Source organism: Pollicipes pollicipes, unplaced genomic scaffold, assembly GCF_011947565.3.
Source record: "Pollicipes pollicipes isolate AB1234 unplaced genomic scaffold, Ppol_2.1 Scaffold_6686;HRSCAF=7923_pilon_pilon_pilon, whole genome shotgun sequence".
Lineage (NCBI taxonomy): Eukaryota > Metazoa > Arthropoda > Thecostraca > Pollicipedomorpha > Pollicipedidae > Pollicipes > Pollicipes pollicipes.
In genome coordinates this window covers 2753333-2824725 of record NW_023596921.1, presented here as the reverse complement: position 1 = coordinate 2824725, position 71393 = coordinate 2753333, and the positions used below count along the sequence as shown (strand labels likewise).

Below are 71393 nucleotides of genomic sequence, written 5' to 3'. Positions count from 1 at the left end.
TGCGCGTATGCATAGCTTGGGAGAACAAGGAACTAAAAAAGCCTGCGGTGAAATATGATATCTCGAAGTGTAACTTCCCCATGCGCCTTATTGCTTTCTGCGAGATGCGAAGCGAGCAGCGCTTGCGTCTGCGCGTGGTGGCGTCATAATCTCTCATTCACAGTTCAAAGTTGGGAGTCAATCAGTGGTGGAGGTACGGGGGGGGGGGGACACAGCACCCACAACCTAACAATTAAAGGGCCAGGTGAAGATCACAGTGCTGATGAGTTATATTGTCCGTTCGATGCACAGCATGAACTTAACGAAAACGCATCGTTGTTCCGGGATCGGACTCGCTACCTACCCGTCGCGAACCTAACACCTTCGCACAGAGCTACGCATCATCACGTGCTGCGGCGCCGTGATAACTATACAATGAAAAACTACGCCAGCAATGTCTGCTGGCGATTGGAGGTGCTGGCTGGCCGGCGGCTCAAATTTGCTGGATGTGATTTGCAGGGAGCTTGGGAAGGCCGCTAGTTATTGGGTTATGCGAGATGCATCGGGCCCAGTTTTAGTTTTGGCTGTTGATTGGCGGAGAACGCGTGCGATTGGTGGCTTGTGTTTGGCTTTGGCAGAGAGGCGGCCTGAAATTTACCATCGCGCCGTCTGCAGCCGGCGCCACGTAGCAAATGCGGGTATCTTTCAGTCTCTTGTTTGAATAAATAACCACATGGGAAAATGGCAACATGCTAAAGTGACGAAAACCCCAATGACAAAATATGGAAGAAACGACAACCATTTTGAAAAATCTGCAATCTCGCTTCTGTTGTAAGTGCGAAGGGTGCAGCCAAACGATGGTGGCATGGAACAACAAATTTCGATGCAGGCGTGTACTTTCCTATTCAGCTGTGACGCTTCCGCCTGCCCTCCCCCCCCCCCCCCCGAACATGGGCAAAAGCCCTTTCCGCCTTTGGTAGAAATATGGACGAAATCCGGGGAAATGCCGGTATTTGCGAAACTTTGGTGGTAGTTTCATGGTCCTCTGATAACACATTTTGGGAAACTACGCCCCTGTTCCGACTTGATCGATTATAACAGTTTTGTCCAGCACAGCACTCTTTGTCAATAAACGGCCCTTTCTTCTTTCCTCTTGCCGTAAGGGGCCACGAGCTGCCACGTAAGGCTGACGTCTGCCATCCGTAAGGGTGTGGCTGAGGGTAGAGCCTACTGGCCTTATTACTTCCTTCTGTCTTTCTGTATCTTCTCTTATCGCCAACCCAACAGCACTAACCTAACAAGCAAAGTCGTTTAATTGAAATACAATAGATGCACATTACACGGTAGTATGAAAAGAAACAATGGCTGACTTGTCTTAAAGCTATGCGAAGTTGCCAGAGAGTTAAACATACTTGATGACTGGAGCCCTAGAAATAACCAAAACTGTCATGAAAAATATTCGCCCAAATGTTACTATCTAAAAAGGTGTTCAATACGCTTCACAGTCTGCCGAACAGACCGTTCCGTGGTGTCTACAGAAGAGCGCGAAGTACAGCAAACAAAGATTGGCCGCGGGTCGATCGAGGCGGCACAAGGAGAAGAAACAGCTGAGCAAGATTGGAGAGTCCACTTTGCTTTAAAAGATGTTTCCCAGAAAGAGCAAATCGTGCTGCACTCTTTGTGCTGTCAGTAATATAATTTTGAAGTGATGCAGAAGGCTGACATAAGACAGAGGAGCTGTTCGCCCGGACATTGTAACCAAATAGGAAACTTGTGCTGCACTCGATCGACCCGCGCTGTGCGAGAGCTGGCCGTCCCCGTCCGTCCGTCCCTGGTTAGACCCACAATATTCGAAAGCCGGTTGCATTTGCAAAATACGCGGTCATCACTGTGCATTGGCTGAGTTTCGACCTGTTGGTACCGGCTCTTGCCACGCTTTTAGTGCTATTATGGTTTGTCACCATGTCACTGACTAGAAACGCAGTTTTTAGGATATTTAAAGAGTTGGCTTGTTTGCTTCTGCAATCAAAAGCCCAAAGCACGTAAGTTCAATCTGAAGGATTCAATCCGCGTGACGTCGGCGTCATAACGGGTCACTTATTTGACACGATTCTCGGTACGTCAATGCACCATTCGTGTTGAAAGGCTCTGCGAGAACGCATGCCGGATTTGCTGTTGGGGCAAATGTCAAGTTTCTACGTCATGCTTATAGCCACTGAATTTAGCTCGCCGCAAGCGAAATATATTTCCTTGCTTTACCTTGCCTTAGAGTGATTTGCCATTTAACAGGCAATGGAACCCAGCGCCCAAACCGACGCGGAGTCCTCTGTTCAGTATTGGTGGTTACCCCAGAAACCCCCAGAGGCGCGTCCAGAGCTCGGACCGACCCCTCCCCTCTCCAGGCCCCTATTTTTGTTTAGCATCATAAAAGCCTCTTTTTTGTGATCATTGCTCGCCGACTTTTGGCCCCACCTTAAAAAGGTACTGGATGCGCCTCTGGAGCCAGATCGACGCATGCTTCCCTTCAGCTGGCATTTCAGAGCCCATCTTGCGGGCCGTTGTCGGTTTTTCCCAGCCATTACGACCCCTGGTTAGACCTTCGGACTCTTCCATAGGTTTCTTGATCGCTGTTCGCGACTGGAACGTGGGGCCCCTCGGACTTAATGCGTCTGTGAGGAGAGGGTACACTCCCCAGTCTCTACCCCCCCCCCCCCCCTCCTCCGACCGCCCCCGCTGTGTACACTGCTGTGTAGAGATTTCGTAAATATATTGCCGCGCTGGATCGGCAGAATCGTCGGTTGCCGACCACCACTGGCAGGTATTTTTCATACATGCGTTTCTAGGCAACTAATGTAAACAATGTGAACAGCAGCGCTGACAAATTCCGGTTGGTTCATCTTATTTCACGACATTCTGGAGCACAAGCGACATATTGAAAAATGCCTTTTACGTCTGCCGATTGCCATCTGATAGCGTAAGGCCGCAGGGTGCTTGCTCCCTCGTTTGTATCCCATTATCTCCGCTTCTAGAATATGTGGTGCTGGAGTTGTCTTCAGAGCTGTGACACCTTTGTTTCTGTTACGTGGCAGTTCCTTAGATGTGAATTTCATGTACTTTTCCTATCTCTATCTCTATGTCACTGAAGGAAGTGTGTGTGTGTGTGTGTGTGTGTGTGTGTGTGTGTGTGTGTGTGTGTGTGTGTGTATGTGTGTATGTGTGTGTGTGTGTGTGCGTGTGTGTGTGTGTGTGTGTGTGTGTGTGTGTGTGTGTGTGTGTGTGTGTGTGTGTGTGTGTGTGTGTTTGTGTGTGTGTGTGTGTGTTTGTATGTGTGTGTCTGTTGGTTCACCTGCGGGCCAAACGTTCAGAAGTTTTTTGCATGAGACTTGCCCACGACAGAGACCTACCGGCTGCGCTTGACAGAGTTACGTCAAAATTCTGCATTTCGCAAAAATGAATGCGTGCAGAGCAAAAACAGAACGCCAAAATCCTGCAGGATTGACACAGGCGACCCCGATTTTGCGACTCCGGCCGAAGGCCCGACACGCCTCGCTTTCCGAAGCCGTATCTCGGTAACCAACGGTCGCAGCGACATGCAGTTTGCACGGTGCAATAGAGCATGGAGTGGGCCATCGCAATCAGATGCGTTTTTGGCGCCACGTCATGTTGTTGTTAACAAGATCAAATCGGCCGCTTTTGATGCGTTTTTGCGTTGACCGTTGTATCCCGGCACGGCAAAAAGGCAGATTTCTGAATTTTTGTTCCCAACATTCCCAACTGAAGCGGCTACATGTTCAGTTTGCATTGGGAGCTTCTACAAAGCACCGTTGCGCTGCAACTTGCAGGACAAGTTGCAGGATGCCAAGCTATAAAAAACGGCGCCGAATACAAGCCGCTACTGTCAAAACGATGCGTGATCTGGTGTTGAAACTTGCCTCAGTGTGTCGGCCAATTTGTCCTGTCTCTAATGCACCCTTTGGTTGACCGCATTTCAAAAACTGTCGCTGGCAAATGAGCATAGACTAAGGGGTTCCATGACGACTTTGTCGTCGCGACGGCGGCAGGCTGCTGTCCTGACTCCAGGCGTACGTCCTGGGCGATAAGGGCCAAAATGGGCGTTCGCGCGGCGAGCTTTCAACTTTGTTCATTAAGCCCCGCTTTACATTAAAGAAGAAGCAATGTAGCTTGCCTTCAGGCTTTCTGGAAGTTGGCCGGGAGACGGCGTGGGGGGGGGGGGGGGGGCGCTCCGGGAGCGATCTCGGTCCAGGCATGGCGGTCGGCGGTGCGCTGCGCGTTGCGGTCGCCGTGCGCGCACAGGTGTCGGTTTTGTTGCGACGGGCGGAGTTTGAAAAACCGAAGCCGAATGCAGCCTGCCACCGTCAAAACCATGCGTGATTTAGCTTTGAAAACCACATAGGCGTGTTGGCCGGCTCATTGTCTCTCTTGACCCCACCTTTGCTGATCGCATTTCTGCACATGTCGTTCGTAAATGAGTCTGGATCGATGGGTTACACGGCGGCTTATTGCGCCGCGGCGGACGGCGGCGTTCGGTGTCTCGGCCGACGCCGGAGTTTGCTTCCAGGTTAAACGGCCGTCTGATGACGTGTTAGCTGCAGTAATTTATTACCTCCCACTGATTATGTCATCTGGCACTAAAATCTCGACAGCAATGGGTTACAGCCACGACGCGGGTATGACACCAGAAGGTGTACGGTGCGAAAGGGTACGGTCACACGTGTCACGTGCCACATGCTTTTTCTTTCTTCCACGGGCTTGCAGGTTGTGTGCCACATCTCGGCTTTCTGGTGCTACATTGGCTGTTTTGGGTTTCTGATTCATTTGATGATCAGGGTGTGTATTTCGGTGATGTAAGTGTCGAATCTAGATGGTAGTTAAGTTAATGTTCCTGAACGGAGTGGTGATGTCTTACTGCGCACAATCACGGTGCCTCCGTGCTGATCTCCTTCCGTTGTGAAATGTGGCGCACCTCGATCGCCGCGGCTCGGACGGCATCCTTTCGGCACCGGCGAGCGATCGCTGTACAATAGTCCGTGCTGCGGTGTGATGCTTCAGTCGGCGAGGATCATACGCATCAAGAGTCAAGCTGCATATCGACGTCGGCTGGAGGTAAGATGTTGGCGAAATAAGTCTGATGTTCACCGATTAGCAATGCCCTTGTTCCTCAATTGGATAATGCGAAGCTGGAGGTAAGTCGGTTAGATCCGGGCGAAATAAGACTGATGTTCGCCGATTGGCAATGCCGTTGCTTTCCAGCTGAGCCCCCTCTCCCCCCCCCGCGCCAACAACAGAAATGTGTCGTAGCGCGCAGCGGTATTCCATTCGGTGTGGCACGTCAGAAACAACCCGCTCGAGGTTCTGTCATGGCCATGACCTTTGCCTGTTAAAATCCTTGATGAAATCGTGCACCGCACAACGTACAGTGTCATCTAGCGAGGTAGGAGGCAACCCGTTTTCAGTGGCGCCCTTTATAACGCAGGTTGTGCCTCCTGTCTGTGGTGCTGCCTGCATCCATAGACAAGGCCTGTTCCCTAGCAATTGAAATGACGATATTAATCAATCACGTGCTGTGATAAGCCAAAGAATCATTTGTAGGACAGATGGTCGATCAACTCGACTGGATTCTTATTGATACGATTTGCGTAAATTTTCGCTCGCGCCCATGGCGTGCAATTATCGCACATATGGCGTGAATGTTGCTCCGAGTGCGGGCGCCATGTTACCGAAAACCCGTGCAATATTCTGTCAGAGCCACGACCTTTCATATGGCATGGCTCTGACAGCACAATGGCTGACCAATCACATGCCATTGTTGATATGCCATTGCTTTCCGATGAATACTCGGCGTGTGAGATACGTCAAGAGAAGGCTCCACCTACCGCATTAAGTGTAAATATTGCATGCGTTAGCTCTGCATTTGATCCTTTCCAGGCGACGGCCGATGTGGCAACCGGCGAGCATCCCGCTGCGGCGGCGGCGGCCGCTACCGCCACCGCCGCTGACGCCGCCGCTGCCTGCGCCTGTCCGCGAGCCTGGCGTTGCGGCGGTGGGTCCGCAGCCCGAAGCCGTCGTCACGGCCCCGGCGCCGCCCGCTGCCGATGCGGCCGCCGCCTCGGGGCCGCCGCCGCAGCCCGCGACTAGAGCCAAGCGGCGCCGGGATCTCTCGGCAGATGGCGAGGAAAAGGGCGGTGAGGGCCTCAGAGACGGGACCGGAACGGACGAGACGGCTCTCCATCAACGCCGCAAGTACAGCTTCTGCCCGGCAACAAGAGGCATCGCTGGAGCGGCAGGAGCGGAACGCGCGGAACGCTGCCCGCCTTATCGCTGGCCGGCAGGAGGCGCGGCAGCAACGCGCCGCGCGCCGGGCAGCGCCGCACTATGCCAGAAGCACGTTTGTGGCGCCGCCCGAAATGCAGTTGGGCCAGATGGAGGTCGTGTGCGCCCACTGTCGCGCGCTGCGCTGGTGACATGAGTCGCCCGGCGCCTGCTGCCGCGACGGCAAAGTGGCTCCGCCTTGCCACCCGCCGCTGCCTGAAGCCCTGTGCCAGCTGTTTGAGCCGGAGTCGCCACACTATCAACACTTCGTCACCAACATGCGGGCGTACAGCAGCGCGTTCCACCTGGCCAGCATTGGGCTGCAAGGAGGTGCATCAGCCGGGCTGGAACCCGACATTCACGGTGCATGACAACGCGTGCCACCGTGTCGGCAGCCTGTTGCCGGTGGAGGGCGCGCAGCTCCAGTACCTGCAGCTGTACTCTTCGAGCAGGGACTGAAGGCGCGTGCCAAAATCTTCACCACCTTGCAGCCGAATGTCATGCGGCTGCTCCAGGGCATGCTGCACGAGTGCAACGCCTACGTGCGAGGCCTGCGCTCGGCGATGGAGCTGCTGTGCGAGGCCTGCTGTTCATCACCGTGACCTGCAACCCGCTGTGGCCGGAGATCACCGCTACGCTGGAGCGCCAGTACCTCGGACAGCACGCTCAAGACCATTCTGAGATCATGTCGCTGGTGTTTCGCCAGAAGGTCCGGGCACTGATGACGACACTCCGGCAAGGCGGTGCCCTCGGCCGCGTGCGCGCCTGCATCTACACCATCGAGTGGCAGAAGAGGGGCCTGCCGCACGCGCATATCGTGCCCTGGCTGGCGCCGGAGGACATGCCGCGTCCCGAACAGCTGGATCACTTTGTGCGCGCCGAGATCCCGGACGCCGACGCCGAGCCGGAGCTGCACGCCATCGTCACCACCAAGATGGTGTACGGACCGTGCGGCACCCTCCGTCGGACGGCGCCGTGCATGGTGGACGGAGCGTACAAGAAGCGGTTCCCGAAGGCCTTCCAGTCCAACGACACGGGATTCTCCCGGTACCGGTGCCGCGGCCAATGTGGCGGAGGACGCACGGTGCAGCTCAACGGCTGGCCGGGCGGCGCCGTCGACGTCGACAACCGGTGGATTGTGCCCTACAATCCGTTCCTCAGTCGCGCCCTGGACGGCCATGTCAACATGGAGATCATCACCCGCGCCGTCACGTGCATACGGTACGTCATCAAGTATGTCATTAAGGGCGGAGACCAGGTGATGTTCCCGGTGTCGGCTGGGGACGAGGTGGTGGACGAGATCGCCACCTACCAGCAGGGCCGCTACCTGAACGCCATGGAGGTAGCGTGGCGGCATTTCGGCTACCCTGTCCACGAGCACCAGCCGCCAGTGCAACACCTGTCCGTCCACCTGGGCGGCGACGACCAACCGCTGCGCTTCCGCGCCGGCGTCAGCCCGCGTCAAGTGGCGGAGGACGCTGGCGCCGACACCAAGCTCACCGGCCTCTTCAAGCGGTGCGCGGAGGACGAGTTTGCCCGGACTCTGCTCTGCCACAGTGTGCCGCGCTACTACACGTGGCAGACGGGAGCTCGGTGCTGGCGTCGGCGCCACCGAGGCACGCCGGACGTTGCCGGCATCTTCGCCGTTGAAGCCATCGGCCGCGTCTACACCGCCAGCCCGCGCGCCGGGGAGGCGTTCTAACTGCGCCTGCTCCTCCACAACGTGCGTGGGCCGCGCACTTACGAGGAGCTGCGCACGGTGGATGGCCAGGTGAGCGCCACCTTCAGGGGTACATGCTCGGTACACGGCTTGCTGGAAAACGGCCGGCACTGGCACCGGGCCATGGAGGAGGCGGCCGTCGTCGCCCTCCCCCGCCAGCTGCGGCGGCTGTTCGCCGTGATTGCCGTCGAAGGCCGTGCCAGTTGCGATCTGCTGCGACTGTGGCACACCTTCCGGCACGCCATGTCCGAGGGCGTGTGCCATCGGCTGTCGCAGGTGGGCGGCGGCGGCGGCGTCGGCGACACCGACGAAGCCGACGGCAGTAGCGGGAACACCTAAGACACCGAACACGAACCTGGCATGCGGCTCATCTACGACGCGACCCTGCGCCTCATCGGTCGTCATCTGCGCCGCCTCAGCGGCCAGAGGCTGGTCGACGTCTGCCTGCCGCAGCCGGCCGGCGCTCCAAGCCAGCCGGTCGCCGAGAACGGCGGCGAGGCGCTGGGCCGCCAGCGTGCGCACGTGACCGCCCGCCTGCCGCTGCTGACCGACGAGCAGCGCCTCGTCTACGACGAGGTCATGCGACGGCTGGACGCGGGCGACGGTGGTCCCATGTTTCTGCAGGCACCGGGAGGTAAGTAAGCAACCGCACTTTCAGAAGCGCAAAGTTTTGCGATTGCATCACGCCATCTGTGTCGTCAATGACGTCCGCAACCCCGCAGGGGCACCGGCTTCGGCCGGTATAGGAGACTAGCGCCCCCTCTGGTCCCAGCTCCGGTAACGGGTGGACAGCGCAAGCTGTTCCTCTCAGGGCGTAGCGACCCTGCCGGTACGTGAACTCCTGCTCTTTGTCCCGCGCCGCTCCCTCCACATTACCCGCACTCCCGCATCCGGCCCTATCACCACTCTTCATTCTCGCTTTATCGGGGTCACCGTGCCCCCTCGCCCACGTCCCCGGGTTGATCGGATTCTGGTGGCTGAGGGGCGCGTCGTGCGGGTCAGTCACGGTGCGTCCCAACACTCCACTTTGGCCAGGATATCCGGGGGCGTGGGGGACCCGTGGGGCCCCACACGGGTCTAGCGACTTGTCGCTCGCGTTGCGGTTGGGTGCTCCTTGCTTGGGTGCTGGGTGGTCTGTGTGGGTCTCCGCTTGGGGCGCCTGGCAGCACGCAGCGGCTTAAGGGGTCAAGGGGCGGCGGCGCTGAACCACGGTCAGGACGGGGAGGGGTCTCCCCGGTTACACCTGGCCGTGTGGGAGGCGTCGTTCGCCCCGTGTAGCGCCGGGGTAGCCTGGCGGCACCACCACCCCCTGGTGAGTGGGTCGTCCCCCAGTTGGGCTCCGAGGTGGGTGTGGAGCCTCGGTGTCGCACGCCGAAATGTTACATGCATCACAACTTTTATCTAAATAAAAAAACACCCGCACCCCGAAAGAGGGGCAGACTGAGGCTACAGGTGGTATTGCGTCAGCGCCTACCCCTCGAATCTTGATTTTCTGAAGCACAGAGAAGTCGCTGTCGTCCCTTTCGCCTTTTCAAAGGCGAAATGGGTGTGATCATTTTGGAAAGGCACTTGTATCATGATGTTACTGGCGTGCACCTGAGGCCGCCCGTGCTCGCGCCGCCAGTGCTGCTGCACCTTGGTACGCCGTTGCCCCGACTGGCGGTGTACTGCTTGGGGCGCCGCCCACCGGGGTCGGCGCCGCCCGCTCGCCTCGCGGGTTAATACAGTTGCCGCCTCGCAGCGTTCGTGTCTGGTCTGGGCAGGCAGAACACGTAAGACTTGAATATGGCGCAGCCGCATTGGACCCAGAGTAAGCTTAAGCAAGCATGAGTAACACAATAATTTAAGCAGTGTGAGTTGTGAAGCGAGTCGAGATGCCTGGATTTCGTCCTCCTGAGGAATTCGACTTCACATCGTCTGAGAGGTGGCCGACCTGGCGCGATTGGTTCGTCGGCTACAGACTGGCATCGGGACTACACAAAGAGGACGGTGACGTTCAAGTAGCTGCGTTGATTTACAGTATGGGTCCGCAGACTGAGCATATCTTACCAACATTAAAGCTTACTGCTGAGCTGAAGGAGGATTTTGAAGTTATTGTCTCAAAGCTAGACGGGTACTTCATTCCGAAAAGGAATTTTATTGCAGAGCGTCACAACTTCGAGCTTAGATCTCAAAGCTCAAGCGAGACTAATGAATCGTGCATCAGAGCTTTGTTCTCTCTAGCTGAACACTGCAGCTTCGCTGACGCTGATGAGCGTATCCGAGATCGTCTCATCTCAGGAATGTCTGGCAGGGAGCTGTCCCGTAGAATTCAGCTGAAGTCACTAGAGGAGGAAGTGTCTGTAAATATCGTCATTTCGATGAGGCGTAATGTGGAGATCGTGAACGGCCGTGACAGCTCTGGTCCGCCTGACATCAGTAGAGTTTGTGCACCGGTGCAGCACAGGCAGCCGCGCCGGCACCACCAGCAGTACAAACGTCAACAGCAGCCTTCCACCGCGCAACGGCAACAGCATAGTCGGCGTACCGACTTTTCAACAGCATGCAGATACTGTCGAAGAGTACGTCATGTGTCTCCGGAAGATTGCCCCGCTAAGGGAAAAATTTGTGACGACTGTCAGAAAATGGATCATTTTGCATCTGTTTGTCGCTCCAACGGTGTCAGAGCGATTGAGCGGACAGAGTCCATTGAACAGCTATAGCCGCCCAGCATTTTTGTTGGCGAAGTAGACGAAGCTTGCGCGCCATGGAGAGCTTCAGTCCTTTTAAATGGTCAACGAGTCGCTTTCAAAGTTGACTCTGGCGCTGATGTTAGCATACTGACGCTGAAAACGTACAAGAAGCTGGAACTGCCGCCGCTTCAACATGCTTCAAATACTCTGACAAGTGTTGGTAGCGTGCTAAGAGTAGAAGGAAAGGTGCACGGAACACTCATGTTCAAGAACAAAGCCGAGCCTGAAGTGTTCTACGTTGTTGACTCAGCTGATGATCTCCTCTCTAGGTCTGCTGGCTCGCGCATGGGCGTACTGAGGTTCACAGGTGAAGTCAACGAAGACGTCTTCGGAGAGGCAGGCCTTCTGAAGACAGCGCCGGTCAGCATTCAGCTCCGTGAAGATGCTGTTCCAGTCGCCCTTGCCACTGCAAGAAACATCCCGCTGCCACTGATGAAGCCGGTGGAAGAAGAGCTGAGGAAGATAGAGCATCACGGCATCATCACGTCGGAGACCGAGCCAACGGACTGGGTCTCTGCACTGGTCCCCGCCCCGAAGACGAAGAGCAGCGGTGTCCGCATCACGGTTGACTACAAGAGACTCAACCAGTCTGTGAAGCGACAGGTGTTCCCGATCCTTACTCTGGAGCAACTGACCTCCAAGCTGAGTGGCGCGACGCTCTTCACCAAGCTAGACGCCTCTTCTGGTTTCTACCAGATCCCGCTGGACGAGGCAAGCTCCAAGATGACCACGTTCATCACTCCGTTCGGCAGGAAGAGGTTCCTGCGAATACCGATGGGGATCTCGCTTGCACCGGAGTGCTTCCAGCGGAAGATGGAGGAGATGCTGGACGGACTGCCCGGAGTCATCGTCTACATGGACGGCACCGTGGTGTTCGGAGATGCTGCCAGTCACGACGCACGTCTCGAAGCCGTCATCAGGAGGATCCACGAGTCTGGCCTCAAGTTGAACAGGAAAAAGTGTGAGTTCCGGAGGAACGAGGTCAAGTTTTTGAGGATGAAGATCAGCAAGAACGGCATCAGCATGGACGAAGAGAAGCTCGAAGCGATCCAGCAGCTCCACCCGCCAAAGAATTTCAATGAGCTACGGTCTCTGCTCGGAGTAATCAACTTCCTGGGCCGGTTCATTCCACACATCCAGGAGTGCTTGAGACCACTGAACGAGCTTCTGAGGAATAACGTATTATGGATCTAGACACCACAGCAGCAGCAGGCGCTGGATGACGTGAAAGCAGCCGTCACTTCAGCTCCAGTTCTGGCGTTCTACGATCCAGCACGAGAGGCGGTGGTCAGCGCCGACGCCAGCCGATTCGGCATCGGAGGATGTGTTCCCCAGAATCACGGCTCCGTCTTCAAACCCGTCGCGTTCTGCAGCAGAAGCCTGACTGACACCGAGACCAGATGGGCGCAGATCGAGAAGGAACTACTCTCCGCAACGTGGACGTGCGAGAAAATGCACATGTTCCTGTCCCGACTGCCGTCCTTCGAGATGCATCTGGACCACAAGCCTCTGATTCCGCTGGCTAACATGAAAAATCTCGTGGATGCGCCGATCAGATGCCAGCGCATGCCCATGCGCTTCATGCGATACAACGCCACAGCAGTCTTCGTTCCAGGGGAGCAGCACCTGGTGCCCGACTTCCTCTCACGTGCTCTAGAAGCAGGATGAAATCAGCGCTGTGCTTCAAGAAGACATACATGGATTCTGCGAGAGAATCTTCAGCGATCTTCCCGCCACACCGCAGCGTCTGGTGGAAATCAGCAAGGCGCAGCAAGCAGACGAACCCCTACAGCGCGTAGTTCAGCAGACTCTCTCTGGCTGGAAGGAGGGAGCGAAGCATCCCGACCTGCTGGACTACTTCGCCTCTCGGGGAGAGATGAGCGTTCTGTACCTAACGTGTGGTACACTGCTGATGCACGGGCGACGCATCGTCATCCCTCCCGAGTCTGCGAGATGAAGTACTCACTCGACTACATGATAACGGACACTTCAGTCTAAACAAGTGTCGCCAGAGGGCAGCAGTGTCGATCTGGTGGCCTCAACTCAGCATCGACCTGAAGCGTCATCTCGAGAGCTGCTCCTTCTGTCAGGTGAACGTGCCCGCCCAGCACACTGAGCCACTGGTGACAACTCCAACGCCATCAAGACCGTGGACGCACGTTGCAGCAGACGTCTTCCACTTCAACAACTGCAACTGGCTCGTCACGGTGAAGATCTTCAGCAGGTATTTGGAGATACAACGCCTCCTGAGTCTCACCAGCAGCGCAGTCATCGAGCGTCTGAAGCGCCTGTTTTCCCGCTTGGGGATACCAGACCTCGTGACAACAGACGGAGGAACGCAGTTCACTTCAAGCTCGTTCACCAACTTTACAGCGTCCTACGGCTTCACAAACCGTATCACAGACCCGCACACGCCGTCTTCCTAACGGAGCAGCTGAACGAGCCGTGAGAACCGCCAAGTGGACACTTCGCCAGAGGGACCCCCACCTCGCCCTCCTCAACTACCGCACGACGCCTGTGGAGGCAACCGGATACTCCCCAGCCCGTCTCCTGATGGGACGCGAACTTCAATGTCTTCTACCCATCGCTCAGCCAACCGGAGAAGCGACATGGCAGCATGCCAAACTCCGAGATCGGCAGAGGAAGAAGAAGCTGGGAACGCGCTTCAACCGGAGACGCGGTGCCCGCGACCTTCAGCAGCTACAGCCCGGGGATCATGTTTGGGTCAAGACGGAGAAGGAGTCAAGCTGGTCCGAGCCCGCCACCGTCATAGAGAAGCTCTTTAGACGCAGCTACCTTGTGGAGCTCAAGGGTGCTGGCTATCGTCGCAACCGACGTCATCTGATGCAGATCCCTCCGTTTCAGATCTTGACACGACACGGTTCCACGCGGCGTGCTGACCGTTCTGCACACAGGGTGCCGGCTCCAGAGCTCTTCTCCGGCCGCCATGCTGAGGTGGCGCCACCGACGTTGTTGCAACCGCAACCGCGCGGACCGGCGCCTGCACCACGATCGGTGGTGCCACGGTCACCACCAGCTGTGCCGTCGCCCGCGTCGACAGCGGCGCCGCCGCCGTCGCTGCCGCCGCTGACAGAAGCTGCGGCCCAGCCCTGCAACGCGCAAGTGCCCCAGACACAAGACCTAACGCCACTGCTTAGTTTCAGTCCGCGTAAAATACGCAGTGGCCGCGTTTTCTGAGAGGCATCAAAGAGAAGCAGCAGAGAAGCAGCAGGAAAGCAGATGGGGAGCAGCAGGAAAGCAGCAGAGAAGAAGCAGTCTGAGAAGCAAAAGGGAAGCAGCAGCCTGAGAAGCAGCAGAGCAGCAGCAGGGAAGCAGCAGAGAAGCAGCAGGGAAGCAGCAGGGAAGCAGCAGTCTGTCGTCAGTAATCTCGTTTCGCAAGCGTATTAACATTTATTTGCATTTGGTCAAGGGGGGAGATGTATCATGATGTTACTGGTGTGCGCCTGAGACCGCCCCTGCTTGCGCCGCCAGTGCTGCTGCACCTTGGTACGCCGCTGCCCCGACTGGCGGTGTGCTGCCTCGGGGACGGTGGAATCGATGTTGAGTTCCAGAACGGAGAGGAGGCGAAACGGGCCAGGACCTCGGATAGATTTGTGTACTGTGTGCGGCATGCGGAGGGGAAAAAGGACATGTGTGGCGATGGCGGTGGAGGTCCATAGGACAAAGAACTCGTCAAAGGGTATCATCAACTGTTTTGCTCTGAGAGATGTCAGTGATGAGGAAATAGTCGACGGTCTCGCTGAGTTCGGGGTGACAGATGCTCGCCGCATCAAGGTGCGCAGGGGTGCGGAGCTGGTCCCCACGAGCAACATCGCGCTGAAATTTAACCGTCCTGACATACCATCTGAAGTAAGTAGGCTATGTGAAGGTGAAGGTGCGTCTTTTTATGCCGAACCCCAAGATATGTTTTAAGTGCCAAATGTTTGGACATACGAAGGACTTCTGCCGCAACCAGCCAGCATGTGGTAAGTGTGCTTCTTCGGAGCACCCGAGTGATCAATGCACTGCAGCGAACCGATGGTGTGTGAACTGTAGGAAAAACCAGAAACCTCCCTTAACTTTCGATCGTGCATGCCCGGCGTACGCCAGAGACAAGGAGATCATCGCACTGAAAACCACAAAGAACGTCTCATATCGGGAAGAAGGGGATTTGTATGAACTGAGCCACCCTAAGACATCATATGCCACAGCGACTAAGGCTCCTGTCGCTTCGAGGTGTCACGCTAGGCGAGGAATGCCGGTGGCAAAACTGCGACCACACGAGAAGGCCGCAGTTGCCCAACGCATACGGACATTGCAGGGAAGTGGCAAACCCACAGCCCGCCGGCCAACCCAGGGAACGGGCCGGGGCTACACGCCGGAGTGCTACACTGCCCGGGGTCACGGGAAGCATCTCGTGTTGATTCCATATGATTACACTAATGCACAGATCAAACAATAATCAGTACAGCACGTGCACAGGCGCCGCTAGCAGAAAAAGGAGGGGGGGGGGGGGGGAGGAATGTCTTGATCATTGTCATGTAAATACACCAACACACGGATTAGATGAGAATAACTAGAACATAGTTCAGCCAATGGGGCAGCATCTCGTTGTGATTGTCATTCGATTACACACATACACGGGAAAAATAGGGATCAATTGCACCCACACAGTGGGCATGCAACCATAAGCGGGGAGGGGGGACATCCCGTGATGCGGTGATTACACTAACACACATATCAAATAAAACACTAGGACAAGGGTAGGGGCGGCACTACTACAATTTGATCTGACCCAAAATGCCGAGAATCGATGCAGATGCAACTGCAACAGGTGCATGTGTGTCGTGCCGGCCGCTGTCGCTCTGGAGAGCCGACGTGCACGCGCCTGGCCCGGTGCGCCGGGTCGGCGAGCGATCAGCGACCGACGGCGAGCACTGCTCACCCCGCCGCGCATGGGCACCAGCTCACATGACAGTTTGCAGAGCATCTTGTTGCACCGTGTGTCGTTCGCAAAATATCCTTTGGTCGAGACGCGCAGGGGTTACGTCGACACACTCGCGTGTGACCGGAGCTCCCTGACGGTTTGCGCCTATGGAGCGGTCGCCGGCGCCGACGACGCCAGTGCGATGTTCCTCACGTCACCCGACTGGCGATCACGGATGACGTGACCAGAAATGGGTCACGTGACAGCACACTGTCACTATCAATAGGTTCCCAGTTTTGGCAAGAGGCAGAACACGTGCTCGCACCGCGTCTGTGGCCGTGCAACTGACGCCGGGACGCGCGTCGCTCTGGTTGAAAATCTCCAAGGCGCTGCTAATGCCAGCATAGCCGCTAGATGGCTGTCGCACCGGGCGCCGAGAGCCAGGGTGGTCGTCCTGCGTCTGCGGTGGTGGCGCGCTCACGGCAGCTAGGGAGTTGAGTTGCCGACTTGTTGCATATTGAGTGCGGCATCGCCCCGCGTCACGTGGTAGAGCGCGGCCGCGCATCACAAGCGAAGACGCCCATGCAGCTGAGGAATGGCTCCAGGCCGGCAAGGCCGCACGGCCTCCGGCTGCGGTGCCCGTGCAGGGAACACAGCTGACCATTGGACGGCCGCAGGAGATGTGTGAATGCCACGCTGCCGGCTGAGACATCTGGCCGCAGGGCGTGCAACACTGATATGCACAGCCGGCGGCCATGGTCATTGTCAGGCGTTTGGTCTGTATGGCGTTCGCTTGTACAACCATGTGATTCGTTGGCGTTGCATGTTGCCGGCCTGATGGCACGCGCTGTTGGTGACATGGCATCGGCCGGCCAACCAGGCCAAATCGCGGCAGGGCGAGAGGAAGCTCAAGTAACCCCGCCAATGTTCAAAAATGAGTTCAAGAGTCTGGTCCCTATGTAGGGGACATGTGAGATATGATGATGATCAGAACAGATTTGTATTCATAAAAGGTCACGTTTCGTTATAGGAAACGGTAAAAAGACAAAGGGATGCACTCAAGGCCTGCAGCGCATTTACACGCGACAGTGTTGTACAAAAAAGCCATACTTCCATAATCCCACGGCACGGTGGAGCGTGCCGCCAATGGGGCGAAGCGCTGGCTCACCCCGCTCCCCATGGTGGGCATCGGCGGGGGGCAATGCCGTCGTCGGGAGCCGCATCCGCCCCGTCAATGCTCCCTGGATTGCATGCCTTAGGCCGTCGACGATCTCACCGCAGTCAGACGGCACGTCGGCGGCGACGACACAAGACTGCGTCGCCTCGAGGCGTGACGCAAGACGAGAAACGACGGTGGCAAAACTGTGACCACACGAGAAGGCCTCAGCTGCCCAACGCTTACGAACATTGCAGGGAAGTGGCAACCCCACAGCCGGCCGGCCAGCCCAGGGAACGGGCGGGGGCTACACACCGGAGTGCTACACTGTCCGGGGTCACGGGAAGAATCTCGTGTTGATTTCATATGATTACACTAATGCACAAATCAAATATTAATCAGCACAGCACGTGCACACGCGCCGCTAGAAGAAATAGCAGTGGGGTGCGAATGTCTTGATCATTGTCACGTAGACACTAACACACGGATTAGATGAGAATAAGTAGAACATAATTCAGCCAATGGGGCAGCATCTTGTTGTGATTGTCATTCGATTGCACCAATACACGGAAAAAATAGGGATCAATTACACCCACACAGTGGGCATACAACCCTAAGGGGGGGGGGACATCTCGTGATGCGGTGAATACACAAATACACAGATCAAATAAAACACTAGGACAAGGAGAGGGGCGGCAGTACTACACTTTGATCTGACCCAAAATGCCGAGAATCGATGCAAATGCAACTGCAACAGGTGCATTTGTGTCGTGCCGGCCGCTGTCGCTCTGGAAGGCCGACGTGCACGCACCTGCCACGTGCGCCGGGTCGGCGTGCGATTTGCGACCGACGGCGAGCAGTGCTGACCCCGCCGCGCATGGGGGCCAGCTCACATGACACTTTGCAGGGCATCTTGTTGCAACTTGAGTCGTGAGCGCCTGCGCCGCCCTTAGTGAGCGCCTGGGTGGTGCCCAACCCCGTCGTATCCATCGCCGTCCATCGTGCATCGTGTTCTCCTCCGTCCCTCCCTCCACAACAACTGCTCGGCTTTTGCTGCCTGGTTATGATCAGCGTCATCTACCGAAGGGCATGAAACTGCAAGTGCACAGAAAGCCCGGCATGCAGTCCGGCTGTTCATTCCCGGGGTGACAGATACCATTCACTTCCTTTTCGACTCTGCGTCACTGCCATTATGTGGGGAGGCCTGCGGCGTGCCGGCCCGCGCTTTCTGCATTCTCGTTGCGCCTATGTGAAGGCAGTCGTGGATCGGTGGCCGGAAAGGGCATAGCGTCGCTCCACGTACGCGCTGTGTAGGTATCCACCTTCATCCAATTGTGTCGTATCTACGTACATGGTCAAAACGTCAATACATGTGCAGTAAGGATATCTGGTTAAACGAAGAAAGACGCAAGGTCCCATAGTGACCCGAGGCCGGATGTTCAGTTAGCAACGTATTTGTTTGCCCTGTCGGGGCCTCTTGACTGAGCTGAACCACGGCATGTTCTTACTGCTGGTCATAACTCCATGTCTGATCAGGCCAGGGAGGGGACACGCGCGTCCTTTCCCTTGCGTCGCTCGGTCATGAACTACCCCGATCCCTTCCGACCGGTGGCAGGGCCACGGCGTGGCGTCCACCATCCGGGAACCAGCCACCGGTCGGAAGGGACCGGAAAGGACAGGCCAACAGATCTGAATTAAGTAGGGCATAACTTTAAGGAGACACACGACGGGGGACTGGTTTAAAAAAAGCAAACCAAGTGAATTCATACTTGTTCGGTACACGCCGGCTGCTGAATCACGCTGTGGAAGTGCGAATCTTTACATGGAGCTAATACGAAAGCAATTGATCAGTGTCGCAGCGATGATGGATGCTCCGCTTCGGAAGATCGTTCGCCAAGCCTGGCCAGTTTTGAGCAGGCCGCTCAGCAGTCAACAACCCAGGCCCATCGCGGGTAATGCATCCGATTCATCAGTGGGTCAAGCCGCAGCACAGCCGGCAGCGGCGGCCACACCTGTGGAGGCCATACCGACATCCACTGCAGGAGCCGAGATCATCATCAGCTGTGTGCAGTGCTGCAGACAACCAACATTGTGTTACGGGCAGAAGCTGCTGATCTCATGGCGCGGATAAGAAATTCTGTCCGCGGATTTTGCACCTTCATTTATCCGCAATGGCCACGGGCGTCGATACGCATTCTCGAGTGAGTCACTTGCCTCCCCAGCGTCCAATCTGGCCTCTCCCCAGGCTTCTAGCGATGGAAAGAAACAGGACATTAAAAATTGCACCTCACATTATGCCAAATTTCAATCAGGCTTGTGCTAATTGTTTCCAGCTAAAATGAACACACCAAATTATGACTGATATGTTATGTTCAGTTTTGTGCAGCTAGCCGGGATTGTCACACTTTAAGAGCTCCACTCCTGCTCTCGGCTGCGGCTGGCGGTCGCTTCTGGCTAGCAAGCACCCGCTCCAGCATCATGGTCAGCCGCTCCTCCCGTTGTGCTGCCTGCTCGGACTGCTGCATCATCAGCGCCGCCGAGCGCTCGACCTGCTTGCCGTCACTGATCAGCTCGGGTCCACGGGATGGGCTTGGCTGGACTTCGGTTGGCTTGGCCCGGTTTAGCCTGGTCTGCCTTACCTTGGTTGGGCCGGGCCGGCGCCCGAAACAACCGGAACTGTCACAGTAACCGTACGTCTGGACCGAGAGCGGACTGGAGCAGGGCCGCGGGAAGGCCCAGACCACGTCAGATCAGATCGGATCGGTTCGGATCGGGTCGTATCGGATCAGGTCGGATTAGATAAAATTGGATCGGATCGCATCGCATCGCATCGCATCGCATCGGATCGGGTTGGATCGGGTCGGGTCGGGTCGAGGTAGGGCGGGGCGAGGTAGGGCGGGGCGGGCCGGGCCGGGCTGGGTGGGGGCCGGGGCCGGTGCCAGGGCCAGGATTAGGATCGCGACCGCGACGACGACCGGGACCTGGGCAGGGTCAGGTTCGGTCCAGAGCCGGGGCGGGGACGGCGACTAGGGCCGGGGCTGTGTTGGACATGTAAGATGTGATTTGATCTGTTGTCAAACCACTTCGTGTTCGATGCCCCAACCAGCCTTGGTCATATCCCCTATCAACCTGGTTCTGCCCCGTTCTGCAGATCACAGACCGTATCACATCCTGACTTGATCTGATCCGACCTGACCTGTCCAGCCTATCCTGCTCTAGCCCAGTGTAGTCCAGCCCCAAGTTCAGGCCATCCCCCATCCAGCCCAGCCTCAGGGCAGGCCAACTCCCTGTCCAGTTCAGCACGCATTCCAGTCCGGGCCCCCAGTCCGATCTAGCCCCCAGACCAGTTCAGCCCCCGGCCCATTCCAGCCCTCAGTTCAGGACATCCTAACCCTGAGATGTTTTGCATGCAATATGGCATCATCATGTTTGACTGATGCCGTTCAGGGAAGGAAGACCCTGAGATTAACAATGCCCGTCCGTTGCAAGAGCGCCGCTGTTACGCGCTGGCTGCTGTTGCCGTCCAGAGTAGAACCCGGCAAAGGGCGCTAGTTGGCAGCCTTCCCCTGCCGGCGGGCGGCTGTCACCAAGCACAGGGGCGCCGTCGCTGGACACCGCCCAATGCAGAAGTGATGCCGTTGAACGCCGGCGGGTCGCCGTCGTTCAACAAAGGGGCTGGCAAATCAAGCTGACAATGTGAACGCGACTTTGACCAGATGGCAGAGCTAACTCCGTGGGACTCCGATCTGGTATGGCATGATCGTTGTAGCTAGGATGCTCGGTAAGCCGGATTGATACGTGATAATGCAGACCGCCATAGTTCGGGGACGACTTATGCCAAAGGTTACGTGCTCTGTATGATACCTGATTGGCCTTAATTGTGTATTTTGTGCCCCGGCTTGCTAGCAAAGCGGTCCTCATTCATAGGCCGATCCTGGGGGGGGGGGGGGGCGGTCACGGGACCATGGCCCCCAAAATCTCTGAGAGTATGTTTTGCCCCCCCCCCCCCAAACGTTCCCAGGACTCCATAAAAGTTTCCTTTACTTATCGTCTCTTTAACTTTGATGGTGTGGTATCAAACTTTTTCCGTTTGTGAAAAACTTGATGAAGAAAAGTTGGGAGCGATTTGAATATCACACAAAACGCATGTTGACGCGGCTTAGACATACCCGACCCAAACATCGTGTTTGATAAGTGCGATGGACCTGGGATCCCACACCAGCCAGCTGGCGACAAACGGTTGCCCCCCCCCCCCAAAAAAAAAACTCCAATCTAGATCCGCCCCTGTCTTCACTGGCGTTTGGTAATTGTTTTATGCGAGGGCTTTTGGCGTTATATTTTGTGCTGGACAAGAAATATTTGGATATATAACTGGCATGCATTGTCTTAACGAGCGCGCTATGAATGGGTTTCATAAAAGTTACGGCGGGAATGTCGACTGTGAACCTGTATCTCGTGTGGCAGCTCCAATCTTGTCTCCAATGTCTCGGAAACCTCTGAGCCTTCGCGTCTGTGCAAAAACCCACATCCGCTAGCCGGTCTGCCGCCACATGGCCTGCAAATTCACATGTTTCTGCCGTGAATGTCCTCCGCACGAAGGATATTCACGGCAGGAGTTGACCGTGTGACGGCTTATTGAGCAGCCGTAGGCCGCGATTTCTCGGAACTGAAACCATTCACATGAGACTGGAGCAAAGACGTGGAAATGTTTCAAAAAATGTGGGTTGGGGGGCAGTTTGGGGGCCTACTGAAGAAACTTTTACTGGGAGGCAAGCCCCGATGACCAGTAGGGGGAGGGGGATAGAGCTTGGGAACCTTATATGCTCTTGATCCATATAACACTGTCGTGGTTGCTATGCTAGATTTGCACCTGTGGGGGGGGGGGTTGGGGGTGTGGGGTGGTGCGGTGGGTTGGGGCGGGGTTTCCTGGCCGCCGCTGGATGTTGCACGCTGCCGGTTGCCGCTGTCACGTCCTCCCACGAGAGCAAATTTATAATGAGGAGCCCATTGGTCAGCATACGAGCTCGATGATGTTAGCGCACGGCTCGACACGTTATGGCTCCGGTACACCCAACATCAACACACACTCATGTGAGCCACAGAGCTAGGATGAAGCGGGTGACCGGGGCATTGGCGGGATGGCGGATCCGGTCAGGCACCATGAACGGCTGTCTCCCCGCCCATGGCTGTGCGCCCTTAACCACGGTATCCACCTCCACCCTTTAGCTAGCGATAACATTTAAATGGGGCAAAAACGGGAATGCGTGCATACTAATACGCCCAACCGGCAGGGGTCCCCCGCACTGGCGAATTATATTGACAAGGGCCCACTGGGTAATGACCCTGGGACCCCCCCCCCCTCGCCTTAACTAATCCACGCAGACTCCACGCACTCGGCGCCCATCACACTCATTCCAAGCATTCGCATACGCTGGCACCCACACCATCTCGTTCATCCTTGGCACGCACACGGGTGGGAGCCCCCCCCCCCCCCCTTTATTTCCCGCGCCTTGACATTATAATCGGCTCGTCTGCGTGGGTCTTCATTAAGTTTTAATTCACTAATCGCATTTCCATCTTGCCACGAATGTACGTTTAAGCCCCGTTCAAAGCATATCACGATGATTTGCCAGCTTGACACCGACGCAGCTGCTGGGCCGACCACGAGTGTCAAAGCTGAACGGCGACTCACTCCCTCGCCTGACCTCCAGGGTGACGGCTCCCTATTTGGACGACGCTTCCCACGTTCCGTCCACGATGGGCGGCTCCTCATTCACAGGGCCGCACCCACAGCTCGCAGCTTTCCGCTGCCGCGCATGCGCCTTAGGCGGCGCCTCGTCCAGCACGGAGGCGTCGCTTCCGGCGCTTCTGCGCCCTCGCCTCCCGCCCGCCGGAGTAGGCTTTGCAAGGCACCGCCCCACGGCGCGTCCCTCAGAGGCCTGGAGGCAGACAGCGCGCTCATGGGACGGTGGAGCCTCTCGGCAGACGACGAGCGCCCGGCGCGACCTGCGTTCACGCCTTGCGGTCTCCTCGGCCGGCGCGCTCTGGAGACTCGGCCTGACCGGCCTGTCCGGCGACTTGACTCCTCGTCGCCTTCCCTATGAGCGTCGATGACGGGATCCCTATCCGTCCCGAACATCCCGTCACCAATCGTTCATAAGGCCCGGCGTGCACCACGTCGGAAGAGAGCGGACTGACTCCTGCCCTCTCCCAAGGCGGAGACACCACGGGTGGACTCCGCTACCGCCCTGCACAATCGAGCATCCCAGGCGGCCCCCACGGATCCAAGGTCACTTCATGACCAACGCCTCTTTAGGTCGTCACGCCTGGGGTCAAGTGGGAAACAACAAACGAGTCGGCCGTCTCGAAAAAAAAGAGAGCGAAACTGCGTCTTGTGCCGCGCTACCCACAAACGTCTATCTGCGTAAAAGCAGGACTGCGGTCGTCTGGCTCCTCATCCTTGTCACAGCTGCGCCGGGCTACTCGCCTGCCGGCGGGCCGCGAGCGGTGGACTGGTCCGTCCATCCACACCGCGACAGACTGTCATCTGCCGGCCGGTCGCGGGTGCCCGCGCCGTCATCGCGCACCGTCGGGTGCTGCCCTCTACCGCAATTGCCCATGGCGACTGACAGATGGCGTCCGTGTCTCCTCCCGAGCGCCGGCTCGGGCGACGCTCCGCGAGTAACCTCCTCCAGTCTCGCGGAACTGCGGGAAATCCTTCGAGATGCCGCGGGCTCGGCGCACCTCACTGCTATGCCTCAACATCCCGGAGCAGGCGGTCTCTCTCCGACCTCTAGCCTACATACCGGGGTCATGTCCGGTTCGGAGAATTCGACGCCGTTCTCCCCTATACCGAACCCCGGCGTCCGTGTCGGATCCATCTCGGACGAGATGGGTATTCGCTAACGAAACAGTAGCGCGGGGGCATCAATTGGTCAGAGAGCGATCCAGACCTAGTGAAAGGAAGAGGGAGATAGAAGCCGGGCAATACACGCACTCGCTGGGGGAATCGGCGCAGCATGCGCGGAGCTAGACCGCACTAACCTATTACGTGAGAGAGGCCGAGCATGCGCGCTGGATCAAACCCGTGGGGTTCCGGCTTATTGTCTCTAACTATTGACGCTAAACCGGCTTCTAACTATTGACAAAGAAAACGAAACGAGAAACGTACGGCGAACGGTCCACCTGACCCACATCCTGCCACCATTGCATGTCGGCGTGGCCCGTACATCGCGTCCGGCCGCGACGACGGCCAGACGAGGGCCCAGACAAGCCGATGCGGCCATTGGTAAGCTCCGGACGCCTACGGGGCATGTCAACGAACTGGCCGCTGCGCCCAAGCATGCGTCCCGGGCTCTGGACACGACACCGCCCAACGTCGGGCCGAGCGTCCTCTCGCCGCCCGAACCGACCTCGTCCAGCCTCGCTCCCTCACTAAACCATCGCTACTCAATCCAATACCTGTATTCATACGCAAAGACAACGAAGCAAAACATCACTCATAGACCGCGGCATACACACCTACCACACTCACACCCCCGAGCCCCTCCCCCTTTCCCCGGCTCCGCGGAAGGGATCCGGTAACCGCGGCTTACGCCGCCCGGTGGGGAGCGGGGCGGAAGGGCACACACGGGGCGCCAGCCGTCCATGGCCCGGTGGGTTGGAAGGAGGGGGGTGGGGGGGTGGTCAACAGCCTGGGCACTCACATTGTGTGCGCTGTCGTCGGTAACCGTTGTCCACTGCGTCGGACGTTGCAGCCGGGTGCTACGGGCTGAGGCCTCGAGGATCGACCTCAAGGTGCCGCTGTCGCACTGTCCGTACTCCACGCATTCCGTACTGCCCGGTCCGTCCTCCCCGCACTCCGTACTGCCTGGTCCGTACCGTCCGCACTCCGTACTGCCTGGTCCGTACTGTCCGCACTCCGTACTGCCTGGTCCGTACCGTCCGCACTCCGTACTGCCTGGTCCGTACTGTCCGCACTCCGTACTGCCTGGTCCGTACTCCCCGCACTCCGTACTGCCCGGTCCGTCCTCCCCGCACTCTGTACTGCCTGGTCCGTACCGTCCGCACTCTGTAACTGCCTGGTCCGTACTGTCCGCACTCTGTACTGCCTGATCCGTACCCCCCGCACTCCGTACTGCCTGGTCCGTACCGTCCGCACTCTGTCCTGCCTGGTCCGTACCGTCCGCACTCCGTACTGCCTGGTCCGTACCCCCCGCACTCCGTACTGCCTGGTCCGTACCGTCCGCACTCCGTACTGCCTGGTCCGTACCCCCCGCACTCCGTACTGCCTGGTCCGTACCCCCGCACTCCGTACTGCCTGGTCCGTACCGTCCGCACTCCGTGCTGCCTGGTCCGTACCCCCCGCACTCCGTACTGCCTGGTCCGTACCCCCCGCACTCTGTCCTGCCTGCCTCGCCCCCTCCGTCCAATGCGTCGCCGGGCCGGCATGCGCCGCTGCCAGAGTCCGGTCCTCGACGTGCCCCTAGGCCAGATCTCGGGCGTGGCGTCGCTGGCGACGACGCAAGGCCAGCCCGCTCTCGCCTCGGGCGGGCCCTGCGCGTCCCCCTCTGGCCCAGTTCCCACGTGGCGCGGTTCCCTCGACGGCATCTGGGGCGACGGCGCCGCCGGCGCGGCGGGGGTTCTTGGGGTGAAATCGCAAACAGCCTCACAACATGTTATTTTGAGCGTTCCTGTGCGTATTTGCCTCGCCGATCGCCCGCTCCCGCCTCCATTTGTCTTGGCGCGATGGACAATTTTGGCAGGTGGGGCCGCCGTCATCGTTGTTCTGGGAGACGCACGTGGTGTTGTTCTGGCGACGTGAGCTGGTCGGCCGGATCGTCGAGCCGAGCCGCATTCATCCCTCGACCTGATGGACCTGTTTGTTCGGGGGGAGTGGGATGGAGGGGAGAGGGGAGCCCTTGACCACGGCCGACTGGTTCGCGTTCCCACGCTCTCTGCGCGGAACCCCTCTGGTCCCGGGCGGGTGGCGCGCAAAACAACGAGAAATGAAAATGTACGCCTACACAGCCATCTCTCTTTCCGACTTGTGCACAATTTTAACTTTTTCTACTCTCATTTACACCATTCAGCAAAGCGTACTCAACTTCCTAAAATGTATTCGTTCATGTTGACGGTCCCCTGGGGAGGCGAAATTCTGCAAGCAGTCAGGCATTTTGGGTCACTGGAGAGGCACTTACCTCTACGGTTTCGATACCAAAGTACGCTCTGTGCCCGGCTACTCACAGTTTGCAGTGTCCATAGTGCGCAAAAGGTTGTATGCATCAAAAATTCACCGACTTCTTTTCAAGCTCCACTTAAAGGGAAGGTTTCACTTTTGAGGATATTGAAGCAGGCCACTGATATCAGATATGAGATATCAGATATCAGATATGATGAAATAGGCTCACGTATAGCTATTGTTGTACTTTGAAGTGGAAGAGACTGCTCTAAAGAACAAAAAAAGCTATTTAATGTGCTCGCAATTACGTCAGTGGTTGATTGCGTCTTCGTACCTGCACAACATTGATTGAGCGTCAAATGACGACCTTTGCATTTACAAATTGTGCTCACGAACACCAAAAATGAGCGACTCGACACCTTAATGTCCTTTTTTTAATCTTGGTTGTCGCATGGTCAATGGAATGAGAGGATTTCAATGAAGTTGTTATATCGGTTTGGATGCCTGCGTCACCTTAGAATAATATATACCAAACATTCTGTTCGACTTTGCTGGCGCGTAGCTCAGAAACTAGAGGGGTTCTTGTCTTCAGAAGGACAAGACTGTGAACTGCACCGAATGATCTTCAAGATGGCTATTTCAATTCAAAACCCCAGACAAATATGGAGCATCCCTGTTAAACTAGATAAGTTTTTGTTGCAGCGTTACAGGCAGGGCAAATTCGTAGGTGTTGTGAAAGCAGACATGTCCACATGTCATCATAAAGTTGAAGATGTTTCTCGTTGTCTGGTATTTCAGGAAGAAGCTAGCGTTTCCTAAAAGACTGGCTCTCCATGCTAGTTACGTAAAATGCACACAATTACAGCAACTGACGTGAATCTATGAAGCACCCTAAATCGAGGCCTGACGGAATTACAACTATCAAGACCATTTTCAGCGACCGAGAACCACATGGTGGTTAAAAGGAAAATTTCAAAACTCACCTTATATCAGCGTGTCTGCCGAAATATAGTGAACTTTGTGACCTATTTATGGTATTGCCTGAAGTTCCAGACTGCCATCAGTACTGTACGGTATAATATTAGTAAAGACCACCAGCCACAGATATGGTGTTCTATGAATACATCAGAATAAAGACTGTGGACTTAACTGTGCGCAGCCGGATCTGAATAGCCACCTAATTTTTGAATTGTATTTAATGATCAATATTCAGTGATGATGACACAGATCACTTTCAGTGATATTTCGCCGCATAGGATGGAACGGAATGCACTCTCTCCTCAGGCTTCGACCAGTGGTCGCTCATTGAAGTATATATTGTCAACATATTCATACTCATACTGGTTCCCCCAGTCGTGTCCGAGTGGTTCAGACTCCCCACTCAAACATGTGGTAGGCACCTGTGGTTGGGTCTCTGAAGCATTTGTTTGACCTGACAGATACCAGTGAACGGGAGATAAAATAGTCTCCACGATTACACGGTATGGCTGTGTCAATGCATTTCATAACACATATCGTGCTTCCCTTGGCGGTCGAGGCAGCATTTTCAGACGAAATGCGCGAAGTGATAGTCAGACACATTTGTCTCTCGAAGCCGTTCTGACTTAACTAAGAAAGGCTAATGCATTTTTGAATAATGTTGCCATTTATTGCGGGGCTCAACACCAGAAGCATTCAGTTATGGAAAGCGACAGCTTTCTGCTTTAAAGCCTTGCTAGTGTGGGACCGATAAATTTCACCGTTTGCCGCAATCTCCTTGCTGGCGAATGGTACCGAATCTCGACATTTGGACAAATGCATTGCACAATCTTTGTGGCATTCATGGTGCATGGTGCTGCACTGTTTTGCCCCTGTCCGGCGAACGCACCTGGCGAACTCCTGTCCCTGAAACCAGTATCGCTCAGAAATGTCTCCCACAAACTCGTGGCTTTCTGATCGTCGACGTTAGCACCAGCGGACACCGGCACATATTCGAACATGCCGATCACCTACTGAAGACTTACTATAAACACCTTGTGCATTTGAAGCGGTTCACCACCACATGGCTGATGGATAAAAAGTTGTGTAATTCATATGCCCTATTTGGCGAAAGCACAAGCAACAACACCGACTCGGAAACCAACTCTTAATACTGAATCTACACTCAGTGTAGTGAGACCTGTACTAAAACGCTCTATGTTCTTGTAACGTTTTATGAAATGCCTCAAAATGCTGCATTGATCAGGCAAATAGCGTAAGTATTGCCTTCGGAAAACGCTCACGAACTTCTGGCCTTTCAACAGAAGTAAGAAATTTTCAGCCAGACAACGAAACAGAAGTAATTTCTGCAACAATTTATGGAACACTGACATTGCAAAAACCATTGCTTTTGCCTCGCGTGCTGGATTACACCAACCGTCGATGACATGTTCGTCTTGCTCCATGAACCTATACTGACGGGCCTGTAAACAGGTGGCACTGAGGAACTAAGGATATATAAGAGACGGAATGGTCCGTTCGTACTGCAGCAGTCTACGTTTTGGACCGCAGAATATTTCCATTCGCCGGGCATGATAGAATGAAGTAGCTACGTCCAATCCAGTTTGAGCAAGATTGCAAAGTAAGTCTGCTAATTGTATCTGAGAAGCCGGGGATCGGTTTACATTGCCGGCCCCACACTTGTAAGTGAGAGGCCTCGGCCCCCGTTGCCCTCCCTCGCTCTTCAAACCTTCATGAACTTAAGAATGCGATCATACCGGCACGCATGTGCATACCTATGTTCAGCTAGTCACGTATCATGTGTGCAGATGCATTACGCGCTATCGAGCGTAATAAATGGATTGGTCAATCATCTCGCATGCCATGTGATGTCAGTAACAGTTTAGGACCGAATTATAAGAACACTTAAGAATGTCAGGTTTGGTAAACGATAGGATGTAATACATGATTGCGGTAGTTACCGAAGGTAATCCGTCAATATCGTCATGACAAATGTTCCATTCACCAAGCGCAAATAAATGTTCGAATCAGAACCTGCATCCCATCATTTCTAACAAAGTAACATCATGAACCTAGCAGAGCCCAATGGCAGCCTGGGGCATTTCCTTAGCCGTGCCACATTTGGGTTCAAAAAAGATTCTTGAGGGCTCTTGGACGCCGTTGATAGCCGAAGTCAGTCTTGCAACTAAGTTGTTCAGTTCAAATTATTATTCGCTGTCACTGAAGCAGAGTGCGATGGAGACATTAATACTAGCACATCCGAAAGGCCTGATTCACGTCGACCAATATCCAACCAAGCCATTGGCGTGTCTCACCACACTTAGTCTCAATAGCTCGAAACGTGAACCGCTGTAAAGTGGCGTAATCTTTCGGTGCAAAAAGCCACGCGCGTTCTTTGGTTTGCCGCCGGCTATGATCTACTTATACAAAGGCGTGGTTCTGCGAATGTCCTCCGCGTGGTGGATAGGCAGGCGTGTGAATGAGCATTCGGCACCCTGTGACCGAAGACTCACGGGACAAAAGCAATTCGAGTGAGGCTGGAGGAAAGCTTTGGACTGGAGCATGTAGCCGTACTGATAAACTGCCTTCCGTGTGCAAGTGACGCACAATTCGCGCACAAATCACCAATCATCTCATACGTCGTGTGGTGTCAGTAACACTGAGCCGGAAAAGGCAGTTTTGCTACACGAAAATGGAAGTCTAGGGAGAGGCATTAGCAAACGTGGTCACGACAAATTTGCGGCGCAAAAGCCACTGAACGTATGAATATGGCCGAGTGTAACGTGGGCAACGTCATTAACCCAGAAGCACGTAAAGTTTTTCTTAGATGCGACGCCTAGAGGTTCAAAGATGTTTCTGCCTTTGAAAAGACATAGCGTATTGGATAGTCGTTTTCATAATCATCAATGAACCGTTAAGTGTAAATCGCACTCAAAACCAAAATAGAATCGAAATCGAAAGCTTGGAGTGAAATTTTGAGATGTTTAGAGGGGTTCTGGAACACTGTTGTTACTCATCAAATATTACGCGTTTGATCTAACAATAAGTGCAAGCACGAAAAGGTGGGGTACCCTTTCAAGCTCGGGCGATGTATGAGAGCAGGATAGGCCTGCTGAGAGAGCAGAACAGGCCTGCCGAGAACTGCGTTGCCCTGCACCCTTGTGGTGCCAGATGCAATGCAGACTCTCCTCTCTCGGTCCGTGAGTGACGACTCAGAGCACCTCATGCGCCTATCGGAGACAGAGCCAACAGAGCCGTGCATCATAAACATATGCTCCAAACACGTGCCAAATGTCATATGTATGCATGCATATGTATAAATAGATTAATATACACACATATATGATCGTGTAAAGAGTAAAAGGCACGCGTTTTTGAAAGTCGCATGCTGTTAATATGCGTCATGACGTACATATGGACATGCCAAGCTGGAAAAGATCGGTTGTCAGGAGAAATTTACATTTGGCCTGGCCTAATGGGGTGATATATTAGCCTTAGAGGAATAAAACTGGCTAAGACTAGCGAGCCCTGGCTTAGACCAATCCGCCTGACGTCCCGTCCCCGGACTTCATGCTTTTTTGTTGTGACGGCAGCGGTTCACATCTACTGCACCCCCATCATCAAGAAAACCGGCGAAGCAGGGCAAAGGTTCACAGTCGCTCTACGAAGGGCACCCGGATGTTCTCTTTGGCTTTTAAAGATCAAAGCATGCAAATACGTTAGTTAGCCCGTAACAACTGATTGCACGGCTAAATCGTAAGCAAGGACATGATGAAACAGCCATTTCCAGCTTGAAGCGCTCGTCTCAAGATTATGACATTGAGAGGGCGTAGCGCCCAAAGTAATACTGTTAGTGCAACTAGCCACTTGTACGATCGTGCCACCAAAGCCATAGACGGACAACCCTCGGTATGCTGCAAGCCATTTTTGACAACAAAGGTTGATAACTTAAATGACATTAGTTTGCAAACGGCGTAACAATGGAGCCAAGTCGCCCATGTCGGGTTTCCGATACTGAAACCGTCGTTACATTCAAGCATAGCCCCGTGAGGCTATTGCTCCCTGACAGCTAAAAAGCGGTATCTGGCCGGCCGGCATCTGACCGGAAAAGCGGTATCTGACCGGAGCTTCCGCGCAGAGGTTCAAGGGGTGAAACACTTCTGAGCCTCTAGTGCGAAGCCCTCCCTTCCGACCGCCGAGATCGCAGCGGTCGACCGGTCAGCGGGACCTCCGCAATTACTGGAGAAGCTCCAAATGGGGATGCGTTCATATTGTCCAAGGTGCACAACGTCCAAAGGTACAGAATGTCCAAAGTACGGAATGTCCAATGTACAGAGTGTCCAGAGTTCATAATGTCCAAGGTACAGAATGTCCAAAACGAGAAATAACTTCCAAAATGGCTCGGTGTGGAGGTGTTCATATTGTCCAAAGTGCAGATTGTCCAAGGTACACAACGTCCAAAGTACACAATGTCCAATGTACAGAATGTCCAAAGTTCATAATGTCCAAAGTACACAATGTCCAAAGTACGTATTGTCCAAGGTCCGGAACGTCCAAAGCAGAGTGTCCAAGGTACACATTGTCCAAGGTACACAATGTCCAAAGTACAAAATGTCCAAAGTACGTAATGTCCAAAGGTACACAATGTCCAACGTCACTGTACATAATGGCCAATTTTGTTTCTGGGGCGGCCGTCAGGGTATGAATCGTAGCTTTTATTGACCGTCAGCGACGTTCCCAGAAGCCTCCGCCGCGCATATACACCCGGCCGACAACACTACCACTACTCGGAGTGCGGTCCGCCGTCCGCCGCCGACCGTTGTCGTATGCGATAGGCGGAATGACGTAGTGAGGTATTTGTCCAATGACAGAGCGGCTTGGGCCGGCAGCGATTGTGGGGGAGCCGTTCGGCGCCTCCCCCGCCCTGACAACTGCTCGGCTTTTACTGCCTGGTTATGATTAGCGTCATCTGCCGAAGCGTGATAAACTACAAGTGCTTGGAAAGCCTGGTACGCGGTCCGGCTGTTCATTTCCAGGGTAACAGACATCCTTCCATTCCCTTTCGGCTTTGCGTCACTGCAATTCTTAGGAGAGACCTGCAGTGTCTTCCCCGGCGCTCTCCACACTCTCGCTGCGCCTGTGCGAAGGTAGCCGTGGATCGGCTTCTTGCCTGCTTGCTTTGTGGCTTGACAATGGTTTCATCGTGGTCGTAAGGAAAATTTGGGTCTACCGACCAGGACGTCTGATCATACGCGACCCATGAACCAAAATTCGTGCTCCATGCCTCCAAGTTGGGTCAGAGATTTCGCAAGCTCTCTTCTTATGCTTTCGCACTGCTTCTGAGTGCCTCGCCAGAGCTGGAAGTACTGGGCACGATATACGATACTACATAATCCGGAAAATTCCAATGCGTGCCTTGCCAACAAGCCGTCCGTAGCGTTCAGCGGATAACGCTCATTGTTGCTGTTTGTTTTGATGGTTTGCTTCGGATCTGCATTATTTGTACGAAAGGAATACGGAATTTGAATTTCGAAGCACAAATCAAAGGATTTCACGCCAGGTGCCATAATCCATCCCCCCCCCCCCCCGCTTACACCCACATCTGGTTTTTAGTCATAGATGGTTTCTGACAAAAAGTTGAGAATCGGCACAATGTGTGCTCGCCGAGCTCCGGACCCCGCTCCACTTGGAAACAATTATGGCTGTTCGCTGCCGATTTACACCTTTGACTCGTCAAGGACAAGCGGTGACCCACATCACAGTCAGGCAAAAGAGTATTTCCTTCGTTGTATGTCAAAACAATCCTATACTTTTGTTGTCCAGACACAGCATATTTATATGTCTCCTTTGTATGGAGCGCCATCGCCTGCAAACGCCAACGTTGGGGGCCATGACGCAGCAGGGGTTGAATCCGGATTCCCACAAGGTGCTATAAGCGCTAATCACATTTATTACGCCCTCGCTCCGTACATTCACAATGGCCCCAACATGGTCACCGAGCTGCTGTTTTGCTAACACTTTTCAAAACTTAAGTGAGCCAAGTGCCACTTCTACTCCATGGCATACTGGGTCTTGAGAACAATGCAGCCTTTTGCATGCAGCATAAATACTCCGCTCATCTTCTGCTCGCTAAACCGAAATTGCTCCGTGGCTTAGTAATACGTATTTAGCAAATATGAGTCCATTTCTTAGCATAGCTGTTCTGTTTCTAGTGCATGTATTACAACATTATTTGTATTTTAGTGCATGTAATTCAACCACATGCATGCAAACTGAGAGCTAAGTCGTTCAGCAAAAACAACGTAGGGGGGGGGGGCTTGCGAATAGACACTGCAAGCAACTTCAGTTTTTCTAATTAAAAAAATGACATGACATTAAAGACCGATTCATAGTTTGCGAAGGGGCCGTTTTGTCTGATCTTCTCATTTCGCGCAACTACATCCTTGATTGAGCAAGACTTCAATTGCGACGTAATTGGAAAATATTGATGGGTACTTTTTACGACACTCAGCACTAAACCAATAGTTTGACCCCAACGTGGCAAAAAGCGAGCACTCGTAGATTGTTAACAATGCAGGCGTGATCTCCGCACCAACATGTGTCCAGCACCGGATCTCATCAGCAGCTGTAGGTGCTGACCCTGCATTGTTGTGTCGTTCGTGTCAATAGCAAGTTGCGAGCACACCTGGGGTAGGGATTATGCGCTTGTCATTACACTGTGTGCATATCGTCTTTCCTCCAGTGGTATTATGCTCAGAAACAGCGGCGACTCGCTTACGTTCCCTTTTCCCTTTGCATTGCGCCTCGCAGTGACAGTACTCTCCCAGCCTCTTCTGGTTTCCTTACATCTCCGCTCTCCTACGTAGTAATAAATATCAACAGCCATGCACGTTTTCTAGATATATTTTATAAAGCGTTACAACACCGCGACACATTCGCCCGCGTTTCCAAAAAAAAACTCTCTGGGAGGCTCCCAGAAGCGGCCTCGGCAGAATGGGCACCTGGCCCGCCTTCCGGGCGCCCGCGCGTGGATCGCTCGCAGGCACCGCATGCAGCCGTAGGCGTGCAGGCAGGGTAGGACCGCGCCCCGGCGGACCTGGTTGTCCCACGGCTGCAGGCATACTTGGCATTCCTAAGGGGTAAGGGAACAACACATCAGCATTCACAGCCTAGCATGTTTGAAATTTTTCACTTGCTGCGTTGAAATGAGACAAGTAGAGAATTTTGCATTATCACCATTTGTGTGCGTTTTGACACGATGACCATGTTATTATTTACGTACAGGTGAAGGGGTCTGCATCCCAGCGCTGCAGACACTCCTCAACCATTACGTTGCATGTCAATAGCTTCGTTTTTGTCAGCAACGTTTCACTGCTTTTATGCACCCCCATTGGTTTCTTATGTCAAAATTTCAGTCGGCGTTTTATTATTGAAATTGCTCTAATACTAATGTCATCCTGGAGTCACAGTGGGTCTTGTTCTAACGAACCCTTTTTTGTCAAAATAGGGACCACTCCCGACATTTGAAGTGTATCGAAACAAATGGTTTACGCGCGTCATCGGAAGCCAATATAACGCGATTTCGCACAACGCAGATTTAACAAGTAAACCATGAATCTTCTACGACAGACAACTTCACTTAAACTTACTGGTCTGGGCTGGTTCAACAGGCCATCGTGGCCTCTAGCTGGGGCGGCCCCGGCGACTGGCGGCACCAGCAGCTCCAGCGGCCGTGGCGGCTCCGGCGGCTCGGAAACCTCCGGGGACACCGGCTGCTCCGGCGGGTGGTCCGGCTCCGTGGTCTCTGGCGGCTTGGGCGGCCCCGGCGGCTCTGGGCGGTTCCGGGGATTGGGCGACTTCGGCAGCTCCGTGGCCTCCAGCGGCTTGGGCGGCCCGACGGCTCTGCACGGTCCGGCGGCTCTATGGGTTCGGGCGGCCTGGGCTTCCTGGGCTGTTCTGGGGGCACCGGGGGCCTCGACAGCTCCAGCGACCTGACCGGCTCCGGCGGCTCTAGGAGCTCCGTCGGCTCCGGCCGGCTGGGCGTCTCTGACAGCTCCAGCGGCCTGAGCAGGCCCGGGGGCTCCGGCGACTCCGGCGACTCTGGCTGTCGGGACGGCCCTGGCGGCTCCAGCGGCCTGGGCAGGTCCGGGGGCTCCGTCGGCTTCGGCCGGCTGGGCGTCTCCGACGGTTCCAGCGGCCTGAGCAGGTCCGTGGGCTCCGGCGACTCCGGCGGCCTGGGCAGCTCCGGCGATGCTGGCGGCTCTGGCCGGCTGGCCGTCTCTGACGGCTTCCAGCGGCCTGAGCAGGTCCGGGGGCTCCGGCGACTCCGGCGGCCTGGGCAGCTCCAGCGATGCTGGCGGCTCCGGCGGCCCGGAAGGCTCCTCCAGCCATGGCAGCTGCTGCGACAACCTGATTGCAGGCGAGAAGGCAGGCATCACAACCGAAGATAAGCGCTGTAACTAACGGGAAACTCTCCCTATACGAGAGGCATGAAGGGATTCAGAAGCGGTTTTTCTGTCATAACTTGCGAACGGTGGTAACCACGGTTGAGGATATTTTGGGTAGCTGAGTTACCATGTATTTTGACACATTTTGCACACGGAGGATGTTTCTAACCGCGACGACTGATGAGCTATGACATGCCTTTCAAGGTCATGTCAGCGACGTTTTCGTTAGCAGTGACAAGTTTCATCCCCGGGAAATGCATTCCACAGCAAGTTTTGGAGACTTCTTTTTTCGGCACAGTACCTGGTCTGGGGTGCATTAGTATCGTTCCGGCGCCTTTGAAGGTCAGGCCACCCAAGGTACAGCCAGGTCACGACTTGGCGTTTTCGACTAACTGCCTCTTTTAAAGTCGAACCATGTAAAACCCAATGGCAAATGCGCTGCATCCTTTGAAGGCTTTTCGAACCATATCCCCCTCATTGATGCAGTTTTTGGCCCTTGATGGCGTCGAACGGCTTAATGCAATGATACCCCCCCCCCTCCCTTTGACCGGACATGACACACAGTGAATCACATGTGCCGATATGCACGAGGACCTTATCGCTATAGGGTGTTCCAAGTGTTATTCGACACCATCTTGTACCTGGTCGTACCGTGCTTTGTTCCAACCTTGGAATATATATATATATATATATATATATATATATATATACATATATATATAAGAAGCAACAATTCGATGCAGGTCACCTGATGGGACTTGTGAAAGGTCACATTTGCTATTGTCAGGTCACACATACATGATGAAATTTGGCGAAGTCCTCCAATGTTCTGTTCCTGTCGCTGTACGTTGCTTAGTTTTTGAAATATTAAGGAGGGCCTATGAGTTTCCCCCTCCCTCCTTTCCAGGGCGAAGGTGGGCAAACTGAGCTTCCCCTCTCCCCTTCCCAGGGTAAAGGTGAGCAAACTCCCGTAGCGCGACGGTTAAACGACTCAAACGTGGTATGACCGCATTTTGGTATGCAAAGGACAAAGCACATGCTGAATAATTTATTTCATGCATCAAGTGAGGCAGGTATAGACGGAAGCCGAAACCGTGACCTATAATTATGCCACCACCAATCTCCAAAAAGCGACTAACAGACAGACTTGAGCACCGAGCGTGCACGTTTGGCACTTTCACAAAAGTTAAATGCGGCACATTTTAATGTATTGTGTTGAAATATCTCTGTTCCCCAAATTTCTAGTCCCTGGGTCCATGCTTCCGTGACTTGGATGTCGTCAAGTCAAATCTATTTCAAGCATATGCACGTTACATCTTTTCATGACCTTGTCATTTGATTCAGGTTGCATTCTGACATGCGGAGGTAAAAAGAGATGGTGCGCCTTCAACAATGAAAACCGACTCAACATGCAACAGTTTTCCACGTGCCGTTATTGCAATAAACGGTTTCTCGAATTGTCCAGTCGGCGCGGACGGGCTTCTGCTGACTGCACTCACGGTGTAGAATATCTCGCCGCGTTGGGCTCACATATTAAAATCAACACCCACTTGTGTTCTATGAGAATATTGCTTCGCGACCGACTTGCAAGTCAGGTTGGTTACAAGGCAAAAGTGTGGCGGCATTGGACAGCATGCTAGGACTCGTCCGTGGCACTTCGTTTTCAGTCCGGGGTAAGAAAACATTGTTCATCGAGCCCGTGTACCAACATGGGTTGCTGAGGTCGGGGCCGGTGGAACAAGCATCGATTAGCACGGGTTGTGAACTTAGACCCAAACTACACTGTTGAGGAACCCTACCCTCAGTGACCTGGGGCCAACGCTCAAAACAAAGAGACGTGGCACAGCGTCATCCATGATATGTATTTCCTTCACCAAATCGTGCTGAAGTCGAAACAGGCTGGTTTGTTTTGTATTCGATGTGACGTCAAGCACGTTTGAGGATAAACATTCCTTCGCGAGATCAGACTTACAGGCAACGGCCAGGGCTCCTCCTCGACCTCCTGTCTTCCCGGGGGCAGGTCCGGAGCGCCCTCACCATCTGCCTGAAAATAATTCCGTGTTTTTAAGAGAAACTATACACGATGGACAACTACGCTGTATGCGTGGCAGCACACCCACGCATCGGTACGTGCATGTACTGGAACCCTACGAATGTGCTCATTGCAATAACGAGTGGGACGACGATATGGACGGCAGGCCATTGAATGATTGGTTGACACTGATGTAAGTTTAAAAGGCTAGGCATTTAGGTTCGGGCTGAGAAATACGTACGCTTCCGTTCCTGGTTAGCCTACCTGTAACGGCACCTTGTTGCCATAATATTCATGACAGCGCCTGTGAGAACACGAATGATTGCTACAAATAATGTCGTGATATTAGCCAATGTTGTATGCAAAATAACGGGTCCTCAATGGTTTTAAGTTGTGGTTGCTGATCTTCATTTTCCATGACACCAGTTGGGTGATACGTCACGCGCATCCCGTTGGATCGTGTTAAATCAAAATCGAGAAGCTAAAAGTATGCTTTGTGCTTATGTAGCGAATCGAAATGCCATGCATGACGTTCGTTTGGAAACTTTCGTGTTTCGACAGTTGTCTGTCTGTATATGTGTATGTGTTCAAGCCTCCGGGCCCGCCACGCCGGAATGCGCCGACAAATCGTGAGAGAAGTGGCGGCATCTGGTGAGACGGCTCGGCGAGAAGCCTGGTCCCGGTTTCGAATCGATCGATGGCGCGTGGGATGTGCCGCGTGGCATTATTCGAACCTTTGTTTTAAATTCACATGTGCAGTGATACCGTTTAAGGTAGAGTGCCACCGGTCCGTACATGAATGGCCAGGCTAAGTTAAAACCGAACGACTTTTTGGCTGGAAGATTCACCCGGATGCACAAATTTTGGGTGCTCAATCCGACTTCTTTGATCACGGGGATGCTTCGTCTTTATGTCATAAAGCTGAGGAGAGACCACTGATGTAAATGCTCATATTGCTTCGACGAACACGCCGTTTGGGACGATGCGATACGATTCTGGATTCAAATTACAAGAATACAATTTTCACAACATCAGTTCACAGCCAATGTCATTTCTTTGTCACAATGACTTTCTGACGACAACAAGGTGTCAGTGACCCCACATGAACCTAAGTCATTTCTTGTTTAAAAAAGGTATCTAGGTTAAAGCTTGTTGTCTGAGGACGTCTGGATATTTTGCCATCAATATCTAGTTTGACCTTGTTTGTTCTTGTTCGAATTTAAGGCCATGGACATAGCTACCTCAAAAGATGACACAATTGGGTCCCCATGAGGTCCAACTCGCGCTGTAAATTGGTGTCTTTTGCTCTAAGTTGTTTTAGCGCTTTTAGACTTCAACCAAATGTCTAAAAATGGTCTATAGTTAGATGAGCTAAAACAGCGCGCAAAAAACTACAATGTAACCTGGATGAAGCTGCCAAGACATGCTCCTGGAATGATCATGTGATAACACTACTAGAGTTGCAGGTCATGACACAATCCCAAAGCCAGCGATACCTCTCTATCACTCATCGCAGAATGCCGGCCTCCTAGTTACGCAATGCATTGAGGACGCCTTGGTAACACTTACTTGCTCGTCGCCACCAAGCAGTTCGACATTTCGCACCACTACTGTGCGATGCCGGAACAGCTGTTTCGCCGCCTCAAGATAGATGGCTACCGTCCGGGTGCCGGCGTCCGCTTGCGCCGCCAGCATCCGCAGGCGGACGTTCGTAGCGCGCAGCTCCCGCCTCGCGCGAACGTGGGGCTGGAGGACGCCGAGCTCTGCAGCCCTGGCGTTCCTGTTGGCGCTGGCGATGACCTGTCATTGTAAACGCATCAGGAATAAGAGTCAAGCCATACACTGACGGACTGCACACAAACTTAAAACCAAGGATAGATGAGCAGACCTGTCGACCAGACCATTTCAGAGCATATCTGAATCGGACAGACCTATGGGACGTTTTAGGTGGTCAATACGATTTTGAACAAATTTTAGAACGCCGTGCTTCAGCCGAGTTCGAACTCAAGATGTTATCAGGTTATTTTAAGTTGCATACAATAACGTGGGAATTGTCACTATGTTCACAATGCAACAGCTGATCAACTAGGTAAGCCGCGATACTGGTTCACACCATAACCACGGACTGCAGGCGCTTGACACGGGCTAGCCAGCTGTCAGGTAAGCTGATTTTCAATGCCGACGTTGGACGGCAGTCCACGATGATCTTTTATCGCAAGTCGCATGCAGATGAGGGAACCGCACGTAAGTCCAAATGCGAATGAAAGCAAACACTTCATGCTAGTTGGGCGCCTGTGATACCATTTCGAAATAAAGGTCAACTGGACAATGACCAATGGTGAACTTTCGGAGAAAGTGGCGTTGCGGCTGAAAACCGGACGTTGTCAAATTTACAAGTGAATGCTATCTCTACATTCAGTAACTAGAGAGATATAGCACTAAAATCTGGGTACAGGTCAACAAGGTCGGTGGCCTATGATGCCTGCAGAGAACAACATGCAGCTCAGGTAGTGACAACGCCGAGTAAAAATGTATTTATATGAAAAATGAAACCGTACCGTAGCACATTACCGACGAACATGATTTTTAAGACAGTTTTGGTCCAACGTATGTAGTAAAAACCTATCAAGGCCGCTGACCGGCCATGAGCCGTGTCCATAAATGTAACGGCACATTCCAAAATGGTGTTTGGTAAGAAATTGTAGATATCTGTACAGCTACAATCATTCTGAAGATATCATAGCAAACGTTGCTAGAAGATATATGCTCTAATCAGCGCACGGGTGAAATGCCAAGCATAAGGAATTTCGGCTGAGATATTCGGCCGTTTCAAGCGAATGTGTTAAGGTACATTTCTAAGCTTTTCATCACATGCGATAATCATTTCTAACAAATGGTCGTAGATCCAGGCATGACATAACATGAAGTACTTACGTTGTTGGCCTTGGCTACGAACTGCCAGAAGCTGGGGTGGGCTGCGGGGATGTTGGCACCTAGCCCAGCAAAAAAATGACTCTGCGTCGTTGTTCGTACGCCGCTCCAGGCCATGGACTGACAGGCGGTCGGCCGGCAGGGCGCGCCACTGCCTCGCCACGTATGCCTCGAGGCGGGTCACTTGCGGCTCGAGCTCAGGCTCTACCTGCGAAACGGAATGGTTGAAAACGATTTTCGAAACATCGCCCGGAAACGTGGGTCAGATTCATGGAACATTTGCGTGAAATTAACCAGCGTTCCTACAGAGTATGATTCGCATTGCAACTAGCCTTTCAGGCACCTCTTCCCCAACTTCAGCAGGACTGCGTGGCTTCAATGACGCTCAAGCAGCTACACTATTGGCAACAAACAGGTATGCACGTGCTGCGAATTTGCTTTTATATGATGAACAAGTCCCGTACGCGTACGTGATACAAACTGAATCGTAATTATAGAAAATATATTCATTACTATCAATCATTTATGTAAAGCGAGCTGTCGGACTGTGGGATCGTTGTCAGAACGCATAATGGTCAAGAATACAGTGACCACGTGAAAGGGCGCAACTTCGCAACTCCCGTCACCTCAGGCACGTTGGGGTCCAGAAGAAGCTTCCAAGCCGTGTGGAGGTGGCGAGCGGGCACCAGGGGCAGCACCAGGAGTTTCCGAGCCCAACGGGCAGAGGGGCACTCCCAGTGAGGCCTCTCGTAGGTGGCGAGCAGGCCATGTCGCCTGATCTACAATTGACAAGATAGGGTCAGAACGTTCGGATGACGACTGTTTCTAAGGTCGCGCCTAGTCGTTTCTACGCCTAGTCACTCAGCCATCGCACGGCATTCGTAGGAACTCCCGATGTTTGGTCCCTATAGCATTTTCTCACTAGCCGAGGCGGAAACGTTTCCTGTACGTTGAACGCCAAAAAACTCCCGTTCTCGATGTTTTGAACAACTTTTGTACCGCTGCACCATCCGTGGAAACCTTCTCTACTTAGCGAACAAAATCTCATATGAGAACACCTGAACGAGCGATGATATTCTCGGTGAAGTAAAGCTAGCAACCTTTGATGTTTCCTGTCAAGGTGATAAGCATGCTATGTATGCTAGCATGATAAGCATGCTAAGTGTGCAAGGTATTTCAAGGTCGCGTGATGGGTTCGCAACCAATACCAAGTTGCAATGTTATCACGCATCACAACTGATATTGTGTTAACGTGTATAGTGGTATTGGTAGTGGTAGTGGAAAGTCGTTGGAACATAAGGTAACTGGGAAAAGTCTTCAACTTGGCTGCCAGGGTCATCTCAGGTTGACGAAGATATGAACGGATATATCGGAGAGGGTGGCCTAGTGTTTTTAGTCGCGTTGTCGCGCACGTCACTGTATTCGGCGACGAAAGAGAAAATGTGGCAGTGGCTGCCCTTTATTTTCTTCAGTTAACGACCAGAGCCCCCGTGCGGTGCGACATAAGCGTAGATACATGGGAGAGGGTGGCCTAGTGTTTTTAGTCACGTAGTACCTGTCTTGCGACCATTTCATTTGACCAGGGTCTGAGAATAGTCCCACTGGTGTGGCGTGAACAGCTTATGTGCAATATAACGCATGCTCGGAGCAAGTTCATCCCGCATCACCTTATGCATCATCGAAGTACAAATACGTTTGATAGATGTTTCATCCACGTGCCCATGACGTGTGAGTGTGCCGCTCTTTCACTATGGCAATCGCACCTGACGGAGGACGGCTTGGGCGTAGTGGAACCAGCAGCCGTTGATCGAGCTGTTGGGCCACACTGCTGCGGCCGCCGCCTGCAGCGCCCGCTCCCAGTCGGACATGAACCGGACTGGCGCCGGCAGGCGGCGACCGATCTCCGCCAGGATCCGGCCGTACATGTCCCGGGTGCGGCACGACGCCAGCACCCAGAACGCGGGCAGAATCACGCCGTCTGTGGCCACAAAGACCACCAGCAGCTGGTGAAACTGTCGTGGCACCATCCGAAAAGTACCATCCGCCTGGATGTCCAGGTTCGGGTGGGCCACGGCGCTGGCCACCACATCGTCAGCGGCCAGGCAGATCGCAGCCTGAAACGAACACAACACTGTATCAACACACGCTCAACTGTGTACAGTTGACGCACGATACACGTCCGAGAATCTGTGCATGGGAGGCTGTGCAATGTCAAGATACAAATCAGTGGAAGACATAGTCGAAGCTGGTGGAGAATGGCTCAAAGCCATAGTGAAACCCTAAATATTTTTAGGGAAACTTCTTGTTTGGAAACCCGAAGTCGGCGCCGAGTTCCTTCCCATGCCACATCCATTCATTGTCTGTTCAAGGCGTTTCAATTTGACAGTGCATTTGTTTCCATGCTCGTGTCTGTTTCTAATGCTGATTTGTGCTGTTTTTACTCACTGACATGCACTGGCCATAACCCGTAAAATATGTCGTTTGACACACACTCGCAGTGATAAAACCGAGGGTGTGGGTCAGGATTCCACAGGATCCGATTCACAACCACATCAAGGTGTTGAGCGTTTTACAAGTTCCAAATGAAAAATGGCCATAATAGCAGGGTAGCCGTGCCATATATCACATGCCATGAAAAGTCGCTTCAAATGACTTGCCATACCTAAGGTGAGGAAGTGACGGGTGCCGGCGATTTCGAGATGTCCTCTTATGCTGAAGATAAGCAGGCTGTTGGGAACTGGCAGCTGTTTTCCTTCCGTTAAAAGATTTGAATCGTGACTACTTTCTGAATTGGGCGGCTCTCTTTGAGCGGGTGTTTGCACGTGGAAAATTTTTTTTTCTATGGTCTGGTCCCGTTTTTCTCAAGGTTACCAAAATAGGCACGATTTCTCCGCCAGGACGAACCATTAAAGGTCATCAAGTTTTCTATTTCCATTACTTTGTGTCTTTGTTGTTTCAAATGCTTGCAGGTCATCAATAAACTCAACGGGCCTATTTCTTTACTTAACAACTCGAACGCTCCATATTCTTTCAGATACTGGAATGAACTGGTCAGGCAGCACCAGAACGTGGGAGCTCGAATGGCTGATGATTTTGGTATCTTTTAATGACAGATCTCGCACAGTTTCTGATGTCAAATTGCAATCGTGGATTGAATAGACCGAAACCTAACCACGCCATGACGTCGATGGAAAGCAGGGTCCTGGCCGACAATAAACGGGTGTGATAGCAGTTTAGATCGCGAAACCCAACATTCATAATAACTGGAAACAAACCTGGCCATCGTCGGTCGTGATGGTGAAGGCCAGGTTCCTTCGGATGCCGGGAACAGCGGCCTCGATCGCATGGGCAGCCTGTGCCGGGGTCTGGGGCGTAGCAGGGTGATTGCGGCGCCGCTCCCTCATTAGAATCTGCCGCGCCGCCGGATAGCCAATTGCCGCCCCGGCCTCTCCGACTGCCGCCTGGTCAAACAGGTGCCTGTTTGTCCGCAGTCCGCCGCCTTGCTGGACGGCTTGCCGGAGCTGGACCACGACTTGCGCCATCTGCAACAGTGTGCCTTGGTTGCAATATATGTAAGCAAGCTTTGTTGGAATGAAAAACTGGCTGGCGTAGGGAGCGAGAGAGAGAGAGAGAGAGAGAGAGAGAGAGAGAGAGAGAGAGAGAGAGAGAGAGAGAGAGAGAGAGAGAGAGAGAGAGAGAGAGAGAGAGAGAGGAGAGAGAGAGAGAGAGAGAGAGAGGAGAGAGAGAGAGAGAGAGAGAGAGAAGAGAGAGAGGAGAGAGAAGAGGAGAGAGAGAGAGAGAGAGAGAGAGAGAGAGAGAGAGAGGAGAGAGAGAGAGAGAGAGAGAGAGAGAGAGAAGAGAGAGAGAGAGAGAGAGGAGAGAGAGAGAGAGAGAGAGAGAGAGAGAGAGAGAGAGGAGAGAGAGAGAGAGAGAGAGAGAGAGAGAGAGAGAGAGAGAGAGAGAGAGAAGAGAGAGAGAGAGAGAGAGAGGAGAGAGAGAGAGAGAGAGAGAGAGAGAGAGAGAGAGAGAGAGAGAGAGAGAGAGAGAGAGAGAGAGAGAGAGAGAGAGAGAGAGAAGAGAGAGAGAGAGAGAGAGAGAGGAGAGAGAGAGAGAGAGAGAGAGAGAGAGAGAGAGAGAAGAGAGAGAGAGAGAGAGAGAGAGAGAGAGAGAGAGAGAGAGAGAGAGAGGAGAGAGAGAGAGGAAGAGAGAGAGAGAGAGATGAGAGAGGAGAGAGAGAGAGAGAGGAAGAGAGGAGAGAGAGAGAGGAGATGGAGAGAGGAGAGAGAGAGAGAGAGAGGAGAGAGAGAGAAGAGAGAGAGAGAGGAGGAGAGGAGAGAGAGAGAGAGAGAGAGAGAGAGAGGAGAGAGAGAGAGAGAGAGAGGAGAGAGAGACGGAAGAGAGGAGAGATGAGGAGAGGAGAGAAGAGATCAGAGAGAGAGAGAGAGGAGAGAGAGAGAGAGAGAGAGAGCATGATCTCATGCATCTATTAGGTATCACGCCAAAATGTTGTTTACACAGCGACCATCCATGCACGGCTGTGTTTCAAAACACATTTCACAGTCTACAATTACTATAGCAGGGCGGCTAGCAATTACCTCAGCATCCAGAGGCATCGGTTCGTGGCAGTGACCCCGCCGCATGTCGAGGGCATCGTCCTTCATGACCGCCGTTGCTGGGCAACGCACTCCGGCGACGAATTTGTAGTAGCATCTGAAAATTGTTCTAGTCAAATAGTTGCGGTTCAAAGATGGTAAGCCTGGTCATGTCATTGTGCTTTTGACACGAGAGGTCAACTAGACGACATAATTGTTCGGCATGTCCCCATACTCACACCCACACCCACACATCAGTTTTGAGGTTTCGAACTTGACCGGAGATGAGAAATGCTGTTAAAGGTGTGGTTGGCTTCTTGGGGTCTGCACTCACAGACATTTTCTCAATAATGACGAGCGTACAATCACTTCCGCCTTGCAATCTTGCACATCCATCGCCACAAAACTTTTTGCACCCTTCCATGTCAACACACAGACGCCTTTCATTCAACCCAACAGACCGCTAGAGCAAGAGTAATAAAGACGTCGGCCCTTAGCCGGCCGTATTGCGATGGGGGGGGGGGGGGGGGGGAATACTGGTCCGGGTTACATGGCTGAGTGTGGCACCCAATAACTTTGGAAATTAAATTTCGGTTGACTGAGCCTTTGCTTTAAAAGACACGCTGCAAATACGTTTGGCAGAAAGGCGCAAAACTGCCCGGTTGTGGCTGTTAACTCTGTGAGGACGCAGGGTTAGCCAAGGGGGCGGCCTTCCTTCCAGTGTGTTTATTAAAGATACAGCACTTGGGCTTGTTGGACCTCTGCTGAATTCCTTACTTCAGTCACCCACTAGACACGTCCAGATTTTTGGAGCACTGCCATCCAACATGTGGGGTTCTCGGGTATTTCTGTTACCTCCCAGAAATCGCAACCCACATCCAAGCACAAAACTGTGCACCGTCCTGCAGACCGTTCATGTCATACTCTTAAAAAACATTGCAAATTGGTAACAATCGCTAGGCTGTTTCATAGTGATATCTAAGCGTTCCAAAACATCTCAAGCATGTCCACCAGCCAGCAGCGTGCTTAGATTGCCTCATCACGATACTGCCTCGATGAGCCGTTCGCGAGCAGTAAAAACAGTGCTCAAATGACGCCCAGATTCTCCTTGCTGCATCTTGAGAACCTGCCCCAGCCAACTCGTAGGCGCGTTGTATGATTCAAAATGCACCTTAATTCATAACCGTTTGGATGTTTTGTTATTGTTCTCTAGAGGTTATGAGCAAATATTTGGAAACAAAGTGATCAGAACCCGGCAAGTTTTCGGCGACCTGGTGCATGCTGTCCAGGCAGCTGTATGCTGATACAACGTCGCGTTCCGACCTGAATGCGCAATGTTGGTAGGTATAATGCCGGTGAGAAACCGGACAAAGGTGAGATGAGTTACTGGGGTAGGCAGTACAAACAGTTACTATAGGACCTATTTTCACCGCTTTTACGATGTGATCTCAGAGCCCACAAATCTAGAACATTTTTTAGCTTGAGTCTCAGGAAAACCGGCGCTGGAGTCACTTGTCGAACTGTATGACATAGTTGTGACGGTAAAGTGACGACAGTACCTTCTCACAGGTTGAATAAGGTCCAAGTAATCAAAATTGCACGGTTGGAGATCGTTCTCGGAAAGTCCCTAGGATCCTAGTCCAGGACTCAGGAACCCAGTGACATCTGGGCCCAGTGGATAACGAATGGGCCCACTCCCCCAAGGGGATATAGAATCTCTGCTTTAGGCCACCTCATTTTGTGTGTGGGGAGGGTGGGGGGGGGGGGGGGGAGGCGCTGATCATAACTTTCAGTTATGTCAAGATGGTTTTGAAAATGTGTGAAGAACTCCACATAATCTGCTTCACGAAACAATCGTCAACCCATTGGGATAGCATACTTACGGACTTGAAATAAACAGTGCCATGGCACTTAGGGATTTCGCGCCATACTCTTGTGTCGAAGCTTATGAAGCACTCAAGGCAGTGAGAGATCTTATCCGAAATCATCTTTGGCAGCACTAAAATGTACTTTGCGACCCCTATGCTTAATAAGAAAAGTCAAGCTTTCAATTCTTGCTCATTACATTTTCACTGCGGCCCAAGTGTTGTTACGCATTCCAATAGGGTTTAGAACGTCATTCCTGCAGTTACTGCAAATGTCAGGTCACCCTAATTTCGCCGAGGCCACTTATTTACGCTGCTTCATAGTTCCTTTCTTGTCATACTCTGAAGTGGCTCAGAAACCCACAATTCGAGAAGCATTGGGTGTGCTCTTTTGCCGTAGCAGCGGGCTATGCTTTACAATACAGTTGCACGTCATAAGTGCGTCATAAGTAAAAAGCCATACTTCCATAATGCCACGGTACGGTGTAGCGTACCGCCAATGGGGTGAAGCGCTGGCTCACCACGCTCCCCATGGTGAGCATGGGCGGGGGGGGGGGGGGGGGAAGGTCGTTGGCGGGAGCCGCATCCGCCCCGTCAATGCTCCCTGGATTGCAGGCCTTAGGACCATTGGACCAGCCAGATGGCCAGACCAGACGGCCAGCCAGACGGCACGTGCGCGACGACGACACAGGACTGCGTCTCCTCGAGGCGTGACGCCAGACGAGGAACGCAGGTGGCAAAACTGCCACCACACGAGAAGGCCGCAGTGACCCAACGCATACGGACAATGCAGTGAAGTGGCAAACCCACAGCCGGCCGGCCAGCCCAGGGAACGGGCGGGGGCTACACGCCGGTGTGCTACACAGTCCGGGAGCCTGGGAAGAATCTCGTGTCGATTCCATATGATTACACTAATGCACAGATCAAACAGTTATCAGTACAGCACGTGCACACGCGCCGCTAGCAGAAAAAGGAGGGGGGGGGGGGGGAGGAATGTCTTGATCATTGTCACGTAAATACACCAACACACGGATTAGATGAGAATAACTAGAACATAATTCAGCCAATGGGGCAGCATCTCGTTGTGGTTGTCATTCGATTACACACATACACGGGAAAAATACGGATCAATTGCATCCACACAGTGGGCATGCAACCATAAGCGGGGGGGGGGGGAACATCGCGTGATGCGGTGATTACACTAATACACGTATCAAATAAAACACTAGGGCAAGGGTAGGGGCGGCACTACTACAATTTGATCTGACCCAAAATGCCGAGAATCGATGCAGATGCAACTGCAACAGGTGCATGTGTGTCGTGCCGGCCGCTGTCGCTCTGGAGAGCCGACGTGCACGCGCCTGGCCCGGTGCGCCGGGTCGGCGAGCGATTAGCGACCGACGGCGAGCACTGCTCACCCCGCCGCGCATGGGCACCAGCTCACATGACAGTTTGCAGAGCATCTTGTTGCACCTTAAGTCGTCCGCGAAATATCCGTTGGTCGAAACGAGCAGCGGTTGCGTCGACACACTCGCGCGTGACCGGATGTCGCCGACGGTTTGCGCCCATGGAGCGGTCGCCGGCGCCGACGACGCAAGTGCGTTGTTCGTCACGTCACGCGAATGGCGATCACGGATCACGTGACCAGACATGGGTCACGTGACAACACACAGTCACTATCAACAGATGCACATTGTTCCCGAGACGCAAGTCACGCCCCCCCCCCCCGCGCCCGTGGGTGCGCAACTGACGCCGGGACGCGTGTCGCTACGGTCGAAATTATCCATGCCGCTTCTACTAGAGATTGTAAGTATGGGCGCTAGATGGCTGTCGCACCGGGCGACGAGAGCCCTGCTGATCGTACTGCGCCTGCGGTGGTGGCGCGTTCACGGCAGCTGGGGAGTTGAGTTGCCGACTTGTTGCATGTTGAGTGTGGCGTCGCCCCGCGTCGCATGGTAGAGCGCGCCCGCGAATCTCAAGCGAAGACGCCCATGCAGCTGAGCAATGGCACCAGGTCGGCAAGGCCGCACCGCCTCCAGCTGCGGTTCCCGTGCAGGGAACACAGCCGACCATTCGACCACCCGCAGGAGATGTGTGAATGCCATGCTGCCGGCTGAGACATCTGGCCGCAGGGCGTGCGACACTGATATGCACAGCCGGCGTGCATGGTCGTTGTGAGGCGTTTGGTCTGTATGGCGTTCGCTTGTAGAACCACGTGATGCGTTGGCGTTGCATGTTGCCGGCCTGACTGCACGCGCTATTGGTGACATGGTATCGGCCGGCCAACCAGGCCAAACCGCGGAAGGGCGAGAGGAAGCTCCAGTAACCCCGCCAATGTTCAAATATGATTTGAATATTCTGGTCCCCATTTAGGGGACATATCAGATATGATGCTGATCAGAACAGATTTGTATTGAAAAAAGGTCATGTTTCATCTGATCAGAACAGATTTGTATTCATAGAAGGTCATGTTTCATTATAGGAAACGATAAAAAGACATTCGGATGCGCTAAGGCTCTGCAGCGCATTTACACGCGACAGGGTTTTACAAAAAAAGCCATACTTGCATAATCCCACGGCACGGTGAAGCGTGCCGCCAATGGGGTGAAGCGCTGGCTCACACCGCTCCCCATGATGGGCATGGGTGGGGGGGGGGGGGGGCAAGGCTGTCGGCGGGAGCCGCATCCGCCCCGTCAATGCTCCCTGGAATGCAGGCCTTAGGCCGTCGGCGACCTCACCGCAGTCAGACGGCACGTCCGCGGGGCGACACAAGACTGCGTCGCCTCGAGGCGTGACGCCAACGTTTACCGACGTTTGCGGGTACAGGCAAACCCACAGCCGGCCGGCCAACCCAGGGAACGGGCGGTGGCTACACGGCGGAGTGTATCGCAGGCAAGGGAAGAATCTCGTGTTGATTCCATATGATTACACTAATGCACAGAACAAATAATAATCAGTACAGCTCGTGCACACGCGCCGATAGCAGAAATGGCAGGGGGGGAATGTCTTGATCATTGTCACGTAAATACACCAACACACGGATTAGATGAGAATAAGTAGAACATAATTCAGGCAATGGGGCAGCATCTCGCTGTGATTGTCACTCGATTGCACCAATGCACGGAAGAAAACAAGAATGAATTACACCCACACAGTGGACCTACAACCCTAAGCGAGGGGGGATGTCTCGTGATGCGGTGTTTACACAAATACACAGATCAAATAAAACACTAGGACAAGGGAAGGGGCGGCAGTACTACACTTTGATCTGATCCAAAATCCCGAGAATCGATGCAGATGCAACTGCAACAGGTGCATTTGTGTCGTGCCGACCGCTGTCGCTCTGGAAGGCCGACGTGCACGCGCCTGCCCTGTGCGCCGGGTCGGCGAGCGATTTGCGACCGACGGCGAGCACTGCTCACCCCGCTGCGCATCAGCACCAGCTCACATGACACTTTGCAGAGCTTCTTGTTGCAACTTCAGTCGTCCGCGCAATATCCGTTGGTCGAGACAAGGAGCGGTTGCGTCGGCACACTCGCGCGTGAGAGGAGGTCGCCGGCGCCGACGACGCCAGTGCGTTGTTCGTCCCGTCACCCGACTGGCGATCACGGATGACGTGACCAGACATCGGTCACGTAAAACCACAACGTCACTATCAATAGGTGCCCAGTATTGGCGAGAAGCAGAACACGTGCTCGCACCGCGTTGGTTGGCGTGCAACTGACGAAGGGACGCGCGTCACTACGGTCGAAACTCTCCAAGCCGCTGCCACTAGAGATTGCCAGCATGGGCGCTAGCTGGCTCTCGCACCAGGCGCCGAGTGCCAGGTTGGTCGTCCTGCGTCTGCGGTGGTGGCGCGTTCCCGGCAGCTGGGGAGTTGTGTTGCCGACCTGTTGCATGATAAGCGCGGCGTCGCCCCGCGTCACGTGGTAGAGCGCGGCCGCGCATCGCAAGCGAACACGCCCATGCAGCTGAGGAATTGCGCCAGGTCGGCAAGACCGCAGGGCCTCCGACTGCGGTGCCCGTGCGCTGGAGCAGGCAACAAAGCCGACCATTCGACCGCCCGCAAGAGATGTGTGAATGCCACGCTTCCGGCTGAGACATCTGGCCGCAGGGCGTGCAACACTGATATGCACAGCCGGCGGCCATGGCCATTGTCAGGCATTTGGTCTGTATGGCGTTCGCTTGTACAACCATGTGATGCGTTGGCGTTGCATGTTGCCGGCCTGACTGCACGCGCTGTTGGTAACATGGCATCACCCGACCAACCAGGCCAAACCGCGGAGGGGCGAGAAGAAGCTCCAGTAACGCCGCAAATGTTCAAAAATGAGTTTAATATTCTGGTCCCCATGTAGGGGACGTATCAGATATGATGCTGATCAGAACAGATTTGTATTCATCAAAGGTCATGTTTCATTACAGGAAATGGTAAAAAGACAAACGGATGCACTCAAGGTCTGCAGCGCATGTTCACGCGACAGTGTTTTACAAAAAAGTCATTGCCACCCCTCCCCTTGTCAAAGGGTTTTACTTGATCTGTGTATTTGTGTAATCACCGCATCACGAGATGCCCCCCCCCCCCCCTCCTTAGGGTTGTATGCCCACTGTGTGGGTGTAGTTGATCATTATTTTTTCGGTGTATTGGTGCAATCGAACGACAGTGACAACGAGATGCTGCCCCATTCCCTTAAGTATGTTCAACTTATTCTCATCTAATCCGTGTGTTGGTGTATTTACGTGACAATCATCAAGACATTCCCTCCGCCCCCCCCCCCCCCCAACCCCAGCCCACGCCCCCAACCCCCCTCCCTCTTGTTTTTCTGCTTGCGGCGCGTGTGCACGTGCTGTACTGATTATTGTTTGATCTGTGCATTAGATCAATCATATGGAATCAACACGAAATGCTTCCCGTAACCCTGGACTGCGTAGCACTCCGGCGTGTAGCCCCCGCCCGTTCCCTGGGCTGTCCGGCCGGCTGTGGGTTTGCCACTTCCCTGCAATGTCCGTAAGCAATGGGCAGCTGAGGCCATGTCGTGTGGTCACAGTTTTGCCTCCGGCGTTCCTCGCTCGGCGTCACGCCTCGAGGCGACGCAGCCTGGTGTCGTTGCCGCGGACGTGCCGTCTGGCTGCGGTGAGGCCGCCGACGGCCTAAGGCCTGCAATCCAGGGAGCAATGACGGGGCGGATGCGGCCCCCCCTGACGGCCTTCCCCACGCACCCATGGGCAGCGGGGTAAGCCAACGCTTCACCCCACTGGCAGCACACTACACCGTACCCTGGCATTATGGCAGTATAGTTTTTTTTTGTAAAGCATTGTCGCGTGTAAAAGCGCTGCAGACCTTCAGCAGATCCGTTTGTCTTTTTACCATGTCCTATAATGAAACATGACCTTTTATGAATACAAATCTATTCTGATCAGCATCATATCTGATCCGTTCCCTACATGGGGACCAGAATATTGAAATCATTTTTGAACATTGGCGGTGTTACTGGAGTTTTCTCCTCGCCCTGCCGCGGTTTGGCCCGGTTTGCCGGCCGACACCACGTCACCAGCAGCGCGTGCCGTCAGGCCGGCAACATGCAACGCCAACGCATCACATTGTTGTACAAGCAAACGCCATACAAGCCAAACTCCTGACAATGACCGTGGCCGCCGGCTGTGCTTATCAGTGTCGCACGCCCTGCGGCCAGATGTCTATGTCGTCCGCGTGGCACTCACATATCGCCTGCGGGCCGCCCAATGGTCGGCTGTGTTCCCTGCACGGACATCGCGGCCGGAGGCCGTGCGGCCATACCGGCCTGGCGTCATTCCTCAGCTGCATGGGCGTCTTCGCTTGCGATGCCCGGCCGCGCTCTACCACGTGACGCGGCGCAACGCCGCACTCAACATGCAGCAAGTCGGCAACATGACTTCCCAGCTACCGGGAACGCGCCAGCACCGCAGACGCAGGACGACAAACCTGTGTCTCGCCGCCCGTTGCGTCAGCCATCTAGCGGCCATGCTGGCACTCTCTAATAGCAGCGGCACGAAGATTTTCGACCGTAGCGACGCGCATACCGGCGTCAGTTGCGCGCCCCCAGGCGCGGTGCGGGGGTGTGTTCTGTTTTTCGGGAACAATGGGCAGCTATTGATGGTGACGGTGTGCTGTCACGTGACCAATGTCTAGTCACGTCATCCGTGATCGCCAGTCGGGTGACGTGACGAACAACGCACTGGCGTCGTGGGCGCCGGCGACCGCTCCATGGGCCCAAACCGTCCACGACCTCCGGTAACACGCGAGTGTGCCGACGCAACCGCTGCGCGTCTGGACGAACGGAGATTGCGCGGACGACTCAAGTTGCAAGAAGATGCTCTGCAAAGTGTCATGTGAGCTGGTGCCCATACGCTGCGGGGTGAGCACTGCTCGCCGTCGGTCGCTAATCGTTCGCCGACCCGGGGCACTTGGCCAGGCGCGTGCATGTCGGCCTTCCAGAGCGACAGCGGTCGGCACGACACACATGCACCTGTTGCAATTGCATCTGCTTCGCTTATCGGCATTTTGGCTCAAATGAATGTGTAGTACTGCCGCATCACCCCTTGTCCTACTGTTTAATTTAATCTGTGTATTTGTGCAATTACCGCATCACGAGATGTCCCCCCCCCCTTAGGGTTGTATGCCCATGGTGTGGGTGCAATTGATATTTATTTTTCCGTGTATTGGTGCAATCGAATGACAATCACAACGAGATGCTGCCCCATTGCCTGAATTATGTTCTACTTATTCTCATCTAATCCGTGTGTTGGTGTATTTACATGACAATGTTCAAGACATTTACCCCCCCCCTGCTTTTTCTGCTAGCGGCGTGTGTGCACGTGCTGTACGGATTGTTATTTCATCTGTACATTAGTGTAATCATATGAAATCAACATGAGATGCTTCCCGTGAACACAGACTGTGTAGCACTCCGGCGTTTAGCCCCCGCCCGTTTCCTGGGCTGGCCGGCCAGCTGTGGGTTTGCAACTTCCCTGCAATTTCCGTATGCGTTGGGCAACTGCGGCCTTTAAGTGTGGTCGCAGTTTTGCCACCGGCGTTCCTCGCTTGGCGTCACGCCTCGAGGCGACGCAGTCTTGTGCCGTGGCGCTGACGTGCCTTGTGGCTGCGGTGAGGTCACTGACGGCCTAAGGCCTTGAATCCAGGGAGCATTGGCGGAGCGGATTCGGCTCCCGCCGACGGCATTGCCCCTCGCACATGCCCACCATGGGGAGCGAGGTGAGGCAGCGCTTGACCCCATTGGCGGCACTCTACACCGTGCCGTGGGATAATGGAAGTATGGGTTTTATGTAAAACACTGTCGCGTGTAAATGCGCTGCAGAGTATGAGCGCATCCGGTTGTCTTTTTCCCGTTTCCTATAATAAAACATGGCCTTTGATGAATAGAATTCTTTTCTGATCAGCATCATATCTGATACGTCCCCTACATGGGGACGAGAATATCGAACTCATTTTTTAACATTGGAGGGGTTCCTGGAGCTTGTTTTCGCCCCGCCGCGGGATGGCCTGGTTGGTCGACCGATACCATGTTACCAAAATGGCGTGCCGTCAGCCTGGCAACATGAAACGCCAACGCATCCTATGCTTGTACAAGCCAACGCCATGCAGACCAAACGCCTGACTATGACCATGTACGCCGGCTGTGCATATCAGTGTTGCACGCCCTGCGGCCAGATGTCGCTGCCGGGAGCGTGGCATTCACACATCGCCATCGGGTCGTCCAATGGTCGGCTCTGTTCCCTGCACGCGCTCCGCAGCCGGAGGCCGTGCGGCATTGCCGGCCTGGCGCCATTCCTCAGCTGCATGGTGGTCTTCGCTTGCGATGCGCGGCCGCGCTCTACCACGTGACGCGGGGCGACACCAAACTCAACATGCAACTAGTCGGCAACACAACTCCTTAGCTGCCGGGAACGCGCCACCACCGCAGACGCAGGACGACAAACCCGACAATCGGTGCCCGGTGCAACAGCGATCTGGCGGCCATGCTGGCAATAGCAGCGACTGCGCGATATTCGACCGTAGCGACGCGCGTCCCGGCGTCAGTTGAAGGCCAAAAAACGCGGTGCGAGCACGTTTTCTGCCTCTTGCCAATACTGGGCCAATATTGATAGTGACGATGTGCTGTCACGTGACCGATGTCTGGTCACGTCATACGTGATTGCCAGTGGGGTGACATGACGAACAACGCACTGGCATCACCGGCGCCGGCGACCGCTCCACGGGCACAAACCGTCAGCGACCTCCGGTCACACGCGGGTGTGCCGACGCAACCGCTGCACGTCTCGCCCAACAAAGATTGCGCGGACCACTCATGTTGAAACAAGATGCTCTGCAAAGTGTCATGTGAGCTGGTTCCCATGCGCGGCGGGGTGAGCACTCCTCGCCGCCGGTCGCAAATCGCTAGCCGACACGGCGCACGGGGCAGGTGCGTGCACGTCGGCCTTGGTGAGCGACAGCGGCCGGCACGACACAAATGCACCTGTTGCAGTTGCATCTGCACCACTTTTTAAGCATTCTGGCTCCGATCAAAGTGTAGTACTGCCGCACCTCCCCTTGTCCTAGTGTTTTATTTGATCTGTGTAGTATTGTAATCACCGCATCACGAGATGTCCCCCCCCCCCCTAGGGTTGCATGCCCACTGCGTGGGTGCAATTGATCCTTATTTTTTTTCCGGGTATTGGTGGAATCGAATGACAATCACAACTAGATGCTGCCCCATTGTATGAACTATGTTCTACTTATTCTCATCTAATCCGTGTGTTGGTGTATTTACGTGACAATGATCACGACATTCCCCCCCCCCCCCCCTGCGGCTGTTTCCGGTAACGGCGCGTGTGCACGTGCTGTACTGAATACGATTTGACCTGTGCATTGGTGTAATCGTATGGAATCAACACGAGATGCTTCCCGTGACCCCGGACTGTGTAGCACTCCGGCGTGTAGCCCCCGGTTCTTCCCTGGGTTGGCCGGCCGGCTGTGGGTTTGCCGCTTCCCTGCAATGTCGGTAGTCGTTGGGCAACTGCGGCCTTCTCGTGTGGTCGCAGTTTTGCCACCGGCGTTCCTCGCTTGAAGTCACGCCTCGAGGCGACGCAGTCTTGTGTCGTCGCACCCGACGTGCAATCTGGCTGCGGTGAGGTCACCGACGGCCTAAGGCCTGACACCCAGGGAGCATTGACGGGGCGGTGCGGCTCCCGCGGACGGCCTTCCCCTCCGCCCATGCCCACCATGGGGAGCGGGGTGAGACAGCACCTCACCCCATTGGCGGCACGCTACACCCCACCGTGGCATTATGGAAGCAGGCCTTTTTAGTAAAACACTGTCGCGTATACATGCGCTGCACACCTTGAGTGCATCCGTTTGTCTTTTTACCATTTCCTGTAATGAAACATGAGCTTTTATGAATACAAATCTGTTCTGATCAGCATCATATGTGATACGTCCCCTACGTGGGACCAGAATATTGAACTCATTTTTGAACATTGGCGGGGTTACTGGAGCTTCCACTCCCCTTCTGCGTTCTGGCCTGGTAGGCCGGCCGATGCCATGTCACCAACAGCGCGCGCAGTCAGGCCGGCAACATGCAACGCCAACGCATCACATGGTTCTACAAGCAAACGCCATGCAGACCAAACGCTTGACAATGACCGTGGCCGCCGGGTGTGCATATCAGTGTTGCACTCCCTGCTGCCAGATGTGTCTGCCAGGAAATCTGCATGGAATTCACACATCGCCTGCGGGCCGTCCAATGGTCGGCTGTGTTTCCTGCACGGACACCACAACCGGAGGCCGTTGCGGCATTGCCAGTCGGGCGCCATTCCTCATCTGCATGGGCGTCTTCGCTTGCGATGCGCGGTCGCGCTCTACCACGTGACGCGGCGCAATGCCGCACGCAACTTGCAGCATGTCGGCAACACAACTCCCCAGCTGCCGGGAACGCGCCACCCCCGCAAACGCAGGACCAGCAACCTTGCTCTCGGCGCCCGGTGCGACAGCGATGTAGCGGACATGCTGGCACTAGCAGCTGCTGTGCGATTTTCGACCGTAGCGACGCGTGTCCCGGCGTCAGTTGCACGCTCAGATACGCGGTGCGAGGACGTGTTCTGCCTCTCGCCAATACTAGGCACCTATCTATAGTGACGGTGTGCTGCCACGTCACCGATGTCGGGTCACGTCATCCGAGATTGCCTGTCGGGTGATGTGACGAACAACACACTAGCGTCGTCGGCGCCGGCGACCGCTCCATGTGCGCAAAACCGTCGGCGACCTCCGGTCACGCGCGAGTGTGCCGACGCAACCGCTGTGCGTGTCGACCAACGGAGATTGCGCGGATACTGAAGTTGCAACAAGATGCTCTGCAAAGTGTTACGTGACCTGGTTCCCATGCGCGGCGGGGTGAGCACTGCTCGCCGTCGGTCGCAAATCGCTAGCCGACCCGGCGCACGGGGCAGGTGCGTGCACGTCGGCCTTCCAGAGCGACAGCGGCCGGTACGGCACAAATGCACCTGTTCAGTTACATCTGCATCGAATCTGGGTATTTCGGTTCAGATCATAGAGTAGTACTGCCGCCCATTCCATTGTCCTAGTCTTTTATTTGATCTGTGTATTTGTGTAATCACCGCATCACGAGATGTCCCCCCCCCCCCCCTCCTTAGGGTTGTATGCCCATTGTGTGGGTGCAGTTGATCATTTTTTTTCCGTGTATTGGTGCAATCGAATGACAATCACAACGGGATGCTGCCCCATTGCCTCAATTACGTTCTACTTATTCTCATGTAATCCGTGTGTTGGTCTATTTACATTACGATGATCAAGACATTCTCCCCCCCCCCCCGCCCTGCTTTTTCTGCTAGCGGTGCGTGTGCACGTGCTGTACTGATTATTATTTGATCTGTACATTAATGTTATCATAGGGAATCAACACGAGATGCTTCCCGTGACCCCGGACAGTGTAGCACTCCGGCGTGCAGCCCCCGCCCGTTCCCTGGGTTGGCCGGCCGGCTGTGGGTTTACCGCTTCCCTGCAATGTCCGTAGGCGTTGGGAAAATGCGGTCTTCTCGTGTGGTCCCAGTTTTGCCACCGGCGTTCCACGTCTTGCGTCACGCCTCGAGGCGACGCAGTCTTGTGTCGTCTCCAAGGACGTGCCGTCTGGCTGCGGTGAGGTCGCCGATGGCCTAAGGCATGAAATCCATGGAGCATTGACTGGGCAGATGCGGCCCCCGACTACGGCCTGCCCCCCGCCCATGCCCACCATGGGCAGCGGGGTGAGCCAGCGGTTCACCCCATTGGCGGCACGCTACACCGTACCGTGACATTAGGAAAGTATGGCTTTTTTTGGTAAAACACTGTCGCGTGTAAATGCGCTGCAGAGCATGGAGCGCATCCGTTTGTCTTTTTACCATTTCCTATAAAGAACATGACCTTTTGTGAATACAAATCTGTTCTGATCAGCTTCATATCTGATACGTCCTCTACATGGAGACCAGATTATTGAACTCATTTTTGAACATTGGCGCGGTTCCTCGAGCTTCCTCTTGCCTCCTCGTGTTGGCCTGGTTTGCCTTCCGATGCTATGTCACCAACAGCGCGTGCCGTTAGGCTGGACACGTGCAGCGCCAACGCATCTCATGGTTGTACAAGCGAAAGCCATACAGCCGAAACGTCTGACAGTGACCATGGCCGCCGACTGTGCATATCAGTGTTACACGCCCTCCGGCCAGATGTCTCTGCCGGCCGCGTGGCTTTCACATATCGCCCACGGGCCGTCCAATGGTCGGCTGTGTTCTCTGCACGGGCACCGCAGCCGGAGGCCGTTCGGCCTTGCCGGCCTGGCGCCATTCCTCAGCTGCATGGGCGTCTTCGCTGGCGATGCGCGTGCGCGCTCTAGAACGTGACACGGTGCGACGCCTCACTCGACTTGCAACAAGTCAGCAACACAACTCCCCAGCTGCCGGGAACGCGCCACCACCGCAGACACAGGACGATCAAGCTGGCTCTCGCCGCCCGGTGCGACCACAATCTAGCGGCCATGCTGGCACTAGCAGCGGAGGGGCGATTTCCGAACGTAGCGACGCGCGTCCCGGCGTCAGTTGCACGCGCACAGACGCGGTGCGAGGACGTGTTCTGCCTCTCGAAGGCGGCACTGGGAGCCTATTGATTGTGACGGTGTGCTTTCACGTGACCGATGTCTGGTCACGTCATCCATGATCGCCAGGCGGGTGACGTGACGAACAACGCACTGCCGTCGTCGGCGCCGGCGACCGATCCATGGGTGCAAAACGTCGGCGACCTCCGGTCACGCTCCAGTGTGCCCACGCAACCGCTGCGCGTCTCGACCAACGGAGATTGCGCAGACGATTCAAGTTGCAACAAAATGCTCTGCAAAGGGTCATGTGAGCTGGTGCCCATGCGCGGCCGGGTGAGCACTGCTTGCTGTCGGTCGCTAATCTCTCGCCGACCCGGCGCACGGCACCAGGCGTGTGCACGTCGGCCTTTCCGAGCGACAGCGGCCGGAACGAAGCAAGTGCACCTGGGGAGCGGTGCCCGTGCAGTGAACACAGCCAACCATTGGACCAGCCAGACGGCCAGACCAGACGGCCAGCCAGACAGCACGTGCGCGGCGACGACACAAGACTGCGTCGTATCAAGGCGTCACGCCAGACGAGGAACGCAGGTGGCAAAACTGCGACCACACGAGAAGGCCGCAGTTGCCCAACACATAAGGAACTTGTATTGAAGTGGCAAACCCACAGCCGGCCGGCCAACCCAGTGAACGGGCGGTGGCTACACACTGGAATGCTACACAGTCCGGGGTCACGGGAAGCATCTCGTGTTGATTTCATATGATTACACTAAGGCACAGATCAAACAATAATCAGTACAGCACGTGCACACGCGCCGCTAGGAGAAAAAGCCGGCGGGGGGGGGATGTCTCGATCATTGTCACCTAAATACACCAACACACGGATTAGATGAGAATATGCAGAACATAATTCAGGCAATGGGTCAGCATCTCGTTGCGATTGCCATTCGAAGTAAGTGCACCTGCATGGGCGTCTTCGGTTGCGATGCTCGGCCGCGCTCCACGACGTGACGCGGCGCGACGCAGCACTCAACATGCAACAAGTTGGCAACATAACTCCCCAGCTGCCGGGAACGCACCACCACCGTAGACGGAGGACGACCAACCTGTGTCTCGCAGCCCGGTGCGTCAGCCATCTAGCGGCCGTGCTGGCACTCTCTAGTAGCAGCGGCTTGAAGATTTTCGAGCGTAGCAACGCGCGTCCCGGCGTCAGTTGCACGCTCAGAGACGCGGTGCGAGACGTGTTCCACCTGTCGCCAACACTGGACACTTATTAATAGTGACGGTGTGCTGTCACGTGACCGAAGTCTGGTCACGTCATCCTTGATCGCTAGTCGGGTCACGTGACGAACAACGCACTGGCGTCGTCGGCGCCGGGACCGCTCCATGGGCCCAAACCGTCGGCGACCTCCGGTCACGCGCGAGTGTGCCGACGCAACCGCTGCGCGTCTCGACCAACGGACATTGCGCGGACGACTCAAGTTGAATCAGGATGCTCTGCAAAGCGGCATGTGAGCTGGTTCCCATGCGCGGTGGGGTGAACACTGCTCGCCGGCGGTCGCAAATCGCTAGCCGACCCGGCGCACAGGGCAGGTGCATGCACGTCAGCCTTCCAGAGCGACAGCGGCCGGCACGACACAAATGCACCTGTTGCAGTTGCATCTGCATCGAATCTCGGCATTTTCGCTCAGATCAAAGTGTAGTACTACCGTCCCTACCCTTGTCCTACTGTTTTATTTGATCATTGTATTTCTGTAATCACCGCATCACGAGATTTGCCACCCCACCCCCTTAGGGTTCTATGCCCATTGTGTGGGTGCAATTGATCGTTATTTTTCCGTGTATTGGTGCAATCGAATGATGATCAAAACGAGATGCTGCCACATTGCCTGAATTCTGTTCTACTTATTCTCATCTAATTCGTGTGTTCGTGTATTTACAAAACAATTATAAAGACATTCCCCCCCCCCCCTGCTTTTTCTGCTAACGGCGCGTGTGCACGTGCTGTACTGATTATTATTTAAGCTGTACATTAGTGTAATCATATGGAATCAACACGAGATGCTTCCCGTGACCCCTGACAGTGTAGCACTCCGGCGTGTATCCCCCGCCCGTTCCCTGGGTTGGCAGGCCGGCTGTCGGTTTGCCACTTACCTGCAATGTCCATAGGCGTTGGGCAACTGCGGCCTTCTCGTGTGGTCGCAGTTTTGCCACCGGCGTTTCTCGCCTCACGTGACGCCTCGAGGCGACGCAGTCTTGTGTCGTTGCCGGGGACGTGCCGTCTGGCTGCGGTGAGGTCGCCGACGGCCTGAGGCCTGCAATCCAGGGAGCAATGACGGGGCGCATGCGGCTCCCACCGACACCTTCCCCCCCCCCCCTCCCATGCCCACCATAGCCAGCGGGGTGAGCCATGGCTTCACCCCATTGGCGGCACGCCACACCGTTCCGTGGCATTAGGGAAATACGGCTTTTTTGGTAAAACACTGTCGCGTGTAAATGCGAAGCAGAGCACGGAGCGCATCCGTTTGTCCTTTTACCATTTCCTATAATGAAACATGACCATTTATGAATACAAATCTGTTCCGATGAGCATCGTATCTGATACGTCCCGTACATGTGGACTAGGTTATTGAATTCATTTTTGAACGTTGGCGGGGTTACAGGAGCTTCCTCTCGCCCTTCCGCGGTTTGGCCTGGTTGGCCGGCCGATACCATGTCACCAACAGCGCGTGCCGTCGGGCCGGCAACATGCAACGCCAACGCATCACATGGTTGTACAAGCGAAAGCCATACAGACCAAACTCCTGACAATGACCGTGGCCGCCGGCTGTGCTTATCAGTGTCGCACGCCCTGCGGCCAGATGTCTATGTCGTCCGCGTGGCACTCACATATCGCCTGCGGGCCGTCCAATGGTCGGCCGTGTTCCCTGCACGGGCACCGCAGCCGGAGGCCGTGCGGCCTTGCCGGCCTGGCTCCATTCCTCAGCTGCATGGGCGTCTTCGCTTGCGATGCGCGGCCGCGCTCTACCACGTGACGCGGGGCGACGCCGCACTCAACATGCAACAGGTCGGCAACACAACTCCCCAGCTGCCGGGAACGCGCCACCACCGCAGACGGAGGACGAGCAACCTGGCCCTCGGCGCCCGGTGCGACAGCGATCTAGAGACCATGCTGGCACCAGCAGCTCACCGGCTGGAACTAGCAGCACCTGCCCACGGCTGCGTGTAAATGCGCTGCACAGCCTTGAGCGCATCCGTTTGTCTTTTTGCCATTTCCTATAATGAAACATGATCTTTCATCAATGCAAATCTGTTCTGATCAGCATCATATATGATACCCCCCCCCCCCCCCTACATGGGGCCAGAATATTGAAGTCATTTTTGAGCATTGGCGGGGTTACTTGAGCTTCCTCTCGCCCTGCCGCGGTTTGGCCTGGATGGCCGGCCGATCCCATGTCACCACTAGCGCATGCCGTCGGGCCGGCAACATGCAACGCCAGCGCATCACATGGTTGTGCAAGCGAACGCCATACAGACGAAACGCCTGACAATGACCGTGGCCGCCGGCCGTGCATATCAGTGTTGCACGCTCTGTGACCAGATGTCTCAGCCGGCAGCGTCGCATTCACACATCTTCTGCGGGCCGTCCAATGGCCGGCTGTGTTGCATGCTCCAGCGCACGGGCACCGCAGCCTGAGGCCGTGCGGCCTTCCCTGCCTGGCGCCATTCTTCTGCTGCATGGGCGTCTTCGCTTGCGATTCGCGCCCGCGCTCTACCACGTGACGCGGGGCGACGCCGCACTTAACATTCAACAAGTAGGCAACTAAACTCCCCAGCTGCCGGGAACGCGCCACCACCGCAGACGCAGGACGACCAACTTGGCTCTCGGCGCCCGGTGCGACAGCCATCTAGAGCCCATGCTGACAATCTCTAGTAGCAGCGGCTTGGAGAGTTTCGACCGTAGCGGCGCGCGTCCCAGCGTCACTTTCGCGCCCACAGGCGCGGTGGGAGGACGTCTTCTCCATCTAGGTAACAATGGGCATCTATTGATAGTGACGGTGTGCTGTCACGTGACCGATGTCTGGCCACGTCATCCGTGATCGCCAGTCGGGTGACGTTACGAACAACGCACTTGCGTCTTCGGGGCCGGCGACCGCTCCATGTGCGCAAACCGACGGCAACCTCCGGTCACGCGCGAGTGTGTCCACGCAACCGCTGCGCGTCTCCACCAGCGGATATTTCGTAAACGACTCAAGGTGCAACAAGATGCTTTGCAAACTGTCATGTGAGCTCGTGCCCATGCGCGGCGGGGTGAGCACTGCTCGTCGTCGGACGCTAATCACTCGCCGACCCGGCGCACGGGGCAGGCGCGTGCACGTCGCCCATCAAGAGCGACAGCGGCCGGCACGACACAAATGAACCTGTTGCAGTTGCATCTGCATCGATTCTCGGCATTTTCGGTCAGATCAAAGTGTAGTGCTGGCGCCCCTCCCGTTGTCCTAGTGATTTATGTGACCTGTGTATTAGTGTATTCACCGCATCACGAGATGTCCCCCCCCCCCCCCGTAGGCTGTTGTGCCCATTATGTGGGTGCAATTGATCCTGATTTGTTCGGTGTATTGGTGCAATCGAATGACACGAATGCAATCAAATTCACAACGAAGTGCTGCCCCATTGCCTGAATTATGTTCTACTTATTCTCATCTAATCCGTGTGTCGGTGTATTTACGCAACAATGATCAAGACATTCCCCCCCCCCCCTGCTTTTTCTGCTGGCGTCGCGTGTGCACGTGCTGTACTGATTAATATTTGATCTGTGCATTAGTGTAATCATATGGAATCAACACAAGACTCTTCCCATGACCCCGGACTGTGTAGCACTCCGCCGTGTAGCCCCCGCCCGTTCCCCGGGCTGGCCGGCCGGCTGTGGGTTTGGCACTTCACTGCAATGTCCGTATGCGTTGGGCAACTGCGGCCTTCCGTGTGGTCGCAGTTTTGCGACCGGCGTTCCTCGTTTGGCGTGACGCCTCGAGGCAAAGCAGTCTTGTGTCGTCGCCGCGGACGTGCCGTCTGGCTGGCCGTCGGCCGAAGAACACAGCCGACTGGCCGTCGGCTGTATTCCATGCACGGGCACCGCAGCCGGAGGCCGTACGGCATTGTCGCACGTCACGTCATCCGTGATTGCCTGTCGGGTGACGTGACGAACAACGCACTAGCGTCGTCGGTGCCGGCGAGCGCTCCATGGACGCAAACCGTCGGCGACCTCCGGTCACGCGCGACTGTGCCGACGCAACCGCTGCGCGTCTCGACCAACGGAGATTCCGCGGATGACTCAAGTTGCAACAAGATGCTCTGCAAAGTAGCATGTGAGCTTGTTCCCATGCGCTGCGGGGCGAGCACTCCTCGCCGTCGGTCGCAAATCGCTGGCCGACCCGGCGCACGGGCCCAGCCAGACGGCCAGACCAGACGGCCAGCCAGACGGCACGTCCGCGTCGACGACACAAGACTGCAGTCGGCACCCGGTGATCAAAAATGTTGTCAACAAGTGGCAATATCGGTTTACATTGTTTGCGAGTAACGGCACCCTTCGAATTTCATTGGTTCGTTAGATGTGAGTTTGGAACATTCTACTAGCCGAAAAACGTCTGTTTTCAATCTAAACATGCGTCCGATTTGCACACGTGCTGGATTTCATATTGGCTCTGATATGGGTCGCAGAAACGTCCGTTTCTCAAATGGGCCGTTTTCGCATCAAAGTGGCCGCGGCCAGATTTGTCATCACTTGGATGTTGACAACAACGCCACTGAATGCTTCTTCCACCACTGTTTACCGTCTGCACCGGAATCTGCTTTCAAACGGAGCGGCTGTCAAAGAAAACCATGGAAATTTACGGCCATCCAGAACGCTAAATGTTTCCAGCAACGCACTAATGTTTTACGATATATCATTCGACGCGCAATCGCACGGCAAACACCATGGTATAATTTAAAACATTAACGCATGTACAGTTCTGAAGTTGTTTTAAAAAACTCTCTCAAACGGCTCTCGATGTTGATTTTGTAATAGCTTCACAAACTGTTCGCGTGCGCAGAAACAGTTGCCGCTGCACTTACCAATTAAATGGACCATGCCCTTTCATTCATAAATGACAAAATCGTGTTTGGAAAATTTGCATTTTCTCCGACAACATGGCCCCCCAAAATTTTCGGTCCGCAGCCGGCCATCTAAAATGTTGTAAACAGGTGGTAACATCGGTTTACATCGTTTGCAAGTTAAAGCACCCTTCGATTTTCATTAGTTCGTTAGATATGAGTTTGGAGCATTTCACGATCCGAAAATCGGATGTTTTCAATGTGAACATGCATCCGATTTGTAAACGCGTGCTGGATTGCACATTGGCCCTCATATGGGTCGAAAAAACGTCCGTTTCTGAAATGGGCCGTCTTTCACATCAAAGTGGCCGCGGCCAGACTTGTGATCACATGCATGTTGACAACAACGCCACTGCATGCTTGTTCCACCTCTGTGTAGCGTCTGCACCGGCAATCTGCTTTCAAACGGAGCGGCGCTCAGAAAGAAAACCATGGAATTTTGCGGTCATCAAGAACGCTATTTCTTTCCAGCAACGCGCTAATGTGTTACGATAAATCATTCGACGCGCAATCGCACGGCGAGCACGATGGTATAACTTAAAACATTAACGCACATATAATTTTGAAGTTATATCTAAAAACTCTCTCAAATGGCGCTCGATGTTGTTTTTTTTTCAATTGCTGCACAAACTGTTTGCATGCACAGAAACCATTGCTGCTGCACTTACACACTAAATGGAAAATGTCCTTTCATTCAGAACTGAAAAAAATCACGTTTTGACAATTTTCATTTGTTCCGACAAAACGGCCCCCCCCCCAAAATAAATTTCGGTTGGCACCCGGTCATCAAAAATGCTGTCAACAAGTGGTAACATCGGTTTACATCGTTCGCAAGTAAAGCACCCTTCGATTTTCATTGGTTCGTTACATATGAGTTTGGAACATTTTACTACCCGAAAATCGGCTGTTTTCAATGTAAACATGGATCGGAATTGTAGGCGTGCTGAAATGAATATTGGCCCTCATATGTGTCGAAAAAACGGCCGTTTCTGAAATGGGCCGTTTTTCGCATCAAAGTGGCCGCGGCCAGATTTGTGATCACTTGGATGTTGGCAACAACGCCACAGAATGCTTCTTCCACCACTGTGTAGGGTCTGCTCCGGCAATCTGCTTTCAAACGGAGCCGTTCGCAGAAACAAGGCCATGGAAATTTGCGGCCATCAGGAACTCTATATGTTTCCAGCAACGCACAATGTTTTACGATACATCATTCGACGCGCAATTGCATGGCGAATACGATGGTACAACTTAAAACATTAACGCACGTAGAGTTTTGAAGTTCTTTCCACAAAGTCTGTCAAACGGCACTCGAAGTTGATTTTTAAATTACTTCACAAACTGTTTGCATTCACAGAAGCCATTGCCGCTGCACCTACACACTAAATGGACAATGACCTTTCATTCAAAAATGAAAAAATCACGTTTGGAATTTTTTAATTTTTTCGATGAAATGGCCCCCCAAAAATTTTTGGTCGGCACCCTGTGATCAAAAATGTTGTGAACAAGTGGCAACATCGGTTTACATCGTTTGCAAGTTAAAGCACCCTTCGATTTTCATTGCTTCGTTAGATATGAGTTTGGCACATTTTACTAGCCGAAAAACGGCTGTTTTCAGTCTGAACATGGATCCTATTTGTACGTGTGTTGGATTTCATATTGGCCCTCATATGGGTCGAAAGGACATCCGTTTTTGAAATGGGCCGTTTTTCGCATCAAAGTGGTTGCGGGAAAATTTGTGATCACTTGCATGTTGACAACAACGCCACTGAATGCCTGTTCCACCACTGTGTAGGGTCTGCACCGGAATCTGCTTTCAAACGGGGTGGCTCTCAGAAACAAACCATGGGAATTTGCGGCCATCAAGAACGCTGTACGTTTCCAGCAACGCACTAATGTTTCACTATATATCGCTCGACGTGCAATCTCCTGGCGAACACGATGGTATAACTTAAAACATTAACGCACGTATAGTTTGCAAGTTATTTCCAAAAAACTCTCTCAAACAGCGCACGATGTTGATTTTGCAATTGCTGCACAAGCTGTTTGCATGCACAGACACATTTGCCGCTGCACTTACACACTAAATAGACAATGCCGCTTCATTCAGAACTGAAAAAATTGCGTTTGGAAACTTTCCATTTTTTCCACAAAATGGCCGCCGAAAAAATTTTCGGTCGGCACCCTGCGATCAAAAATGTTCTCAACTAATGGTAACATCGGTTTACATCGTTTGCAAGTTAAAGCACCCTTCGATTTTCATTGGTTGGCTAGATATGAGTTTGGAGCATTTTACTAGCCGAAAAACGGCTGTTTTCAATCTGAGCATGCATCCGATTTGTGCGCGTGCTAGATTGCTTATTGGCCCTTATATGGGTCGAAAAGATGTCCGTTTCTGAAATGGGCCGTTTTTCGCACCAAAGTGGCCGCGGCCAGATTTGTGATCACTTGGATGTTGACAACACCACTGAATGCTTGTTCCACCACTGTGTAGCGTTTGCACCAGCAATGCGCTTTCGAACGGAGCGGCTCTCAGAAACAAAACCATGGAACTTTGCGGCCATCAAGAACGCTATACGTTTCCAGCAACGCACGAATGTTTTACTTGATACCATTCGAAGTGCAATCGCACGGCGAACACGATGGTATAACTTAAAACATTAACGCACGTATAGTTCTAAAGTTGTTTTCCAAAAAAACTCTCAAACAGCGCTCGATGTTGACTTTGCAATTGCTGCACAAACTGTTTGCATGCACAGACACATTTGCCGCTGCACTTCCACACTAAATGGACAATGCCGTTTCATTCAGAACTAAAATAATTGCGTTTGGAAAATTTCCATTTTTTCCACAAAATGGCCGCCGAAAAATTTTCGGTCGGCACCCTGCGATCAAAAATGTTCTCAACTAGTGGTAACATCGGTTTACATCGTTTGCAAGTTAAAGCACCCTTCGATTTTCATTGGTTGGCTAGATATGAGTTTGGAACATTTTACTAGCCGAAAAACGGCTGTTTTCAATCTGAGCATGCATCCGATTTGTACGCGGGCTAGATTGCTTATTGGCCCTTATATGGGTCGAAAAGATGTCCGTTTCTGAAATGGGCCGTTTTTCGCATCAAAATGGCCGCGGCCAGATTTGTGATCACTTGGATGTTGACAACGCCACTCAATGCTTGTTCCACCACTGTGTAGCGTCTGCACCGGCAATCGGCTTTCAAACGGAGCGGCTTTCAGAAACAAAACCATGGAAATCTGCGGCCATCATGAACGCTATATGTTTCCAGGAACGCACTAAGATTTTACTTTATATCATTCGACGTGCAATCGCACAGCAAACACGATGGTATCACTTAAAACATGAACGCACGTATAGTTTTGAAGTTATTTCCAAAAAACTCTCCCAAACGGCGCTCGATGTAGATTTCGCAATAGCTGCACAAACTGTTTGCATGCACAGAAACACTTGCCGCTACACTTACTCACTAAGTGGACCATGCCCTTTTATTCAGGAATGGAAACAATCGCGTTTCGGAAGTTTTCATTTTTTCGACAAAATGCCGCCCCCCCCCCCCCCTACTAAATTTTTCGGTCGGCCCCCGGTGAACAAATTGTTGTCAACAAGTGGTAAGATCGGTTTTCATTGTTTGAAATTAAAGCACCCTTCGATTTTTATTGGTTCGTTAGATATGAGTTCGAAGCATTTTACTACCCGAAAAACGGCGGAATTCAATCTGAACATGCATCCGACTTGTACGCGTGGTGGATTTCATATCAGCCCTCATATGGGTTGAAAAAACGTTCGTTGCTGAAATTGGCCGTTTTTCCTATCAAAGTGGCCGCGGCGAGATTTGTGATCACTTACATGTTGACAACAACGCCACTGAATGCTTGTTCCACCACTGTGTAGCGTCTGCACCGGCAATCTGCTTTCAAACGGGGCGGCTCTCAGAAACAAAACCATAGAAGTTTACGGCCATCAAGAACGCTGTATGTTTCCAGCAACGCACTAATGTTTTTTTCTATATATCATTCGACGCGCAATCGTACGGCAAACACGATGGTGTAACATAAAACATTAACGCACGTGTAGGTTTGATGTCATTTCCAAAAAATACTCTCAAACGGCGTTCGATATTGATTTTCCACAGGCTGCACAAACTGTTTGCATGCACAGAAACACTTGCCGAGTAACTTACACATTATACCGTCGTCTTCGCCGTGCGATTGCGCGTCGAATGATATGTATTAAATCATTAGTGCGTTGCTGGAAACATATAGCATTCTTGATGGCCGCAAATTTCCATGGCTTTGTTTCTGAGAGCCGCTCCGTTTGAAAGCAGATTCCCGGTGCAGACCATGTACAGTGGTGCAAAAATTAGTCAGTTGCGTTATTGTTAAGGTGCAAGTGATCACAGATCTGGTCGCGGCCACTTCGATGTGAAAAACGGACCATTTCAGAAACGGACGTTTTTCCGACCGATATGAGGGCCAATATGAAATCCAGCACGCGCACAAATCGGATGCATGTTCAGATTGAAAACAACCGTTCTTCGGGTAGTAAAATGTTTCACACTCATATCTAACGAACGAATGAAAATCAAAGGGTGCTTTAACTTGCAAACGATGTAAACCGATGTTACCACTTATTTACAACATTTTTGATCACCGGGTGACGGCGAAAATTTCGGGGGTGGGCCATGTTTTGGAAAAAATGATTTTTTTTGAAAGGTGATTTTTTCAGTTCTGAATAAAAGGGTATGGTCTATTTAGTGTGTAAATGCACCGGCAAGCGTTTCTGTGCATGCGAACAGCTTCTGCAGCATTTTCAAATTCAAGATCGTGCGCCGTTTGAGTGTCTTTTTGGATATAACTTCAAAACTACACGTGCGTTAATGTTTTAAATTATGCCATCGTCTTCGCCTTGCGATTGCGCACGAGTGACATATAGTAAAACATTAGTGCGTTGCTGGAAACATATAGCGTTCTTGATGGCCGCCAATTTCCATGGTTTTGTTTCTGAGAGCCGCTCCGTTTGAAAGCAGATTCCCGGTGCAGACCATGTACAGTGGTGCAAAAATTAGTCAGTTGCGTTTTTGTCAAGGTGCAAGTGATCACAAATCTGGCCGCGACAACTTTTATGCGAAAAACGGACCATTTCAGAAACGAACGTTTTTCCGACCGATATGAGGGCCAATATGAAATCCAGCACGCGCACAAATCGGATGCATGTTCAGATTGAAAACAACCGTTTTTCGAGTAGTAAAATGTTCCACACCCATATCTAACGAGCGAATGAAAATCGAAGGGTGCTTTTACTTGCAAACGATGTAAACCGATGTTACCACTTATTTACAACATTTTTGATGACCGGGTGCCGGCGGAAAATTTCCGGGTGGGCCATGTGTCGGAAAAAATGAATTGTTTTGAAAGGTGATTTTTTTCAGTTGTGAATGAAAGGGTATGGTCTATTTAGTGTGTAAATGCAGCGGGAAGCGTTTCTGTGCATGCAAACAGCTCCTGCAGCATTTACAAATTCAACATCGTTCGCCGTTTGAGTGTCTTTTTGGATATAACTTCAAAACTACACGTGCGTTAATGTTTTAAGTTATACCATCGTCTTCACCTTGCGATTGCGCACGAATGACGGATAGTAAAACATTAGTGCGGTGCTGGAAACATATAGCGTTCTTGATGGCCGCAAATTTCCATGGTTTTGTTTCTGAGAGCCGCTCCGTTTGAAAGGAGATTGCCGGTGGAGACGATACACAGTGGTGCAACAAGCATTCAGTGGCGTTGTTCTCAACATGCAAGTGATCAGAAGTCTGGCCGCGGCCAGTTTGATGCGAAAAACGGCCCATTCTAGAAACGGACATTTTTTGGACTGATATGAGGGCCGATATGAAATTCAGCACGCGTACAAATCGGATGGATGTTAAGCTTGAAAACATCCGTTTTTCGGGTAGTAAATCGTTCAAAACTCATGTCTAGCGAACCGATGAAAATCGAAATATGCTTTGACTTGCAAACGATGTAAACTGATTTTACCACTTGTTGACTACATTTTTCATCACCGGGTGCTGACGGAAAATTTAGGGGTGGCCATTTTTTGGAAAAAAGTGAAACTTTTTGAAACGCGATTTTTTCATTTCTGAATGAATGAGCTTGGTCCATTTTGTGTTGTAGTGCGGCGGCAAGTGTTTCTGTGCATGCAAACAGGTTGTGCAGCAATTGCAACGTGAACATTAAGTTGCGTTTGAGAGT

At 53.6% G+C, this 71393-nt stretch overlaps 2 protein-coding genes and 2 pseudogenes across 5 annotated transcripts; 2 read left to right on the top strand and 2 right to left on the bottom strand.

Moving 5' to 3' along the window:
* The first annotated feature begins 6994 nt into the window (after positions 1–6994).
* LOC119107301 (uncharacterized) lies at positions 6995–8011 on the top strand. The gene has a single exon (XM_037230725.1). The coding sequence runs from the start codon at positions 6995–6997 to the stop codon at positions 8009–8011; it is 1017 nt and encodes a 338-aa protein (XP_037086620.1).
* A 27361-nt stretch (positions 8012–35372) lies between these two features.
* Positions 35373–48579, bottom strand: LOC119107812 (uncharacterized). 4 transcript variants are annotated; one of them, XM_037231371.1, is made up of 9 exons: positions 48315–48579; positions 45009–45123; positions 43689–43955; positions 42177–42527; positions 41040–41192; positions 40417–40621; positions 39052–39282; positions 37423–37494; positions 35373–35412 (listed from the first exon to the last, which is right to left on the bottom strand). In XM_037231371.1, exons 1-7 carry the CDS (start codon positions 48437–48439, stop codon positions 39125–39127), a joined length of 1374 nt encoding a protein of 457 aa, XP_037087266.1. In that variant the 5' UTR covers positions 48440–48579; the 3' UTR covers positions 35373–35412; positions 37423–37494; positions 39052–39124. The 4 variants fall into 4 exon arrangements, with proteins under 4 accessions (XP_037087266.1, XP_037087263.1, XP_037087264.1 ...); XM_037231368.1 differs by having other exon boundaries at positions 48344–48579; XM_037231369.1 differs by having other exon boundaries at positions 39052–39271; positions 48344–48579.
* A 549-nt stretch (positions 48580–49128) lies between these two features.
* LOC119108743 (uncharacterized) lies at positions 49129–49298 on the bottom strand (annotated as a pseudogene).
* Positions 49299–52253: 2955 nt separating this feature from the next.
* LOC119108749 (uncharacterized) lies at positions 52254–52419 on the top strand (annotated as a pseudogene).
* The last annotated feature ends 18974 nt before the right edge of the window (positions 52420–71393 follow it).

Coding starts and splice junctions, on each gene's coding strand:
- LOC119107301 (XM_037230725.1), top strand. CDS start 6,995: ATGTCGCTGGTGTTTCGCCAGAAGGTCCGGGCACTGATGACGACACTC.
- LOC119107812 (XM_037231368.1), bottom strand. CDS start 48,522: ATGTCTGGTCACGTGATCCGTGATCGCCATTCGCGTGACGTGACGAAC. Junction 40,622..41,039: donor TGGACCCCAACGTGCCTGAG/GTGACGGGAGTT, acceptor TCCGTTTCGCAG/GTAGAGCCTGAGCTCGAGCC. Junction 39,283..40,416: donor TCGTAGCCAAGGCCAACAAC/GTAAGTACTTCA, acceptor TTACAATGACAG/GTCATCGCCAGCGCCAACAG.